The 66,545-nt window shown below is 36.4% G+C and overlaps 1 protein-coding gene across 1 annotated transcript; it reads left to right on the top strand.

Moving 5' to 3' along the window:
* The first annotated feature begins 14,198 nt into the window (after positions 1-14,198).
* On the top strand, positions 14,199-15,972 carry LOC141672853 (ARS-binding protein 1-like). Its single transcript, XM_074479543.1, has 2 exons — positions 14,199-14,733; positions 15,004-15,972. Exons 1-2 carry the CDS (start codon positions 14,199-14,201, stop codon positions 15,765-15,767), a joined length of 1,299 nt encoding a protein of 432 aa, XP_074335644.1. The 3' UTR covers positions 15,768-15,972.
* Positions 15,973-66,545: the final 50,573 nt, after the last annotated feature.

The following is a 66,545-nucleotide window of genomic DNA, read 5'->3' as shown; positions in this document are numbered from 1 at the left end:
CAAGATTCCATATAATCTTTCAAGAGTGAAGTCCTTATAATCTTGAGAGTTTCTCAATGAGACAGTCATGGGTTTCCATTCCTTTGGCAAGGATCTTAAAAATTTAAGATTTGAATCCTTCACCTGGTACACTCTACCATACAGCTTCAGTCCATTCAACAGCTTTTAGAATCTATTGAATGTGTCATTTAAAGATTCATTTTCTTCAAAATGAAAATACTCATACTGTTGAATGAGAAGCTGCATTTTGTTTTCTTTTACTTGTTCTGTACCTTCACACAGTAGCTGAACTGTGTCCCAGACCTCTTTGGCAGTTGTGCAATTTATCACATTATCAAACATATCCTTGTCAAGACCATTAAACAAAATGTTCATAGCCTTCTTATCCTTGTGGACTTCTTCTGTGTCTTCCATTGTCCATTCTGCTCTAGGTTTTGGAATGGATTGACCAACAGCAATTGTGGCTGTAGCAACTGTGGCTACTTTGTGGGGAATGTGAGGACCATTCTCAATGCAGTTTACATAACCTTCATCTTGGGAGAGTAGATGAAGGTGCATTTTCACCTTCCAATGGTGATAACTGTCTTTGTCAAGAACTGGGATTTTTACTCCAATATCCTTCTTACTCATCTTTGTTAGTTTCCAAGATCTTTAAACTCTTTGTGTGTCAAGAGCTTGCTCTGATACCAATTGTTATTCCTAATGAACTAACAATGAGATTTACAGAAGGGGGGTTGAATGTAAATCTCAAAACTTTTTCAAGTTTTGAGCAGTTTCAAAGGCTACGTGTTTAAGATAAACAAGTGAACACTAATGTAAAGAACACAACAGACCTTAAAAACTTTTCTGGTGGATTGTTGTTCCACCAGAGATGGTATTTCAGAAAATCTGTGATTCAAGAAGTTGATCACAGCTGCATCCTAGTACAAACTAGATAATTTTTCTCTCAAGATTTTTCTAAACAGTTCTGGAAAAATTCATATCTAATTACTAGCTGCTACTTGGTTTATATATTACCAAGTTTACAAGTGAAGACAAAGATAAAAAGTATAATTATAAAATAAGTTCTCCACTTGTTTCTTCTCCATTTTACTCCAGTGTATTGTTGACTATTGCCTCTTTATACTAGAGTAGAACGGCTGCTTTTTCTGATGTTCCTGAAATAGGCTACCACATCTCAGTTGTCTCTGTCAACCCATGTGCCTCTGTTTGTAGGTACAACTACCACTTGTCAACTGCTATCTAACAGAACATCCGTTGAAGCCTTCATCCGTTGATGGCTTCATCCGTTGATGTGTTAGCAGTTAAAGCTCTATCCGTTGATGCACTCATCCGTTGAAGGATGTTATCCGTTGAAGCTTTAGAGACATCCGTTGAAGCTTTGTTTCTCATCCGTTGAAGGTCTTTAAGTTATCCGTTGACACCATTTTCATTTATACAAAATTACAAGGCATGAAATATTTACAATTGGCCTTCCTATCTGCATATCCTCTAGTAGTCAACATGACTTATAATTTCCCTCAACATTTAAGAATTATATCTCAAATTCAGAGACTGAAATATGCTACAACACTAGACTTATTTCTAAGTAAAGCTACACCATCAACGGATAACCAAAATGATCTTATCCGTTGAGGCTACAAACACTAGTTTTCTACTTAAGTGTTTTGTTAAACATATCATCAAACTAATGCATATATATTCCTAACAATGATTATTATCAAATAAAACCTTCTGTAAAGAAAGTTAGCATCGTTCCTTCTAGTGTAAGTTTTGATGCAAAGTCTGATATTGCAAATTCTGATAAGAAAACTGTTAACATAAACTCTGATGCTAAATCCGCTGCAAATGTTAACAAAATTAATAAGGCCAAAGGATCCAAGCAAGTCTGGGTCCTTAAAACTAATCATTAGTGGTCTTTGTGATTGCAGGGCAACATGAATAATATCCTAGTTCTGGATAGTGGATGTTCAGGACATATGACTGGAAATAAAGCCTTGCTATCAGACTTTATGGAGAAAGATGACCCAGGTGTTTCCTATGGAGATGGAAACATTGGAAAAACTCTGGGATATGGCAATATCAATCTTGGGAATGTCATCATTAAAAAAGTAGCTCTGGTCTCAGGACTTAAACACAATCTGCTAAGTGTGAGTCAAATCTGTGATAGAGGTTATCATGTGGATTTCTTTGAAGAACACTGTGAAGTTGTAAGCAAATCTACAGGCAAAGTTGTTCTGAAAGGATACAGGCATGGTAACATTTATGAAGCCAAGCTTTCAACAAGTACTGATGGTTCTGCAATCTGTCTGTTAAGTAGAGCATCAATTGAAGAAAGCTGGGATTGGTACAAGAAACTCTCTCATTTAAATTTTAACAATATAAGTGAACTAGTCAAGAAAGATCTTGTGAGAGGACTGCCAAAAACATTATTTGCTCCTGATGGCCTTTGTGATTCATGTCAGAAGGCAAAACAAAGAAAATCTTCATTCAAGAGCAAGACTGAATCATCAATTCTTGAGCCTTATCACCTACTGTATGTTGATCTATTTGGTCCAGTTAATGTCATACCTATTGCAAAGAAACAATATGCTATGGTCATAGTGGATGAGTTGACCAGATACACATGCGTGTATTTCTTGCACACAAAAAGTGAAAATGCATCTATCTTGATTGATCATGTCAAACAACTGGATAAATTGGTCAAAGACTCTGTGAAAATCATAAGGAGTGATAATGGCACTGAGTTCAAGAATCAGATAATAGAAGAGTTCTGCAAAGACCATGGAGTAAAGTAGGAATTTTCTGCTCCTGGAACTCCACAACAAAATGGAGTTGTTGAAAGAAAGAATAGAACTCTTATTGAAGCTGCACGAACTATGCTTGATGAAGCATAGTTGCCAACCTACTTTTGGGCTGAAGCTGTGCAGACTGCTTGTTTTACTCAGAATGCAACACTTATCAACAAGCATGAAAAAACACCATACGAGATGGTGAAGAAAAAGAAGCCAAATCTGAAGTATTTTCATGTATTAGGATGCAAGTGTTTTGTTCTTAAAACTCATCCCGAACACCTATCCAAATTTGATCTAAAAGCTGATGAAGGAATTTTGGTTGGATATCCACTTTCTACAAAAGCCTTCAGAGTCTACAATTTAAGAACAAGGGTTGTCATGGAATCTATCAATGTCTCTTTTGATGATAAGAAGATTACTGGACTTGAAGATTTCAATGATCATGATCAGCTGAGATTCGAAAATGAAGTTTTAAATTCTGATTCTGTAAATCCTGACAATCTAAATCCTGATACTGCAAACTCTGATGGATTAAACTCTGATGTTATTGAAACTGTGGTGACTACGCCTAAAGAAAATGCACCGGGGGAGCATACTGATCTAACCACATCTCAAGAAGCATCAGAACCTACAACAGGCTCTTCAAGTTCTGATGGGCCAAGTTCTGATAATTCTGGAAACTCATGTTCTGATATTTCTGGAAACTCAAATTCTGAAGGATCCAATTCAGAAAGCATAATTTCAGGGGGGGCATCAGAAAAAGATGATGTTGACAGCATGGATCATGGGGGAGCATCCAGTTCTAGAGATAACCTTCCATCTGCAAGGAAGTGGACTAAAGCACATACACCTGACTTAATTATTGGAAATCCTGATGCAGGTGTCAGAACTAGAACAGCTACATCAAATGAATGTCTCTATTAGGGGTGTACACGGATCGGGTTGGGCGGGTTGGGAGAATTTAGCAACCCAACCCAATTAGTTCGGGTTTTCAAAATTTTAAACCAACCCAAACCGTTTAAATTTGTAACCCAAACTAATTTGTATTGTTCGGTTTGGTTCGGTTTGGATCGGTTTGATCGGTTTATTAAATATACAAAATTAATATAAAAAATTATAATAAAACATAAGGTTTCAAAGTTTAAAACACTTGAAAATAGTTCAAAACAATATTACAATCCTCCATATTAAATAGTCTTAAGCATCTAATTTTCGACATCAAAAGTACTAATAATATTGCTTACGCTTTAAATATTGGAATGAATCATAAATGCAAAAAATATAACACTAATCAAACATCTATTGTTGTTACGAAATGAACTATGAACACGGAGGTTATAAGTTACATTTAGATTTAGAGATATATGGATCTATGTAAATGGCCTAAACATAATTTTGGATTAACTTATTAGCATGTACATATATATTTTAATCGGGTTGGGTTGGATTGGTTTAAAATTATCGAAAACCATATCCAAACCAATTAAATCGGGTTGACATTTTTTCAACCCAACTATATATCGGGTTGAAAAAAATCGGTTTGGTTCGGCCGAAATAGGGTCGGTTCGGTTTGGATTGGTCGGGTTGGCCAAACCGTGTACACCCCTAGTCTTTATCATTCTTTTCTTTCTCAGACTGAACCAAAGAAAGTGGAAGAAGCTCTTCAAGATGCTGATTGGGTGCAAGCAATGCAAGAAGAGTTAAATGAATTTGAAAGAAATAAAGTCTGGACCCTAGTACCAAGACCAAAGAACAGGTCTGTTGTTGGCATAAAGTGGGTGTTCAGAAACAAAACTGACTGTGATGGTATACTTACAAGGAACAAAGCAAGGCTGGTTGCAAAAGGATACTCTCAACCAGAGGGAATTTATTATGATGAAACATTTGCACCAGTTGCTAGATTGGAAGCCACAAGGATATTTTTGGCTTATGCTGCTCACAAGAAGTTTAAAGTCTTTCAAATGGATGTGAAAAGTGCTTTTCTTAATGGAGAATTGGAAGAGGAAGTATATGTTGAACAACCTCCAGGCTTTGTAGATCCCAAATTTCCCAATCATGTCTACAGGCTTGATAAAGCACTTTATGGCCTTAAGCAAGCTCCAAGAGCATGGTATGGGACTTTAGCTCAGTTTCTTCTAGGAAAGTGGATTTAACAGAGGGACTATTGACAAAACACTGTTCTACCTCAACCATGAAAAGGACTTACTTTTGGTGTAAATATATGTTGATGATATCATTTTTGGTTCTAAAAATTACAAACTTTGTAAGAAGTTTGCCAAGTTGATGCAGTCAAGATATCAAATGAGTATGATGGGAGAACTTAACTATTTTCTGGACCTTCAAATCAAGCAGAATGAAGAAGGAACTTTTATTTGTCAATCTAAGTACACCAGAAATTTGTTGAAGAAATTTGGAATGCAAGATTGTTCAAGTGCATCCACTCCTATGACCACTGCAACAAAGTTGGATAAGGATACTGGTAAATCAGTAGATATTACTGATTACAGAGGTTTGATTGGTTCACTACTCTATCTAACTGCAAGTAGACCTGATATCATGTATGCTACCTGTCTTTGTGCAAGATTTCAAGCAGATCCAAGAGAACCTCACTTAACAGCTGTAAAAAGAATTTTCAAGTACCTTAAGGGTACAGCTGATCTGGGATTGTGGTATCCTAGAGAATCAGACTTTAAGCTAATAGGTTACTCAAATGCAGATTTTGTAGGATGCAAAATTGACAGGAAAAGCACAAGTGGAAGCTGCCAATTTCTTGGAGGCGGATTGGTTTCTTGGTTTAGCAAGAAACTGAAGTCAATTTCCACATCAACTACAGAAGCAGAATACATTACTACAGGAAGCTGTTGTGCACAGATTTTTTGGATAAAGAATCAGTTACTGGATTATGGGTTAGAATTCTCTAAAATTCCTATTTACTGTGATAATCAAAGTGTTATTGTTATGACAGGTAATCCAGTTCAACACTCAATGATAAAGCACATCAGCATTAGGTACCATTTCATACGGGAACATGTGGATGAAGGTACAGTGGAATTGCATTTTGTTCCAACAGATCAACAACTAGCAGATATCTTCACAAAACCACTGCGTGAAGCTACTTTTACAAGATTGGTAAATGAACTTGGAATGAATTCCGGTTCTTTCTCTAAATTTGCTTAATTTATGTTCTGATACATCAGACTTTATGATCAGTATTTACAGATATTACTATCTTTGTGTATTATGTGCTTAAATTGAAAATTACTTAAGTGATGATTGTTATCTGATTTGAATTTCTAAACTCTGATAGTGATATGAATATTTTCGTGACTATTCAATCCAATGATGATAACTGTGATAGATGCTGACCTAGTAGTCTTTAATATACTAAAGATCCCATGTTTGAAGTAATTGTTTATATGGAAATCTTTTAACACAAGCAAATTCTGATATTGAGCTTAGTTAAGTTTACTTTGTGTATCTTATTACTAAGTCAAAAACTAGAATAGTGCTTCTTATCTGTTAAGTTTTGATGTTAGTAAATCTGGTGGATGTACTAAGTGCTGATAAGCCTCACTTATCAAAAGAAAAAGAAAAGAAAAGAAATAAAAATCAGGTACTCCTTTGAGATCTAGAGTAAAAATGTGGAAGGGAAGACCCAAGTGTATTGTTGGTATTAAGTAATATGCATTGGAAAAGCAAAATAAAATTTTCTTGGTGACTTTTCACACTCTATGATTACTGGAGAAATACTCTGATAACAGCATAAATTCTCATAAGCAGTCATGACTCACTTACACTGAGAAGCCACTGTAAAATAGAATTTCAAAAGATGCATAAAATAAGCACAAAATAGTTGAGGTGGACTCGTGCATGAACTCATTCAATAGTAGGCTTTAGAATAATGACAAATTTTGAGTATAGTTCTTAGTTATGCCTTATTTCTAAGATGTACTGAAGTGAATCAGACTTTACTCTTTGTCTGATATTTAGCTTAATGAACGCACTTACACTCCATATGAATGATGAAAATTACTGTGGTGATAAATGTTGTTTTAGATGAACAGTCTATGTGTCAGATTGCATAAATTCCGAGGACAAGTTCTGATGATTAAGTTCTGATGAAACCATATCAGTATTTGTGTGAAGAATTACAGGAATACACATTCACTTTTCGAGTTAAGGAACCATATTCTGATGACTTTTTAATCCTGATAATAATCAAGTTTTAATGCTGACGTGGCAATATTTATTTACTTGGTTTATTTTTGGTCATTACCTAAACGATAATATTTCTACATAATATTGGTTAATGTGAGATAAAACAGTCATAATCATTATGGGTTAGTGGTTAAAGTGTATGTCCTGAAAAATTGCATGTGCATGGTAATTATTGCTTATTTTACGTGTCCATTAACTCTCATTCTAACCGTTTACTGACTGTTGACATGGTGCCAGGTGTAAAGTGTATCCCATGCTTCAAAAATATGTCTGTTGAGTGAATAAAGTATATATATGAGAGATAAAAGATTTTCTAATCTTTTACTTACTTTTATATTCTAAATCTCTTTTTCTCTCTCTCTCTCTCTCCCTCTCTCTTTTATTTTCTGAAGTTGTTTTTCTCTCAGGACTTTTTACAAACACTTTGTAAACATACTCTTACTCACTTAATTTCTTACAGAATGGCACCAAAAGATATAATTTTTGATGGAGCTAAGTTTGTTCCTAATAACTTCTCCGCTATTCTTAGCAAGTCAGAAGCCTCATCAGAACTTCATTTCATTCAGGACTTTCTTGCTAGTTCTGATATTGGGTACGCTCTGACCGAACCTGATGCAGTCTCTGGTACTCAAGTGCCGGAGTTCTGGAGAAGCGGAGTATATGATGATGGTGGTGCTCAAGGGTCCCCAAGTATTATTTTTTTATCAGGGGAGGATGAGCATGTCGTGACATTGGCTACGGTTCGACAAGCACTGCAGCTGCCTGAGAACTGTGTTTATTCTACTGTTGAAGAGCCAGTTCTTCAAAACATGATGGCCCGTCTGGGGTATGAGAGGACATTGGCAAAGCTGGGTCAGTTGAAGAGATCTTACATAAGGAGGGAATGGAGTTTCTTCTTTGACTGCATAATCAAGGCTTTTGCAAACAAATGTTCTAATTTCGATGCAATCCCCATATTCAGCCAACAAATCGGGTATGCTCTTATTAACCAAACTGATTTTGATTATGCAAGTGTTGTCTTAGGTTTCATTGGGGATAGAATGACAGAAGACATAAATACTGTTTACTTTGCTAGATTCTGTCAGCTTATCTATAGTTTTTGTTGTGATGATAAGCCCCAATCAGCTAGTGAATTAATCTCATCATTCAGACTAGCTAAAAGAGCTTTTAATGACTTATTATCTACTGATAATAAGAAGGCTGTGTTAAGACCCCTCCTAGTTCCTTTATCTGTCAAACAAGCCTTAATAACCTATGATCCAGTTAAATACACTGAACTATATCCTGATGTCCAACCATCAGAACCTCATCCATCAGCACCTACCACCTCTACACAAACACCTCAAAGTTCTCAACCTCAACCTTCAGATCCTACAGTGAAGCCTTCATCTTCCAAACCCAAGAGGACTAAGAAAGTACCTCAGACTCAACAGAAGAGAAGGAGAATTATTCTGCGAGATGAATCAGATGTTGAGGAACATGTTCCAATATCAGAACCTGTTGTTGTAGAAGCTGAGAAGGTTACTTCTCAGAAAGATACTGTAACAGGGAGTTCTAGGCCCCTCAAAAGGCTTAGAAAGTTAAATCCTGATGATAAAGCTCCTAAAGTGTCTCCACCTTTGAAGAAGTTAAAGAAACAGAGAGCTCACATGGACATAGTTGAGTCAGATTCAGAGGATGTAGTGGAAGTAGCTAAGGAAGGGGATCAGGAATCTCTGATCTCAACAGAACCAATTATTATTGAATCACTTCCTTCTGCACAACCAGAAACTGCTCAAGACAGAATACCTACACCTCCTATGTCACCTATAGTTGATCCAGTATATACTGAAGAACCAGGTACAAGTGCTGAAATTGATATTCATAACTTAATTGTGCCTGAGGTTTTGTACTTGGAAGCTCCAACAATTCAACTCACTCCATCAACAACACCAATTTTGGATGTTGATCAGAACTTGGCTGCAGATCAGAATTTAGAGGATGATGTTTACGCCTCTATAGCCTCACATACTGCTATTTTATCAGAGAATGCTGATACTGCAGAATCTGCAAGATCTAATGCTACCAATGAGGAAACTACTGGTGAAGCTGCTACCAATCGAAATGTTGATGCAGCTGGTCCATCAGGACATGCACCTCAACAAATAGTTCATAAAGCTGATCTAATCAAAAAGTTTGTTAAGGAAGCACCAGTACCTTGGAATGAAACTCCTAGAGGAAAGGAGTGGACTAAGGAATGGAACTCAGTTAGTTTTGTTCCTTCTGAAAGATTCTTGCTGAGCATCTAGCAAAAGCTGATGAAATGCTGCTAAATGATGATTTCAACGCACAGCTGAGAGTTAATGCATTGTGTACTAGACACCATCAAGGTCAACACTCAACAACTCATGCCACGGTGAATAAAATTCAAGAAACCTTGATGCACTAAGATATGAATACCAAACTTGAAAAGAACAGATTTTTCAAGCCAGCCTTTGACATAATTGCCTACATTGAGAACACTCAGGAGAAGCAACAAACTCAAATTGAATAAATTCTAAACCTAAGGGTATTGTGATAAAGGAAAGAACGAATTCTGAGGCAATCAAAGCCAAATCACAAATGGAAATTAATTCAAGGTCCAAGGGCAAAGAAAAATTTGATGAACCTGTAAAGGTTTATAATCCAGTCATGGATAAAGAAATAACTGATGATGTAGAAGATGCTAATCTTACTCTAATACATAAGAAGATTTTTCAAACAACCTCTGACATGGATGTTAGGTCACACACACTGTAGAGGGGGGTGAATGCAGTGTATAGCACAATCAAATCGAATTCTAATAGCACAAGTAACAGAAAACAAACTTTATTCAAAGCAATAAATTCTGTTACAGTATGGAACTGTCCTTTCTCAGTGATGAACAAATATCATGAGAGCTGCTAGGGTTACAATGAATAATATTGTCGATAATGATAACACTTATAGTGTAAACCCTATGTCTGTGTTTATATACTACACAGTTACAAGATAATCGCTAATTGATATGGAATATAATTCTGCTTCCTAAAATATATCAATCAGATATCTTTTCTTCCAAGTGTTCTATTCTTCATAGAATTCCTTCTTCATGCATATCTCTTCTTACGTTTGTCTTGATCTTCTCTTCCTTTCAATCAGCCGCCTTCCTAATCTGAACGTTTCCTTTAAGTCCTGATATTATCTTCTGATAAATATCTCCTGAACCTTTAGTACTGATAACTTAAGTTCTGACTTCAGTATAAGTGCTGATTTCAGTTAAGTACTGATTTGTCCTGTTTAAGTAAGATCTGAAAACTAAACATAAATCATATTAGTCATGACATTATCAAATATATCTAACAATCTCCCCCAACTTGTAAATTAGCATAATATACAAGTTTAACAGATATTTGATGATGTCAAAACATTAAGTACAAATGCATGAGAATTTGACTAGATAACTACAACTTACAGTCCTTAAAGCTTTACCAACTTTAACTTCTGATAACAACTTCAGTCTGTATAGATATCAGAATTTGAGCAGTTATAGATCTTGACTTGGCTTCACTTTCTGATCTCTCTGATGTCAGGAGTTGTTCTGAGATAGTTCTTTAACAAACATGTCTCAGCATATCTGAGTTCATCAATCATCCTCCTTTTAGAATCTTTAAGCTCTGCAGAATCTTCACCAGTTTGGAAGATAGCAGCCCTGAGATCATTAATTCTAGCTTTCCTTATGTCCTGATCCAGTCTGATCAAATATACCTTGTCAGACTCAAGATTGAATTCTACAGCCTTATAACCCAGAAATGTAGTTATAATCTCAGCAGAGTTAGGCTTCATCTCAACAATATCACCCTTGTGATCTTTGTACTTTGGAAGATATGTGCTGTTAGACTTTACAGAATAAAGACTTTTCTGTCTCTGAATTTGATTCTTCAAATAGTTTGCAGCACTTTCTGTTATTCTGTCATTCACTTGAAGTAAGAATAATACATGTTCCAATTCTTCAAAATACTTCAGTGGAATAGCATTTTCCCTTATATGATAAACCCTACCATCTGTCATGAAGTACAACAAGATGTGTTCTTTCAAGTAGGTATGGTAAACCATCTGTACAGATTCTAGTTGATTCAATCTTTCAGGAGTTGCTCCAATACCTGGTTCACTTAAGGAAGTTGGATCATTGGTTGTGTTCTGTACTCTTCTTTCATCAGCACTACCCAATCCAGAATTATCTCTTGCTTCCTTTCCAGTAACCACTCTTGCTTCAAAACCACTTGCAGCAGTCTTCAAAGGTTGAGTCTGCTTGGCTTTGGTGAATCCTGGTAGGAGTAACTTTGAAGGTTTAACATGAGCAATGTCAGAGGTTTCCTTTGATTTATCTTCTGATATCAAGTCAACTTGAGCTATGTCAGAGGTTACTTGCTTCTTTGTAATATCAGAACTAATTATATCTTGACTCTGAACAACTTGAGCCATGTCAGAGGTTGTCTTAGAAATCTTCCTTGAAGTCAGAGTAAGATCAGCATCCTCAACAGTAATTTCTTCATCCACAGGAGGCACATAAACCTTTATAGGTTCACCAACTTTTTCTTTGCCCATGGACCTTGGATCTATCTGCAATTGTGATTTAGCCTTGATTGCTTCAGGATTTGTCCTTTCTTTTATCACAATGCCTTTGGCCTTTGGAAGTTTCTTTTTACCAACAGAAGCTTCAGATTTAGAATTGACTTTTTCTGACTTAAGTCTAGCTTCTTCTTCCATCAGACTCTCAAAGTCCATTCCTGGATTTTCCTTAAGAAATAACTGTCTTGATAATTCTTCATCAAGATCCAAAAGTTCATCAGAACTTATCCTTTTACTAGTATCAGAAGTAATTATTTTTCCAGTATTAGAACTTGTTCTATGACCTGTAGCTTCAGCTCTTCTTGATGAGAAACTACTACCTTGACCATGACCTCCACCCATTCTAGAGTTTCCATGGTCATAATTTTCATCATCCTTCCCTTCAGTGTCTTAACAGTTTTGCATTTGGACTTAATTACCTTCTCCCCCTTTTTGGCATCAACAGGTAAGAGAAGAGAGACAAGCAATTCCACTGAGGATGGGATTTCATCGAGTTGAGATTGCTGAGAAGCTTGATTCTTCAAAATATCATCAATCTGAGACTGTTGCTTCTCTTGGGTCTTCTCAATGTAAGCAACTCTGTCAAAGGTAGGTTGGAAGAAAGTTTTCTTGTCAATTTTCTTAACCGTTTCTTGCTTGAGCAATTCTTCCTGAATTTTATGTAACTCTGCATAAGTTGTTGAATGTAGACCTTGCAGATGTCTAGTACTCAATGCAGTGACTCAAAGCTGTGTCTTGAAATCATCATTAATTAACATTTCATCAGCTTTTTCCAAGTGCTCAGCAAGAATCTTTTCAGATGGAATAAAGGTAACTGAGTTTCATTCCTTAGTCCACTCATGTCCTCTAGGAGTTTCACTCCAAGGTACTGGTGCTTCTCCTCGAACAAACTTCTTGACTAGTTCAGATTTAGAAATAATCTGTTGAGGTGCATGTCCTGAAGGACCAGCTTCATCAGCATCTGCATTTATAGCAACATCACCAGTAGCATCAGCATTTGCAGCATCAGAACTGACAGAATCAGCACCTTCTGTTAAAAGAACAGTATGAGAAGCAATTGAGACTTCAACATCATCCTCTAAGTGCTGATCTGCTTCCAAGTTCTGATCAACATCCATAGTTTGATGCTCACCTATATTCTGATCATCAATATCCAGATGCAGAGAAGGTGTTGCAGATAATTCTGGAGTTTCATTAGCATCAGTAAGTGGTGTTGTTGATGGATTTATTGCTGTTGGAGCTTTTAAATAGAGAACCTCAGGCATAACTAGATTGTGAATATCAATTTCAGCACTTGTGCCTGGGTCTTCAGTAGATACTGGTTCATGAATAGGAGAAACAGGTGGTGTAGTTGCTTTATCTGTAGCAGCTTCCTGAGGTGGTGACAATGGAGGTGTAGAAACAGTAGCTGTAGCAATTTCTGGTTCTTTTGAGATCAGAGATTCCTGATCTCCTTCCGTAGCTGCTTCATCCTTATCCTCTGAAACTGGCCTGTGAGCTCTCTGTTTCTTGTATCTCTTTGAAGATGGAGATTCCTTGGGAGTTTGAACATAAGACATTCTTCTAATCCTTTTGAGAAGCTTAGATCCCCCAATACCAGTATCATTCTGAGAAGAGACTTTCTCAGCTTCTTTCATGATAGGTTCTGAGATAGGAACCTGTTCCTCACTATCTGACTCATCTCTCAGAACAATCCTCCTTCTCTTCTGTGGTGTCTGAGGTACAGTCTTTGTCCTCTTGGGCTTGAAAGATGAAGGCTTCACAGTATGTGCTGATGATGAAGGTTGAGGTATCTGTGAAGGTTTGAGATGTGTTCTGACAGAGGGTTGAATAGAGTGAGGTGTATGTATGGTATGTTCTGATGGGTGGTGAGTTGTCTGGGTTGTGGTGGTGGGTTGGACATCAGTGTAAACAGATCTGTAGGTTAGAGGATCAGCATTTACCAAGATCTGTTTAACAGACTGAGGTATTTGTTAGGGTCTAACTACCTTTTTCTTAAGGTCAGCATTTACCAAGTCATTAAAAGCACGTTTTGCAAGTTGAAAGGGTGGAAATAAAGAACTGGCTAGTTGAGGTTCATCAGCACAACAAAAAGTATATACAGTAAAACCTCTATAAATTAATATAGTTGGGACCGGAGAATTCTATTAATTTAGAGAGGTATTAATTAATCGATAAATTAATAATTATTAATTTATAGAGAATTTTCGGTAGCAAACAAAATTAACTTTTGATTAAATTTTTATTCACATAAATTTAAATAAAATGAATTGTACAATTTATATTTTATACTTAATTCAATTAATTCAATGTATATGAATTTAGAAAGTCAATGTAATGTACAATATATTAGATTTAAAGTCCATGTAGTGTATAAGTTAAATTCATTATATTTTACATAGAAAATATTCAATGTATATTAGGAAAATTCAAAGTACATGAATTAATTTAATTCATTGTATTTTATATAGAAAGTATTCAATGTATGTGTAGTCATAAAATATATTATATATACTGTATATACTAGATTGGGGGAAAAATTATACAAACAAAACAATGGCTTCTCATCTAAAAGGTGTCACAAAATCAACAATGACGGATGAAGCAAGAAAAGTATTATGTGAATATAAAAGAGAAAATTCATCATGCACTCAAAAAGATCTCCAGTTGTGGCTCGAGAATAAGTTTCATCTAAAAGTTAGTCAAGGTACAATATCAAATACACTGAAAAGGTCAGCATACTATCTTGCAGCTAATTACTTGGAGAAAAGAAAAGATATTAAGCGACATAAACCAGCAAAATATCCAGATATGGAGAAGGTTCTCTATGAATGGTTTCTCCAGTACCAAGATCGTGTTAATATGACAGGAGAGCTAATTTTAGAGAAGGCAAAAGAGACCATGAAAATTTTATACCCTCAACAAGATCAGGAGCACACTTTTTCTCAACGTTGGCTTGAGAAATTCAAGTTAAGACATGGTATTAAGTCATTTCGTCGCTTTGGAGAAAGTGGTTCTGTTGATGTACAGGACATGGAGAAGAAACTGGAGTCCATAAGGGAAAAAATAAACCAGTTCCCTATGAAAGATGTTTTTAACATGGACGAAACTGGTTTATTTTACAGGTTACAAGCTGATCACTCTCTTGCTACGAAACAACTTGAAGGAAGAAAATAAGACAAAGAAAGGCTCACGGTTGTTATATGTTGCAATGAAGATGGCTCTGAAAAAATTCCTTTATGGATTATTGGAAAGTATGCAAAGCCACGGTGCTTCAAGAATGTTAACATGGGCAGCTTGAATTGTCATTATCGTGCAAACAAAAGAGCTTGGATGACTAGTGTACTTTTTGATGAATACATTCGTTGGTTTGATAGCCAAATGCAAGGCAGAAGAATTTTGTTTGTGGTAGATAACTGTCCAGCACATCCAAAAAATATTGAAGGACTACAAAATGTTGAGTTGTACTTCTTGCCACCTAACATGACATCAAAAATCCAACCTTGTGATGCAGGAATTATAAGAGCTTTCAAGATGCACTATCGCAGGAGATTTTATCGTGGGTTATTAGAAGGTTATGAGTTGGGACAATCTGATCCAGGAAAGATTAATGTTTTGGATGCTATCAATTATGCAGTCGCGACGTGGACGACAAATGTAAAACAAGAGTCAATAGCAAGGTGCTTTCAACATTGCAAAATTCGTTCCATAGATGAAGTTTCGAGCAATTTAAATGAACATACAACTCCGGAAGAATACATTCATGAACTTGAGGTGATGATTAAGGATCTAGGTTATCGTAATAAAATGGATGTTAATAACTTCTTAGATTATCCGGGTGAAAATGAATCATGTTCCGAGGTCCAGAGTATAGAAGAGATTGCAAACACCATCCTTGAAAATAGTGTTGAAGATGATCTTGAAGACGATACAACACCGTTGGAGCCGGTTACACGTAAAGAAGCACTCAAGGCATCAAAAATGCTTAATAACTTTTTGATGCAACATGAAAGCACCACACCCGAGCTTTTGGATGCAATAAGGAAGATTAGGGATGAGCTTCATGTTGATTTAAATTATATGAAAAAGCAAACTACAATTGAATCATATTTTACAAAGATGTAATAGCTATATTTTTATGAATATAAGGGAATTACTAATTTATAGTTTTATTGGGACCATATTTTTATACAGGGTTTTCAAAAAAATTATTATCTTATTATCTTATCGAAATTGATCATTTTTTGAACTGGCCCAAGTCGGGACCAGACAAAATTATTAATTTAGAGAGATTATTAATTAATCGAGTATTAATTTACAGAGGTTTTACTGTATAAGCTGACAGAATCTAGCAAAGTATACCACATTCCTATCCTCTGTCATCCTATCCCCTATAAATCCTAGCACAGCACTTGCAAAATCAAAATGAGTTTGGTGAATAATAGCATACCCTATGTGCTGACTCATGATTGGAATGGCATCAAAGTTGGAACACTAATTGCCAAATGCTTTAGTGATGCAGTCGAAGAAAAAGCTCCATTCCTTTCTGATATGTGCTCTTTTCAACTGTCCAAGCTTGGCCAAACTCTTCTCATACCCCAAATTGGCCATGAGCTGCTGTAGAACTGGTTCCTCCGCTGTTGAGAAAATGCAGCCTTCTGGTAAATGTAGAGCCTTGCGAACTGCTCCAGGAGTTACCACATGCTTAACATCATTTACTTCAAAAATAATGCTGGGAGTACCAGTAGCACCACCATTGTCAAAGTGCCCAATCCGCCAAAACGTCAGAACTTGTTGGCTTGAAATGACTTGAGGCTGGGTCAATGCATACCCAATTTCACTGTGTGCTAGAAGATCTTGCACAAAGTGCAACTCAGATGGAGCTTCATCATGATTTAAGATTGCAGCATAGTTGTTGGGAACGAACTTGGCTCCATCTATGATCAAATCCTCAGGTGCCATGAGAAAAATTGAGAATTAAGGTTGCCTGTAAGGTGTTTGATAAAATGTCTGTATGAAAAACAACGTCAGGAGATGAGAGAGAATAGAGTAAATAAAGATAAAGTGTGAAAGTAAATAAAAGATTTTACAATTTTCTCTCTCTTTTACTTATACATGGTTAAAAAAGTAACCGTTGGACACCTGTCAGACATGCAGCAGTAAAGAATAATTAATGGGCACGGGAAAACAGTAATCATTACTTATCACATGCAGTTTTTCAAGGAAAAACCGTTCCACTTACCAAGTAATCCCATTAATCAGGGTAAATCAGTTTTAATTTAAAATTTAAACTGTTCCCACTTATTAAATCATTTTTACTACGAAACCAATATTCTGTAAAAGAATACATCAAGTGTGAGAATGACCAATAAAAATAAATCAAGGAATCAGGTACTGCCACGTCAGAATCAGAACTTAATTTGTATCAGTAATAAAATGGTCATCAGAATATGGATAAATCAGGATTTAAAAATGTATCAGAATTTCAAACAACTCAGAGATAACATCTTACAAAAATATAAAAATTCCATTAATATATTAAGAGAATACATTCATGAAATTGAAATTACAGCACAAGATTACAAGAGTGTCCTAAGCTAAAAATCCTAACATCAACAACTTTTTTCCTATGCTAAGAAGCTAGACAAAGCCGACGATGAAGAAAAATAGGAAGAAGAAAAGAAATTATTTCTTCTTCCGACTCTCAACAAAAAGGACAGCGAGTCGAATGATTCGCTCCTGCTGGCGGAGAGCTTCCATCCGGTCCTCTTCCAATCGCTCAAGATGGCGATGGTAGTCCATGTAAAAGAGCAAGAGTGAGGACCTCTTGGGGAACTGCGTCCCAAATCTCATCAGGAATGGCAGTTACATGCCATTCCTGCTGCCATCTCTCACGGCTCAACTCCATATTGAAGGTTTCATAGTTCAAGAACATGTTGTAGTTAACCATGATTTTGTTGATATGAATGAAAAGAGAGTGAGTGTGTGAGAAAAGGAATGATGTGTAGGCTGGAGTGAAGTGTTGGTTTATATAGGCAATGGAATGCCAGGAGACGCAAGGAAAATTTAATGCTGACAGGTAGAAATAATTCTACCTCGTCTCCCTAGACTGAGGAGAATACAAACATCCATTGGAAGTGTAAAACAGGGTTTAATGCGCACAAGAAACAAGTAAATATTACTGTGCATGGACGTGTACCACTAACCCTAATTATATTGACTGTTAATATTCCACCCAAACATATTCTGATTTAAAATAAGACTGTTTCAGATTTTAACCACAAATAAGTCAAGTAAAGAATCATAATTTAATATCAGCACTTAGACTTATATCAGAACTTAACAGTCATCAGAACATGATTTATTAACTTGAAAAGTTGACTGCCTATTTTTGTAATTCTTCACACAAATTCTGATTGTGGTTCTTCAGAACTTATTCATCAGAACTTCCATCAGAACCTGTCCTCAGAATTTATGCAATCTGACACATAAACTGTTCATCTAAAACAACATTGATCGCCACAGTAATTATTATCATTCATATGGAGTGTAAGTGTGTGCATTAAGCTAAATAGCAGACAAAGAGTAAAGTCTGATTCACTTCAGTACATCTTAGAAATAAGGCATAACTAAGAACTTTACTTAAAATCTGTCATTATTCTGAAGCCTACTATTGAATGAGTTCATGCATGAGTCCATCTCAACTGTTTTGTGCTTATTTTATGCATCTTTTGAAATTCCATTTTACAGTGGCTTCTCAGTGTAAGTGAGTCACGACTGCTTATCAGAATTTATGCTATTATCAGAGTATTTCTCCAGTAATCATAGAGTGTGAAAAGTCACCAAGAAAAATATTTATTTTTGCTTTTCTGATGCATAATACTTAATACCAGCAATGCACTTGGGTCGTCCCTTCCACAATTTTTGCTTTAGATCTCAAAGGAGTACCTGATTTTTATTCCCTTTTCTTTTCCTTTTTCTTTTGATAAGTGAGGTTTATCAGCACTTAGTACATTCAGCAGATTTACTAACATCAGAACTTAACAGATGAGAAGCATGATTCCAGTTGTTGACTTAGTAATAAGATAGACAAAGTAAATGTAACTAAGCTCAATATCAGAATTTGCTTGTGTCAATAGATTTCCACATAAATAATTACTTCTAACATGGGATCTCTAGTATATTAAAGACTACTTGGTCAGCATCTAGCACATTTATCCTCATAGGATTTAATAGTCACGGAAACAGTCATTGCACTATCAAAGTTTAGAAATACACATCAGACAACAATCAGTACTTAAGCAATTTTCAATTATGCACAGAATACACAAAGAGAGTAATATCTGTAAATACTGATCATAAAGTCTGATGTATCAGAACAAAACTAAGCAGATTTAGAGAAAGAACCTGAAACCATTCCAAGTTCATTTACCAATCTTGTAAAAGTAGCTTCACACAGTGGTTTTGTGAAGATATCTGCTAGTTGTTGATCTGTTGGAACAAAGTGCAATTCCACTGTACCTTCATCCACATGTTCCCTTATGAAGTGGTACCTTATGCTGATATGCTTTGTCATTGAGTGTTGAACTGGATTACCTGTCATAGCAATAGCACTTTGATTATCACAGTAAATATGGATTTTAAAATATGTTAACCCATAATCCAGTAACTGATTCTTCATCCAAAGAATTTGTGCACAACAGCTTTCTGCAGCAATGTATTCTGCTTCTGCAGTTGATGTGGAAATTAACTTTTGTTTCTTGCTAAACCAAGAAACCAATCTGCCTCCAAGAAATTGGCAGCTTCCACTTGTGCTTTTCCTGTCAATTTTGCAACCTGCAAAATCTGCATCTGAGTAACCTATTAGTTTAAAATCTGATTCTCTGGGATACCACAATCCCAGATCAGCTGTTCCCTTAAGATACTTGAATATTCTTTTCACAGCTGTTAAGTGAGGTTCTCTTGGATCTGCTTGAAATCTTGCACAAACACAGGTAGCATACATGATATCAGGTCTACTAGCAGTTAGATAGAGTAGAGAGCCAATCATACCTCTGTAATCAGTAATATCTACTAATTTACCAGTATCCTTATCCAGTTTTGTTGCAGTGGCCATGGGAGAGGATGCACTTGAACAATTTTGCATTCCAAATTTCTTTAGCAAGTTTCTGGTGTACTTGGTTTGACAAATAAAAGTGCCTTCTTCATTCTGCTTGACTTGAAGACCCAGAAAATAGCTAAGTTCTCCCATCATACTTATTTGATATCTTGACTGCATCACTTTGGTAAACTCTTTGCAAAGTCTGTCATTTGTAGAACCAAAGATGATATCATCAACATAAATCTGAACCAGAAGTAAGTCCTTTCCACGGTTGAGGTAGAACAGTGTTTTGTCTATAGTTCCTCTGTTAAATCCACTTTCCAGAAGAAACTGAGCTAAAGTCTCATACCATGCTCTAGGAGCTTGCTTAAGGCCATAAAGTGCTTTATCAAGCCTGTAGACATGATTTGGATATTTGGGATCAACAAAGCCTGGAGGTTGTTCAACATATACATCCTCCTCCAATTCTCCATTGAGAAAAACACTTTTCACATCCATTTGAAAGACAGTAAACTTTTTGTGAGCAGCATAAGCCAAAAATATCCTTATGGCTTCCAATCTAGTAACTTGTGCAAATGTTTCATCATAATCAATTCCCTCCTGTTGAGAATATCCTTTTACAACCAACCTTGCTTTATTCCTTGTAATTATGCCATCACTATCAGTTTTGTTTCTATATACCCACTTTGTACCAACAACAGATCTGTTCTTTGGTCTTGGCACTAGGGTCCAGACTTTGTTTCTTTCAAATTCATTTAGCTCTTCCTGTATTGCTTGCACCCAATCACCATCTTGAAGAGCTTCTTCCACTTTCTTTGGTTCAGTCTGAGAAAGAAAATAATTGTAAAGACATTTACTTGAAGTAGCTGTTCTAGTTCTGACACCTGCATCAGGATTTCCAATTATTAAGTCAGGTGTATGTGATTTAGTCCACTTCCTTGCAGATGGAAGGTTTTCTCTAGAACTGGATGCTCCCCCATGATCCATGTTATCTTCATCAACATTTTCTAATGCTCCCCCTGAAACTATGCTCTCTGAGTTGGATCCTTCAGAATTTAAGTTTTCAGAACTATCAGAACTTGGCTTATCAGAACTTGACGAATCAGAACTTGACGAATCAGAACTTGAAGAGCCAGTTGTATGTTCTGATGCCTCTTGAGATATGGTTGCATCTTCAGTATGCTCCCCCTGTACAGGTGCATCTTCCTTTGGTGTAGTCACCACAGTTTCAATAACATCAGAGCTTAATCCATCAGAGTTTGCTGTATCAGGATTTAGATTGTCAGGATTTTCAGTATCAGAATTTAAGTCTTCATTTTCAAATCTCAGCTGATCATGATCATTGAAATCTTCAAGTCCAGTAATTTTCTTATCATCAAAGGAGACATTGATAGATTCCATGACCACCCTTATTCTCAAGTTAAAGACTCTGAAGGCTTTTGTGGAAAGTGGATATCCAACAAAGATTCCTTCATCAGCTTTTAAGTCAAATTTCGATAGCTGTTCAGGATGAGTCTTAAGAACAAAACACTTACATCCAAATACATGAAAATACTTCAGATTTGGCTTCTTTTTCTTCACCATCTCATATGGTGTCTTTCTATGCTTGTTAATGAGTATTGCATTTTGAGTAAAACAAGCAGTCTGCACAGCTTTAGCCCAGGAATAGGTTGGAAGCTTTGCTTCATCAAGCATAGTTCGTGCAGCTTCAATAAGAGTTCTATTCTTTCTTTTAACAACTCCATTTTGCTGTGGAGTTCCAGGAGCAGAAAATTCCTGCTTGATTTCATGGTTTTTGCAGAACTCTTCCATTATCAAATTCTTGAACTCAGTGCCATTATCACTTCTTATAATCTTCACTGAATCTTTGACCAATTTATCCAGTTGCTTGACATGATCAATCAAGATAAATTCAGTTTCACTTTTTGTGTGCAAGAAATACACCCATGTGTATCTGGTGAACTCATCCACTATGACCATAACATATTTATTCTTTGCAATAGACATGTCATTTACTGAACCAAATAGATCAACATGTAGAAGGTGATAAGGCTCAAGAATTGATGATTCAGTCTTGCTCTTGAATGAAGATTTCCTTTGTTTAGCCTTCTGACAAGAATCACAAAGGCCATCAGGAGCAAATACTGACTTTGGCAGTCCTCTCACAAGATCTTTCTTGACTAATTCATTTATATTGTTGAAATTTAAATGAGAGAGTTTCTTGTGCTAGTTCTAGCTTTCTTCAATTGATGCTCTACTCATCAGACAGATTGCAGAACCATCAGTACTTGTTGAGAACTTGGCTTCATAAATGTTACCACGCCTGTATCCTTTCAGAACAACTTTACCTGTAGATTTACTTACAACTTCACAGTGTTCTTCAAAGAAATCCACATGATAACCTCTGTCACAGATTTGACTAACACTCAGCAGATTGTGTTTAAGTCCTGAGACTAGAGCTACTTCTTTAATGATGACATTCCCAAGATTGATATTGCCATATCCCAATGTTTTTCCAATGTTGCCATCTCCATAAGAAACACTTGGGCCAGCCTTCTCCAAAAAGTCTGATAACAGGGCTTTGTTTCCAGTCATATGTCCTGAACATTCACTGTCCAGAACTAGGATGTTTTTCCTGTTGCCCTGCAATCACAAAGACCACTAAAGATTAGTTTTAAGGACACAGGCTTGCTTGGATCTTTTGGCCTTATTAAGTTTGTAAACATTTGCAGCGGATTTAGCATCAGAGTTTATGTTAACATTTTTCTTATCAAAATTTACACTATCAGACTTTGAATCATAACTTACACTAGAAGGAACAATGCTAACTTTCTTTAAAGAAGGTTTTATTTGATAATAATCATAGTACATTTGATAATAATCATAAACTACCACAATGAAAACAAGGATTTTGTGGCTTATATCTAACAGACTGACTCTTAACTCCTGACTTTGAAGGTAAGGAGTTTATGTTCTTATTCTTCCTGTAAAAAGAAGCCAGATGGTTAGAACTTCCACAGTTATGACACGTTTTTCTAGGAGCATCAGGAACAGGCTTATAATCATTGCTTTTATTCACGCCTTCCTTTCCATTCCTATTTTTCCTAGGTGATTTTACCTTATTTGCATTCTTAACATCTTTCAGCTTATGCTTAAGTTGCTTCTTTGTCATTAAGCCTACATTTACTTCAGTTGTCTTTTCCTATTTTAGTTTGTCAGAAGTTAATTCCTTTTTAACTTTTGATTTTTCAGTATCAGACTTTACAGCTACAAACTTAACAGGTTTTAACTTTGGCTTTTGTTTAACAACTATAGGCTTAATATCTATAGTTCCTTTATCATTCTTATCATCTCCATAACCTAAGCCCTCTTTCCAGTTTTCACTACTTAACAAATTCTGAGTTGTTCTGCCAGAGTTAGTCCAAGTCCTGATAATCTCTCTTTCCTTTTCTAACTCAGCTTTTAGAGATTCATTCATTTTAAGTACTTCATCCCTAACATAGAAAGTATCATCTCTATCTTTCTGAGTTTGATGGAACATGACTAACTCTTTTTCTAAATAATCATTCCTCTTTTTACAAGCAAGATTTTCAGAAGTTAATGTTTCACATGTTAAAGTTTGGTCTCTATAGCTAATGAACATGGTTTTAAGATATCTTCTCAACTCATTTATATCATCAGTATGAAAGGCATAAGTAGTTTGAGGTACCTTTAACTCAGCAACTTCAGAACTGCTTTCAGCACTTGCCATATCAGCATTTGCCATCAAGGCATAGTTCTCCTCACTTTCAGAATCTGAGGTGTCTGTCCAGCTTTTCTTCTTTGTGACAAGAGCCTTGCCTTTGTCACTCTTCACTTTCTTACAATCAGGAGATATGTGGCCTTTCTCACCACAATTGTAACATTTGACATTTGTATAATCTCCTCTGTCAGACTTGCCTCCTTTGCCTTCAGATTTTCTGAAATTCTTCTTATCAGAACTTGCACCTCTCCTGGAAAACTTCTTTCCCTTCCTGAACTTCCTGTATGCAATCTTCGTGATTCCTTTCACCGTAAGAGCATACAGCTTCATCATCTCTTCATCAGCATCCATCTCAGGCAAGCTTTCAGTTTCTGAGTCATCATCACTATCAGAACTTGATGACTCAGTATCAGACTTTGTGAAGAGAGCTTTTCCCTTGCCTTTCCTTGAGGTAGCTGCCTTGGGAGATTCTTCTTCATCCTTAAGAGCAACTGTCCTTGACTTTCCTCCTTTCCTCTTACTTCTTTGTTCCATCTCAAGTTCATGAGTCTTGAGCATCCCATAAATTTCATCAAGAGTCGTTTCATCAAGATTATAGTTGTCTCTTATAGTTGTTGCCTTCAAATCCCAGCTTTCAGGAAGAGCTAACAGGAATTTAAGGTTTGAATCTTCAAGATCATACTCCTTATCAACCAGTGACAAATCATTCAAGAGCTTGACAAATCTGTCATATAAATCAGTCAATGACTCATTTGGCTTTGAGTCAAAGTGTTCATACTCTTGTGTGAGTATTGTCTTCCTGTTCTTCTTGATCGAATCAGTTCCCTGACATCTTGTTTCCAAGGCATCCCATATCTCCTTTACAATCTTGCAGTTAATTACTGTATTTGACATTATATTATCAATGGCACTATGCAGTAAGTGTCGTACCTTCGCATCCTTAGCAATTGAAGCGATATCTTCAACAGTGTAATCACTCTTCTCCTTTGGTACAGACTTTGCTGCTTCACCTGCAACTGCAACATCGAGCTTTATTGGATTGTGAGGTCCTTCCTTGATTCTGTCAAGATATTTTTGATCTGTAGCTTCCAGAAACATAGTCATCCTCACCTTCCATATGGGATATTCAGACGGTTTCAATATGGGAACTCTAATATTCTCATATCGACTATGGATTTGTGTCTTTGGTGGTTCTTCAGTTTTGGTGGGCTTGGTTGGAGTTTCTGCTTCAGACTTGATTGTTTTTGGATCTTAAACTGTTTGTGTGTTAACAGATAGGCTCTGATACTACTTGTTAGGTCACACACACTGTAGAGGGGGGTGAATACAGTGTATAGCACAATCAAATCAAATTCTAATAGCACAAGTAACAGAAAACAGACTTTATTCAAAGCAATAAATTTTATTATATTATGGAACTGTCCTCTCTCAGTGATGAATAAATATCACGAGAGCTGATAGGGTTACAATGAATAATATTCTCGATAATGATAACACTTATAGTGTAAGCCCTATGTCTGTATTTATATACTACACAGTTACAAGATAATCGCTAATTGATATGAAATATAATTCTGCTTCCTAAAATATATCAATCAGGTATCTTTTCTTCCAAGTATTCTATTCTTCATAGAATTCCTTCTTCATGCATATCTCTTCTTATATATGTCTTGATCTTCTTTTCCTTTCAATCAGCCGCCTTCTTTATCTGAACGTTTCCTTTAAGTCCTGATATTATCTTCTGATAAATATCTCCCGAACCTTAAGTACTGATAACTTAAGTTCGGACTTCAGTATAAGTGCTGATTTCAGTTAAGTACTGATTTGTCCTGTTTAAGTAAGATCTGAAAACTAAACATAAATCATAGTAGTCATGACATTATCAAATATATCTAACAATGGATCATGTTGTTCAGAGTCAAGATGTAGTAAGTTCTGATATGACAGTGAAGCAAGCAACCTCTGACATACCTCAAGTTGGCTTGATATCAGTAGATAAGGAAAAAGAAACCTCTGATATTGCTCATGTTAAACCTTCAAAGATACTCCTATCAGGATTCACCAAAGCTAAACATGCTCAACCTTTGAAGACTGCAACAAGTAGTTTTGAAGCAAGAGTTGTTACAGGAAAGGAAGCAAAAGATAAATCTGGATTGGGTAGTTCTTTTGAAAGAAGAGTACATAACACTACCAATGATCTAACTTCCTTAAGTGAACCAGGTGTTGGAGCAACTTCTGAAAGATTGAATCGACTTGAATCTGTACAAATGGTTTACCATACCTTTTTGAAAGAACATATCTTGTTATATTTGATGACCGATGGAAGGGTATACCATATTAGGCAGAATGCTATACCACTGAAGTATTTTGAGGAACTGGAACATGTTATATTCCTACTTCAAGTGAAAAACAGAAAAATAGATTAACAGATAGTGCTGCAGGTTATTTAAAGTCTCAAATTCAAAGACAGAAGAAGCTTTATTCTGTAAAGTCTGACAGCACATACTGTCCCAAGTACAGAGATCACAAAGGTGATATTGTCGAAATGAAGCCTAACTCTGCTAAGATCATAACTACTTTTCTGGGTTATAAGGCTGTGGAATTCAATCTAGAGTCTGACAAGGCATATCTGATTAGACTAGATCAGGAGATAAAAAAAGCTAAGATAAATGATCTCAGCAGCTATTTTTCAAACTGGTGAAGATACAGCTGAATTGATAAATGCTAAAAGGTGGATGGTCAATGAACTTGAATATGCTGGGAGATGTTTGTTGAAAAACTATTTCAGAACAACTCCTATTATCAAAGAGATCAGAAATTGAAGCCAAGTTAAAGATCTACAACTGCTTAAATTCTGAAGTGTATACAGACTGAAGCTGCTATCAGAAGTTAAAGATGGTAAAGCTTAAAGGACTGTAAGTTGTAGTTATCTAGTCAAATTCTCATGCATTTGTACTTAATATTTTTGACATCATCAAATATCTGTTGAACTTGTATATTATGCTAATTTATAAGTTGGGGGAGATTGATATATATATTTGATAATGTCATGTATAATATGATTTGTGTTTAGTTTTTCAGATCTTACCTAACAGAACAAATCAGTACTTAACTGGAAATCAACACTTAAACTTAAGATATCAGAACCTAAGTTATCAGAACTTAAGTTAATCAGAAGATATTTATCAGGAAATAATATCAGGACTTAAGATGACTTTCAGATAAGGCAGGCGACTGATTGAAGGGAAAGCATATCGAGACTAAGACAGAAAGAAATATGCATGAAGAAGGAATTCTATGAAGAATAGAATACTTGGAAGAAAAGACAACTAGTTGATATATTTTAGGAAACATAATTATATTCCATATCAATTAGAACATTATCTTGTAACTGTGTAGTATATAAACACAGGCATAGGGTTTACACTATAAGCGTTATCATTATCGAAGTTATTATTCTTTGTAACCCTAGCAGCTCTCGTGATAATTTGTTCATCACTGAGAGAGGACAGTTCCATATTATAACATAGTTTATTGTGTTGAATAAAATCTGTTTTCTATTACTTGAGTTCTTATATTCGATTTGATTGTGCTAAACACTGTATTCAACCCCCTTCTACAGTGTGTGTGACCTAACATGTAATGTGTTGCAACCACTATTTTGGTATAGTTACCTGCGCTCCTGGCAACATTATGCTTTTGTCGAGAGAACCTATGCCTTTTAAAAATTTCTTTGATCAGAATATGTGCAGGGCGCCCCCTCCTTGGAGGGTGCTCATTTAGGGCTCATTCATTCCACCTACAGGGCATGGATTACTTGGAAGAAAAAACCAAATCACAAATTAAAAATTAAACAAAGATATGAACTAAATAATTAGGTAAACATTTAAAAATCATAAGCAATCGAACAAAAGTACAAAACAGATCATAGTAGTTAGTGGACAAAATCGAATTATTTACACAATCATATGTACGAGCTACCATAAGAAAAAGATATTATACACCGTTAAATGGAGGGGATACTTGATGCGGTATTGGCTCATAGAAAGAGGAGGGATTAGAATCAGCGGAATGGTTGCACACAATTAATATATAAAAATAAATAGTAATTTAGCAACAACAGAGGTCTTACCTGGCCCACGATGTGGCTAACTAGATGGATTTAATTGTGTCACGAATTATTTATTGCTGCCTAGCTAAATTTAATTGTCTCATTAATTAGCTCAGCCTTGTTGGGATATTATTAATAACTAGTATGATAGCCCGTGCAAAACACGTGATCCATTTAAATCCTATAATTTGACCATTTTGATTTTTGAAATAGATGATTCATAATTTTTGAATATTATATGTTATTAGTTTAATATATCTGGTAAAAAAAATCTTATATAAAAAGTGATACTAACTTTAATTTCTTATCTAAATTTTGTATGTAATCATAATGATATACTCTAATGTAAGAATTTTTAAGCAATCTTATATATCATAAAAAAATATAACTTATAAAGACAAAATAATACAATTTTTTAAAAATTTATAACATATTTTTGAGTTATACTGACATGTGTTGGTGTGTTTAAATGTTCAAAGTATAATTAAAAACTAATCATATGCTCTTATTCTTTACAAATATATTTAATCATAATAACATATTCAAATCTTACATACGTTTCACCTTCATCCTCGTGCATCGTCCAAATTTTATTCCATTTTCGGTAACAATGACATTATCATTACATAACATCAACTTGTAAATCCTCATCGTCATTATCGTTCCTGTTACATACACACCTATGTATATTATGTGCGTATACCATCTTCCCTTAACCATGCCTTCATATCACGGAATCGACCACCATTACGACCACGAACAAATTTGTCACCGAATTTCAGTTTCATTCCAGACCACACCTCTGTAAGCTCATTTATATCATTTTTCTTACCCCAATAATATATAAGTTAAAAACCCAATGATTGTTATTTTTCTCCTCCATTATCATTGGTATCACTATAACAGACGCCTTCCAATATGAAAAATTGTGGTAATTTGTTTTTCAAATTTTAGGTAATTCAGTTCATATTTTAGTACTTTTTACTTTCATTTTGGTGGTGTTGATCTGGTTTTAATAAAGATATTTAGTGATTTCAGTTTGATTTTGACAATTTTGGCAGTGCTGCTTAGTAGTGATCGTGTGGTAGTTATAGTGAAAAATGTGATGATATCGCTATATTCGGAAAAAGATGATTTACAAGTATATTACTCAACTATTATATAATTTTTTATTATATAATAATGAATAATACTATATATTATATATAATTCTATATAATTCTTTTTCCCTATAACTCTATAATAATTATATATATACATGTGTGTGTGATTGTGTGTGTATGTGTATATATTTCGTATAGTCATTCACTTATATTAACCTAAAATCTTGACAATTAATAAATAAAATTAATTGGTTAATTTTAAAATTTATCTTTATAAGTACAATTAATTTCTTGTATGTAAATTCAACTTATCGATTATCATTATTTGTGTATTTTATATAATCTATTATCATTTTATTTGAATTGAACATTAAAGTTGCTATAACATGGAAGTTATTTGCACAAACAGTTTGAGTAATTCAGTCGTTTTGTGATTGGTCAAAAAGTCAAGTTTTAAATTAATAGAAGGTGTATAATAGCATTTTCATAACAGATAACCTGTACTACATATAATATATAGGCAATATAATTTATTTAAATAGAATATTTTCTATTAGTGGGGAAAATGTTATGATAATTTTATATTTATTAAATTGAATGTAGTTGGTGAGTTTTTTGGGCATGTAGTTAATGCTTTAAATTGAATGTAGTTTGTGAGCTTTTTGTGCATGTAGTTAATGATTTTTAAAAAATCATCATAAATATCTTTGGTGCACTGGTTATAGATGTGAATATAATCATTTAATAAAGGGATGATCATGGATTCAATTCTCATGACAAACATATTTTTTCAACATTAAGATAAAAGAAGGCTAAATGAATAATTTACTATAATAAGTATAATAGACTAGCATTGGTAGCGGTGCAAGGTAGAGGGCCTCATTTATAAACTCAATTTTTTTGGCGAAGAAAAACATGTATATATAATCAATAAAAATAGTTCTCATACACTTAAAAAGTTCAATTTTTACTTAAATAGTTAGCTGCAAAAGAAACTGAGCCGGATACACATCAGTGAAGATCCGAGTTTATATCATTATTATAAATAATTGTGATCGATCCTTTGACAATGGGGTTCAAAATTGACATTTAGTCGTGGGTGTAGTTGAAATAATTGTACTCACTTATACACATGCCCCAAAAATGCCACAAACAAGATTTACTATTTGGTAGGTGCTACATCCCCTTCTACTACTGGATCTAAATTTGTAATGTTGCTACTTCGCTTATTGCTCAAGGTAGAGTTACATACGAGACAACCGTTCCCGACATCTAAAACAACCTTTTCCCAATACTTAAGCCAGCTACAGGACAATTTTTCTTGCACTCAGTCTCACAATCGACAAGGATCATGATGTAATTGAACAATGCAGTCGATGTGTCAGGTGAGCTGCATGAACACATCCAACAGACCAATAATAGACCAACCTGAAAGTTCCATTTTTCAAGAAATTTAGACAAAGAGAGTCATAGTAATCAGAGACAAAATGGATCTGACAATATGAGGCATCCATATTGATAGGGATAAATAAATTATGATTGTATAATTAAATACTGCATTAATTGTACAAGCTGTGGGCTGCTAGGCCCAATAAAAAGATATATGAAACTCAGACCAGAAAGGTTAAGCCTGATGGACCAGATCAGGCCTAATGGAATAAAAAAGGCCCAAAAGCCCTAATTATTAATTAATTACGAAATTAATTAATAAGGGAAAAATCAGCTATTGAGAAGAGTCCCGATAAGGATATAAATCCTTATAGATTAGCCTCAAGGGGACCTAAAAGGATAAAGAATCAGCTTCCTACTTCCTAGGACTCCTAAGTCTATCCTAATTCAGAGGCTTGTCCACCAAGTCTCCTATACCAAGTCCAATTCAAGGACTCCCACATCTATATAAGGGGCCTCACCCCACAAATCAGAACTACGTTCTTTGGCTTGATTCTCTAATTCACAGAGATACGTAGGCATCTCGTAAAGGCAGATTGAGTCACGAAACACGAGAGCAGCCATTAAAGGCCTTGAGCTCCCGAATCTTAGTATTAAATACAGCAAGTAATAACCTTGATTTCTTATCCATAACATTTGGCGCCGTCTGTGGGAAAGCAATAACAACCATGGCGAGAACACGGAGAACAATTGGAGCTCTAGAGAAAGGAACACCATCAGAGACAACCCAGGTGATTTCATCAACCGTGGAGGTTCCTCCCCATTCAACTTATGCATCTACTCAGGGGGAAGCCCAGACAGGGGCAACTCAACCTCAGCCACAAGGGACAACTCCCCCGACTATTCAAGGTACGAATCCTCAAGTTCAGCAAGTACATATACCTGTGAATTCTCGACCCGTCGGGTATGAATATTCAACTGTTGTTACTACTAACCCCCCTTATGGGATGCCCCTTCACCCTGAGGTTGGAGGAAGCGGATATGCTGGGCGAAGCGAAGCACGAGGGCGGTCGCCCCCCTATATACGAGGTTTGGATCCTATCCCTGAGGATCGGGAATTTTCTGGTCCATACACTGAGAGAGACTCCGAATCTTCGGATGATGAAGTGGCCCCGAGAAGGAGGCGCCCTGGAAAAGAACCAATAGCCGATGGAAGGCAACGCCCCCAAAGCACCCCAGGGGCGAATCCCCAAGAAGTGCAGGAAAAGATCAGGGCTCATGAGGCTGAAATCCAAAGGCTGAGGCGTGATTTGGAGGCTCACCAAGCCACCAGACCCCACATACCTCCTAGGGGGAGAAATCCTCCTCCTATCATAGACCTAGATGGTCCGGTAAGAAGAAGGGCTGCTGTCCCAAGAACTGATCCGAGCAATCTCCTTCCCCTTGGAGATCCTGATGATCCAACTCCACCCTTCACAGAAGAGATAATGAATGCCCATGTCTCAAGGAAATTCAAGATGCCCACTATCAAAGCCTATGATGGCACGGGAGACCCCGCTAATCATGTTAGGACATTCTCTAATGCACTGCTGCTGCAACCCGTGAATGATGCTATAAAATGTCGGGCCTTCCCTCAAACCCTGCCGGGTATGGCTCAAAGATGGTACAGTCGCCTACCCCCAAATTCTATTGGATCATTCAGAGAACTAAGTCAGGCTTTTATTAAGCAATTCATCAGTGGAAGAGTCCATGAGAAAAGTTCAGCATCTCTTATGAGTCTTGTGCAAGGAGCTAAGGAATCCTTAAGAGATTACCTGAATCGTTTTACAAAGGAGGCTTTAAAAGTCCCAGATCTTGATGATAAGGTAGCCATGATAGCATTGCAACAAGGAACTAGGGATGAGTTTTTTAAGATGTCTTTGGCCAAACGACCCCCTGAGAGCATGTTGCAGCTCCAAGAGAGGGCAGGGAAGTATATCAAGGTTGAAGAAAGTATGAGGAAGACCGTAGTAAGTAATGAGCCCACTGGAGGCAAGAAACGAAAAACTGATTTGGAGTATATCGCTAAGGACAAATATCCTAGAACCGAACAAAACCCTGATTCAACCCCCAAGAAGGGAGGACCTGGGCAAAAGTTCACTGAATACGCTAAGCTGAATGCTCCCAGAAGTCAGATTTTGATGGAGATTGAGAAAGACAGAGATATTCGCTGGCCTAAGCCCTTGAAGGCTGATCCCGCCAAGCTAGATAGGGGCAAGTATTACAGGTTTCACAAAGATGTTGGCCATGACACCGATGAGTGTAGGCAATTGAAAGATGAAATTGAGTTTTTGATTCGAAAAGGAAGATTGAATAAGTATACTGGAGATGGAGGGGACAGAAATAATGATGGAAGGAAGAACTTTGAAGATCGTAGGAGGGACCAAGATGATCAGGGGCGGAATCCCCAACCTAGAGGACCAGTTATAAACACCATTTATGGAGGACCGAGACCTCAAGGGCCTGTGATAAACACGATCTTTGGAGGTCCAACTGCTGCTGGATTGTCCAAAAATTCCAGAAAGGCATATACTAGAGAGGTTATGCATATTGTTGGAGAAGCCCCGAAGAGGGCCAGGACAGAAGTAACATTGGCTTTTGATGATTCCGACCTAGAGGGTGTGAAGTTTCCCCATGACGACCCGCTGGTCATAACACCAATAATAGGAAATAGCCCGGTTAAGAGGGTCCTTGTGGATAATGGTGCTTCTGTGGATATCTTGCTCCACGACACCTTTCTAAGGATGGGGTATAACGACTCCCAGTTAACACCAACCGACATGCCGATATATGGATTTGCTGGAGTAGAATGTCCTGTGGAAGGGATAATCAAGTTGCCAACCACCATAGGTACGGAGCCAAGGCAAGCAACGCAGATGCTGGATTTCGTAGTGGTAAAGGCTAGTTCAACTTATAATGCTATCATGGGGAGAACAGGGATACATGCCTTCAAGGCAGTCCCCTCTTCCTACCATTCAGTCATGAAGTTTCCCACCCGAAACGGGATTGGAGAAGAGAGAGGAGATCAAAAAATGGCTAGAAGCTGTTATGTGGCCTCTTTGAGGGCAGATGGAGTCGGGGGGCAGGTTCTTCCTATTGAAGATATGGATGTTCGAGAAAATGATGAGAATAGAGGAAGGCCAGCAGAAGAATTGGTTTCGGTTCCTTTAGATCCCAAGAATCCTGAGAGGATGACTTTCATTGGAGCCACATTAGAGGAGCCCCTTAGAGGGAAGTTAGTGAAATTTTTGCAAGAAAATAGTGATGTGTTTGCATGGTCAGCAGCTGATATGCCAGGCATAGACCCGGAGTTAATTACTCACAAGCTAAACGTGGATCCAAGTCGGAAGACAGTGAAACAAAAGAAAAGAAATTTTGCCCCGGAAAGACAAGAGGCTATAAAGCAGGAAGTGGAAAAGCTCTTAGAGGCTGGTTTCATTGAGGAGATTCAATTTCCGGAGTGGTTAGCAAACCCTGTAATGGTGAAGAAGGCTAATGGAAAGTGGAGGATGTGTATAGACTTCACCGATCTGAATGATGCATGCCCCAAAGACTGTTTTCCGCTTCCTAGAATTGATACTTTGATTGATGCCACCGCTGGACATGAGATGCTGAGTTTCATGGATGGGTTTAGCGGATACAACCAGATCAAAATGCATAAGGATGACATTCCAAAGGTATCATTTATCACTGACTTTGGTGTTTATTGTTATCTTGTTATGGCGTTTGGTCTCAAGAATGCAGGAGCCACCTATCAAAGGTTGGTGAATAAAATTTTTAAGGATCTTATTGGGAAGACTATGGAAGTCTATGTTGATGACATGCTAGTCAAGAGTCTAGTAAAGACTGATCATATAACCCATTTGAGGGAAGCTTTTGAGGTCCTGAGGTACCACAAGATGATGTTGAATCCCACGAAGTGTGCTTTCGGAGTAGGATCTGGAAAATTCTTGGGATTGATGGTCTCAAAGAGGGGAATTGAGGCTAACTCCGATAAAATAAAGGCAATCCTGGACATGGAACCCCCAAAAACTGTCAAGGATGTTCAGAAACTCACAGGAAGGGTTGCTGCGCTAGGAAGATTCATCTCCAAGTCAGGAGACAAGTGCTTGTCATTCTTCAAGTCATTAAAGAACATTAAAGACTTTGTATGGAGTGAGGAAAATCAGAAGGCATTTGAAGAGTTAAAGAAGTATATGGGCCAGGCCCCGTTGTTGGCCAAGCCAGTTCTGAGTGAAGTTTTATTCTTGTACTTGGCTGTTTCAGAAAGCGCCTTGAGCGCGGTGTTGGTTAAGGAGGAACTGAAAGTCCAGAAACCCGTATACTATGTCAGCAAAATTTTGCATGGTGCTGAGCTGAATTATTCAGCCATTGAGAAATTCGCTTTAGCCTTGGTAATGGCTTCAAGAAAGCTGCGTCCTTATTTTCAAGCTCACCAAATTGAAGTGCTAACAAATCAGCCACTGAGAAATATCATTCACAGTCCCAAGGCAAGTGGGAGACTGATTAAGTGGGCAATAGAGTTGGGAGAGTTCGATCTCAAGTATAAGCCACGTACGGCCATAAAAGCCCAGGCACTAGCTGACTTCGTGGTGGAATGTACCATACCCAACCAAGAAGTCGGGGGGCAGGAAGATACCATACCTCAAGACAAGGGAGTCGACAATGGGGACAAGGAGAAAGAATATTGGGTTCTCTATTTTGATGGAGCATCAAAAACAAATTCCAGTGGAGCAGGGTTGGTTTTGCAAAGCCCTGATGGATTCTTAATTGAGTATGCCATGAAGCTAGACTTCCCAACCACAAACAATGAGGCAGAGTATGAAGCCCTGATTGCTGGCCTTGGTCTAGCTGGGACACTTAGAGTCAAAAACTTAAAGGTCCGTGGAGACTCGAAGCTGATCATATCCCAGGTAAAGGGAGAATTTGAGGCAAGAGATGATACGATGGCTAAGTATGTTCGCCTAGTAAGGGCTGTGATGACCCAATTTAATGAATGCCATGTTGAACACATTCCAAGGGAAGAAAATGCTAAGGCAGATGCGCTATCAAAGTTTGCTTCATCTGAGATTGAAGAAAGTTCAGGGAGTGTGTACTTCCGTGTTTTGAAGACACGAAGCATAGATGTTAAGCTTGTGGCTCCCGTAGACTTGGGGACGTCATGGATTGATCCCATCAAGGCTCACATTCAGACCGGTTGGTTGCCAAATGATGCAACTGAAGCACGAAAGTTAACTGTTCGGGCACTAAGGTACTCTTTGATAGATGGGATTCTTTACAAAAGATCTTTCGTGGTTCCCTACTTGAGGTGTCTCAGGCCCGATGAGGCACGTTTGGCTCTTGAAGAAGTGCATGAAGGTATTTGTGGACAACACTTGGGGGGCAGGGCCCTGGCTCATAAGATAACCCGTTTAGGCTTCTATTGGCCAGAAATGATGGCTGATGCCAAAGAATATGTAAAGAAGTGTGATCGCTGTCAGAAACATGCACCAGTGGCCAGACAACCCCCCGAGATGCTGACCTCTATCAACTCACCTATTCCCTTTGCTATGTGGGGGATGGATATTCTAGGGCCTTTTCCTATGGCCACAGCACAAAGGAAGTTTCTGATTGTAGCCATTGATTATTTCAATAAGTGGATTGAAGCCAAGCCCTTGGCCAAAATCACAACTAAACAGGTTGCACAATTCCTGTGGGAAAACATTATGTGCCGATATGGAATTCCCCGTATCCTCGTCACTGACAATGGAACACAATTCAACAACGAGGAATTCAAGAAGTATTGCGAAGAAAATGAAATTGAGTTACGGTTCACCTCTGTGGCTCACCCGCAAGCCAATGGGCAAGCGGAGGTAGCAAATCGGATAATCCTGGATGGACTAAAGAAGAGAATCGAAAAGTCAAGAAATAATTGGGTGGATGAGATACTTCCCATATTATGGGCCTATAGGACTACCTGTAGAGTCACGATAAATGCAACTCCTTTCATGTTGGCATATGGGGCAGAAGCAGTAGTTCCCGTGGAGATATCACATTCCTCTCCAAGGATTCAGGCTTTTGATGAAAAGGAAAATGAGGAAGGGCAGAAGTTAGCCCTGGATTTAATCGATGAAGTGCGAGATGAAGCACACGCAAAGATAGTAGAATATCAGAAAAAGGCTTCATTCTACTACAACCTAAGGGTTAAAGAGAGGTTTTTCAAACAAGGTGACCTAGTCTTGAGAAAAATAGAGGCTTCTGGTGTCGGACAGAAAGGAAAGCTTGCCCCAAATTGGGAAGAGCCGTATAGAGTCAAGAGCGTTCAGGGTAGAGGAACCTACAAGCTGGAGACTATGGATGGTTTTGAAGTCCCGAGAACCTGGCACGCACAAAACCTGAAGGTTTACTACGTGTAAGATGGTCGAAGTACGATTCTCACTTGTCATTATGACAAGTAGGTTTAAAAGCACCTTGAAGCTTTGTTTGCATATTATTTTTCTTTTTTAGCTATTATAGATCAGGGTCGAACCCATATTATGTAAGGTTTTGGAAAACCAGACTTGAAATTGAAGAGTTCGAAATTATTTCAACCTATGGATGTTTGAGTTGTGATAATACTTGTGTGGCCCATTAAGCCAAGTTTGAATATTAAAGTATCGGAAAAATGAAGGAGAGAATGCAAATAAGGAAAGTAGCATAGCCCCGCAGGGTAATAAGTTTTAATACAAACAAAAGTCCAGACATAAATTAAGGATAAAATTACAAAATAGAAAAACTACTCCTCCATGCGGGAGCCTTCATTCTCTTTCTCCTTATCAGCGCCTTCAGCGTCCTTCGCAGGAGAAGCGGGAGGAGAAGCAGTGTTAGGATCCAAGATGCGATCATCTGGCTGAGGAGAGTCGAAGAGGGCGTCTATGCTGTCCTCTGACTCAGCCTGCTCAGGACTTATAAAGTCCTTAGGGTCGACTAAGCCCTGGTACTTCTCAGAAACAGCCTTCATGGCCGCATCCCATCCCTGAGTGAACTGTAGGGAGTAAAGACCCTCGTCATGAATCTCCATGAGATTCTTAAACTTTTCAGAATCCATGTAGTCATCAATGAGCTTATCCTTATCGCTCCTAAGTTTCACCAGCTCGGAATGAGCCTTAGCCAGCTCCTCTTTCTTCGTGTCTAGCTTCTTCTCTAGGACCTTGGCTCTCTCCTCCCACTTCTTCATCTCCTTTTCAAAAACATCAGAGTTACCCTTCCAAGATCTAGCCTGATGTAGGGCCGCCTGGAAATAGGTATTACTCTGCAAAGAAATATGTATGAGTTGGCGCAAATTTATTGGGATACAAGAAAAGTTGAAATTCACAAAAGGAAGAGAAGAAAAAAGAAAATTACCGCAGCTTGGGCTTGAGAGCCCAGAAGCTCAATAGTCTCGACATCACTCCCCGTAACAATGTCAGTGAAATCATGGGGAGTGATGGAATGGTACGACCAATCCTTGGCATGTTTGGTGGATCCAACCACCGTATCGCTCCTCCTGAAGCCCCAGTTAGGCCTGAAGGAATGTGCCTTAAGTGGAGGATCCACATCGTCCCCCAGCTCGACCACCGGGACGTGGGGCTTAAGGAAAGTAGGACCGTCAGGTTTGCTCCTGGGATCCCTGTTTAACTTGGCCCTCTTCTGGCGGCCAGATTCCCCCTCCTTGGGCCTATTGACGTTATTAATAGCCTCACAAGCTGAAAGGAAAAGCAGAAGGAATATTAAAATCCAGAAAAAAGAAAAAGTACGGTTAAAGAGAAGGAAAAATAATTTCGCAGGTATAAGTTTACCCTTATCACTGGCCTGGGAGAGACCAACTTTCTTCAAGGAAAACTCCTCTAAAAGGGTCCAGGTGTCTGTTTTCCCATCGTCTGAAATTAAGGCTTGGTAGGCCACCTCCTCCTCATCAGTTAATCTGATGCTACCAGGACTACCATCTGATACTTTACAAAATGGCCTACGGAAGAGTGTGGCCCAATCACCCCCAGCCCAGGTCAACCTAACAAACTCATCCCTCCATTTAGGGTTGTTCTCGACTATAGAGTTACTATCAAAGATATGGGGAATTTTGGGCCGTTGGCGAATTAAAACCCAGCCCGGCTGACTCATGGAGCTATTATAGAATTGGAAAACTTTCCTAAAGACTGCTACGGAAAGAGGAAAGCTATTCCTGAGATAAAGGACCATAAAACAGATAATGTTCCTCCAGGCGTTAGGAGGGAGTTGACAAGGGTTGATTCGTACATCGGCTAGTAAACGAGGAATAAATTCGTGAAATGGGAACCTAAGACCTGCGGTCAGGGCTCCTCGATAAATGAACAGGGTATCCCCCTCCCAATTACAAGTCCTATCCCCAGGGGCGGCTGGAGTGATCCTAAGGTGGGGTGGAAGTCTGTACAGGGTATTCATAGACTCTATCCTACCATCTAACTCATGAAAAGTGTTACCATGATTATACGAATCTAACTCAGACAGAGAAGGATATTCATCACCTCTCGAGTTAATCATATCAATGAGGGAAGTATATGGAGATTGAATTTGGATGTTTGTACCTCTCTTAGAGACATTCATCTTCTGCAAACGAGCTAGTTCACGGTCCGCCATTAATATGCTTCGGTTGAAGGCTTGAAACCAAGAAATACTTGAGAATGGAGGAGCTGCGGTGGCTTTGGTCGCCGGAAATCGCCTTCAAAAGGGAGAACTTTAGAGAAAAGTGTGAGATGAAATGAGAAGTGGGAAGTGAAGTGAGGATTCTCACTCCACACTACACTTATATAGGCGAAAAGCTCGGAATACGAGGCATTTTTAGGCCCATTTAGCCAGGCCCAACCTAAAGGCCCATCTACAAGAAGTATCAGGAACAATCTAGAAGCTCCTGTGGAATTTAAAAAGTCAAAAATCGACCAGAACCTTAATATGGTTCGATCAGAGTCCTGATCGATGCAAAAGAGAGTCCTGATTGATATGCTATTCGAACAGGAGGGAAGAAATCCCCTAAGATCGATCAGAGTCCTGATCGACACAGAAGAGAGTCTTGATCGATATCTTATTCGAACAGGAGAGAATAAATCCCCTAAGATCGATCAGAGTCCTGATCGACGGAGAACAGAGTCCTGATCGATATTCCATTCGATCAGAATGGTCGAGAGCCATTTAATTCGTTCAGAGTCCTGATCGAAATCGATCAGGAATCCTGGTCGATTAAGCCCGTGTAGCAATCGACTAGGGTGTCACTTTGAAGGCCAATTCGGTCAGAATCCTGATCGAAATCGATCAGGAATCCTGTCGACCAGAGTGTAAGATCCTGAGCTAATTCGATCAGGATCCTGATCGATTTTGTCTGCATCCTGATCGATTTTGTCTGCATCCTGATCGATTTTGTCTGCATCCTGATCGATTTCGAATGCATTCTGATCGATTTTAAGCCAGAAAATTAAGGATAAGTCCCGGGAAATTAGGGAAAAATCCAGAAAATTAAGGATAAGTCCCGGGAAATTAGGGAAAAATCCAGAAAATTAAGGATAAGTCCCGGGAAATTAGGGAAAAATCCAGAAAATTAAGGATAAGTCCCGGGAAATTAGGGAAAAATCCAGAAAATTAAGGATAAGTCCCGGGAAATTAGGGAAAAATCCAGAAAATTAAGGATAAGTCCCGGGAAATTAGGGAAAAATCCAGAAAATTAAGGATAAGTCCCGGGAAATTAGGGAAAAATCCAGAAAATTAAGGATAAGTCCCGGGAAATTAGGGAAAAATCCAGAAAATTAAGGATAAGTCCCGGGAAATTAGGGAAAAATCCAGAAAATTAAGGATAAGTCCCGGGAAATTAGGGAAAATCCAGAAAATTAAGGATAAGTCCCGGGAAATTAGGGAAAATCCAGAAAATTAAGGATAAGTCCCGGGAAATTAGGGAAAAATCCAGAAAATTAAGGATAAGACCCGGGAAATAAGGAAAAAATCCAGAAAATTAGGGGAAAATCCAGAAAATAAGGAAAAAATCCCGGAAATAAGGGAAAAATTCCTGGAAATTAAGATAATTCCTGAATAAAAGGAAAAATTTATTGTAAATGTGTAGGTCGCTCCACACTTTACGGAAAAACGAAACCCTGTAAGGGAACAAATAGACTTAACTTCTGCGAAACCTAATCAATGTTTCCCAAAAGTTGGGGGGCAAATGATAGGGATAAATAAATTATGATTGTATAATTAAATACTGCATTAATTGTACAAGCTGTGGGCTGCTAGGCCCAATAAAAAGATATATGAAACTCAGACCAGAAAGGTTAAGCCTGATGGACCAGATCAGGCCTAATGGAATAAAAAAGGCCCAAAAGCCCTAATTATTAATTAATTACGAAATTAATTAATAAGGGAAAAATCAGCTATTGAGAAGAGTCCCGATAAGGATATAAATCCTTATAGATTAGCCTCAAGGGGACCTAAAAGGATAAAGAATCAGCTTCCTACTTCCTAGGACTCCTAAGTCTATCCTAATTCAGAGGCTTGTCCACCAAGTCTCCTATACCAAGTCCAATTCAAGGACTCCCACATCTATATAAGGGGCCTCACCCCACAAATCAGAACTACGTTCTTTGGCTTGATTCTCTAATTCACAGAGATACGTAGGCATCTCGTAAAGGCAGATTGAGTCACGAAACACGAGAGCAGCCATTAAAGGCCTTGAGCTCCCGAATCTTAGTATTAAATACAGCAAGTAATAACTTTGATTTCTTATCCATAACACATATTTTATGCAATAACATGTTCATTCGGTTTAAAGGCTTAAAGCTTATATCATATGTAGTAACTACTGATATGCTGAATCTCCCTATTGGAGATATACTTGCATCTAAGACATTAATTACTGCCATACTTTACAGAAGGTATTTCTTAGACCAACTTAAGTCAGAAATAAAACAACAACCTCATCAGGTCAACCAACTTAAGTCAGAAATAAAGTAAATCCCTCTATATAGGGTTGAGCTCGAGTAACATGAAGTATCATGCCATCTTTCTAGCCATATGGAGAAACTGGTAATCAATATCAACCAGCTTCTTAGAACTATGTTCAATAGTAAAATGCTCGCAATGGTTGTCTAGTTTTAAAAAAAAAGAAAAAAAAAAGATAGTGTATTTTTTCCAGACAGAAAGGAAGGGACAAAGAAATAAACATATAAATATAATGCTAAATCCTTTCTTCATCATCAACAACAGGCTCGTAAAGCGAAAGTAAAAAGGTAAGAGTACAAAACAAATAAACTTTGCAAATTATTTCTCACATACAATTATAACATTGACTAAGGATTAAAACATTGTACAAACGGTAATATTAAAACCTAATGGTACAAAGTACAAACCTGCAAAACAAGTACCAAATGAACTAAAAAAATATTCTTGTTAAAAATTAGCAAATAATAAGATTATGTTACTTATTATTATAAACATGTACCTATTTAATCATTAAAATCATAATTCTTAGATAGTTGAATTGCTGGAAGCCAAAGTAAGTTTTTTCCATTAGAAAGAAGACAAAATACACAACATACATGTAATAAGCAACCAAGGTGTTGGAGTTTGAACTTGCAGGATGTTCCCTCTATTACAATGACGCAAAATGACTTGTCAAGTCATACTAATGGACTATAAGTAAGGACAACGCTCTACTTCCATGGTCACATACATACCTTTAAATGTCAATATATCAGAAGCAGCCATCATCTCCACTCTCACGCGCAAGCTATATGTGAAATTTATGATAAGTGCATAATAAATTAGCCAACCCAATCAAATTCAGGGTTGTGAAACATGAAGTGTGTGCATAAAGAGATTTTGCACAAAAAGAATCGAGTAATTGACACTGCACGATCATATTATCTTACCTCTAAATAAACTATATATATAGGCAGCATGCATCTTCTGTATTAAATAACCTAAGCTAAGAGACACCATTTTTCCTTACGGGATCATGCACTTGAGGCAATAAAAGTAAAATAAAGAATCGTGTTGGGTGGCTTTGGCTGGTATATTAACAATATATATGACAGTTGGGCCACCCTCAACATTTTTGGATTGAATGAATTTAAAAAAGCAGATATATGGATTAGTAGTTAACACCAAGAACACCAACTAAAGTAAAAGAATGCTGCTAATTAGTAATTCTCTCTATAACTATAAGATTGTGCTGAAATACAATTTAACTACAAAACTACCAATATTAAATTACAAGTTAAAAGCTTGAGTCAACCACGGCTTAAGTTTAATTCAGTTTCTCCGTAGGCATACTTAATAATTATGAGGGGGATTCAACTGAAAAAATTTCTAGTTTGGAAGTTGGTATTACCATGCGCTACAGCACTGCCAGGTATTCCGCCTCGATGGCAGGGGGACAGACGGAATAGTTCGTAGCGGAAGAAACATGCATCAAGTGTGTACAGGGAGAAGATGCTTCTGTCAAGGGGATTCGTCGGGAAAGCAATAAAAACTCAGGGCCACATCGACAGAACTTACTACATACACGCTTCGCATTGATGTGTTGCTTAGCCAACCTTGCATCTTACTTAATACACTACACAAGATGCAAAAACAAATAAATACAAAGAGGTAAATGAATAGAAAAACAAATAGATTTTCTTTTGTTAACTGTTGAACAAATAAATCAAACAAGACAGAAAAAGTTTCCAAGGATTGATACCTTCTTACCGAGATTGCAGTTGGCTGCAACGTTGGGACATAAAATCACAGGACAAAGGTAAAACACTACTATTCAAATGAGCAGAGATTAATTACCAAGATATTTGACCGTTTGCCTAATTTTGTAAGGACCGAAGATGACAATATGGCAGAAGTCTCCATCCAGACCTGAAAATTTACTCCAAGCCCACTCATTTTAATAAAAAAACATTTAACCGGGACAGTGCTGATCAAACAACAGGATGGTATCAGCCTTGTTTCTTTGATCAGGAAGAGGAAGATAGAGGGCAAACAGGAGGGAAATATGTAGTATGTACTATCCGGCCGTTCAGTTATGACTTGCGAGATTGTAAACGCTGTCAAACTCCGAATCAGTTATATACTGATGAATCAACTAAGTAATTTGGACAGGGGTATACAAACAGCCCAGGAGAGGACGTATCTGCGATTTACAACTCTGGAGAGAAAGCAGGCTAGGCTAGGATGCAGGCTCGAAAGGATACTTGAGTCTTCTTACATTGAATAAATTTGCTCAGCAAGGCTGAATCTGTCCTCGTATAATAGATAAAGTAGATATTTCATTTGCAATGTTGCTCTTCATTCCGTCATGTGATATGACAAATGGATCATACTATAACTCGTTTAAATCTAGCAAATTTTTGCATCATTTTCTGTAAGTAGGCAACAAATGTAGATTAGTATCATGTATAACAACAAATGATAAATTTTAACATCCTAGGTACAAATTGATAAATAACTGGTTGTCAACTTTTACGATTAAAAGGACCCTCTGTAAATTACACTGAAAAATCCTAAATCAGGCAGTAAACTTCTAAACCTACAACTTACTCTGGTGGTATAAGAGCTAGGGCTGAGAAAAAACCGAAATGTAACCGAAACCGAACCGAAACCGATAAAAATCGAACCGCAAAAAACGAACCGATCCAAAATCGAAAAAATAAAAACCGAAACCGATTATTCGGTTCCGGTTATATGTTAAAACCGAACCTAAGAAAAGCGAACCGATCCGATAATTCATATACATATAAATACTATGATTATAGCCTATGATCCGAGGGAAACTGGTGTGATCATATGAATGAATATGACTGCTAGTCTGAAACTATGATGAATTTATTTCTTTCGAGACCTTCGGTATTTGCCAAGTAATGCCTTTTCCATATACCAAATGATGAGCAGGAATGGTGCAATACATGTTCTCTCTCACACTCACAGACACAGTGCTGCAATTCCTTTACATTTTTAAGCGGATGCTATCATGTTAACATGTAATTAGAGTGAAAATTAATTTCTTTTTAGCTAGATCATTAATCTGTATTTGCCATTAGCACACATGATTAATATTTTTTCTTTTTTCTTTACATTACAAGTATCTCTACTCTATATTTTTCATAACAATCTTAGTAGTATACTTGATAATTAAATATATATTTTGGGCTAAAATAAAAATGCATACTTTTTTAGTTATTATATTTATTTTGTGCGGTTTTGAAACCGAAACCGAACTAATTATAACCGAAACCGATAATTTTGAAACCGAAACCGAACCGTCGGTTCGGTTGCGGTTTCGGTTTTCAATTTTAAAAATCGAAGGTATGCGATTTCGGTTTCGGTTTTATTATAAAACCGACCCGAACCGACCCGCACTCACCCCTAATAAGAGCAGCTTCAACGTTGCCCAACTAGTGTCTTAGGACTCACAAAATGGCAAATGGACTAACAGAAGTGGGAAAATTGCATTGGATGAATATTAAAAAAACCGGCCATGGCCACCCAAGTGACCATGACCACTTCTGCCAATTCCTTTACTTTTTAGTATTTTAATGTATAACTTTATCAATTCATATCTACAAATGTAATGTAATATAAAGAGAGAGAACCCTGTAAATATGGCAAGTGGGCATATAGGGTTGGAGGTACTTGCCCACTTCATTTCTTCTGTCCTGTTTTTCCACCTGGCTGACAGAATTATTTTAAAAGTACCAAAATGGTCGGGCAGTATCGCAGCCGCTCTAAGTAGTAATCTTAGTTGGTATAAGTAGTAATCTTAGTTGGCAAGCCGGGTCATTCAATTATACTCTAGTGTCATTATTTCCAACTTATGTCTCTGTTTTTGAACCAAGTACCAATCCTAGGTAGCAAGACCACTATGTTCGGACATACGCAACCTGCATCAGTTTCAACAAAACAAAGTATTCGTCTATGGACTAAGCAGACTAAATGACTTTTAGATAACGATCAAATATATCCCATCCAGGCAAAGGAAATATTAGTCTTCAGAGGATGGAATCATGTGGCACTCTTCACGTAAATAGCACTAACATATGTACACCTTTATCTTTTTATAGATTGATTGATTGTCGAGAGCGAGTTACAAAGAGGGCACAAGAGCAATCTTACAGTTCTTTTATATTTCAAAATTACTGTTATGCCCAACAATTGGCATAAATAAAATTCAGACTGAGATTGATAAAGTAACCGAAATTAAGGAAGAAATGCCTAAAATTAAGGAACAGATAAGGTTATCTTCCTTAATAAAAGGAAAGTCGGCGTGCGCTGTATGGATGAAGGACGCGCCCAATATTCTGATGGCTGATGGAGGAATTGTCGATAGATCCCATGTATAGGGGGGTGCCCTCAGATTTGTAGGAAGGCGTGCCCAGTTATTAAGAAAATGTGGAGAATTCCCTGTTTGAATCTCTTCCTATGGGGAGCCTTAGGGCGCGCCCTGAATGAAGAGAAGAACTTTGTGAAAACTCCAACATGACTGCTTGGCCGAGTTCTTGGGAAGATTCAAGGAAGATGGAGATTATTATTACTAACTTATTTGATGCAGGTACTCTATTGAAGAACTCCTAAGCAACCATCCAATCTTACGCAACCATCCAATCTTAAAACATTTTATTGAAAGGGGTCATAATACTCGACACCCTTATAAACTTTTATTCCCCCGTTTACTTGGGCAGGAATACTCGCAAAACCAACTCATTTTTCTCAAAACCCAAAATATTTATAAATTCATTCATTTTATAAGTAAAATCACTTAGCTATTCTGAACATAGAATAACAGAAGAGTACTTGCATAAAAATAATCATTTAATTCAGCGATATATAAAATATTTATCTATTCCGAATTGTGAATAGGAAAAGCAATACTTGCACAAGAAAATTTAAAATAAATATCACTCGAACAATAAGTGATGATAGGAATACTTGCCTTTGAGATTTAGCAGTTAGTCACACTCGCAATGACACATCTATTCTGACATTCTGTCTCAAAACATCACTGTCCTTCTTTTCAACACTTCACTGCTATGCTGCTCCTGCGATTGCTAGAAGCCAGATATCCTATACCATTCCACCCCATTCTTTATCCAATACCTTGTCCTGATCAACTCTAACTATCCGCATCTATAATTAAAAGATATAGCTTTAATCGTCTAAACGATAATTACTCAACAAACTGCGCTTCGACAACCTATCATCTACCCATACGATAGCCCACACATAACTATAATAATCAAACACATGACTCTTGACCTACCTACACACGTAATTCACATAGCACATAAGCACATAACTCACGTATCACATAATTCATATCACATATGACTTGGTTCGCCAAAAGATTCGACCCAATATGTTTAAAAGTAAAATCGGGTCAAAATATGATTTTTCAGTCACTATGCGACTCAGAATCAATTTACAAAACAAGCGGCCTTTCGAAATAAAAGGATTTGGATCTCGAAAGTATTTTTATTAAAAGCAGAATATTTTTCTGAGTCTAGAGGCGTTCGTTTTGTATTAAACGGACGAACGGTTAATTTATTATGAATTTTTGAACATTTTTCGAAATTAAAACGGGTCTCTGAATCATTTTATAATTAAATAATAGGGCTCGAACACCCAAAAATAATTTTATAAGAATTATCGAGCCTGTAAAATAATTTAAAATAATACTTTAAAGCTCGAACTATTTTTCAGAATTTTTAAATCAATTTTAAATAATTAAATCTAATTAAATAATCAATTAAACTTAATTATAACTAATTAAATTATTTAATCAATAAATATTTAAATTAATTGACTAATTAAATAATTAATTATCAACTAATATTAATTAAATAATTAAGATTTATTTTTAGATAAAAAAATAATTTTCAGAAATTAAATACTGAATTTTGGAATTCTCAAATAATTGAAAATTAGTTTCTGAAAAATAATGTAAAAAGAGATACAATTTCTGAAAATAATAAAACAAGGATATGATTTTTGAAAATTTTGAAAAATAAAGTACTATTTTTACAGAACAGGGAAACTTCAGGGGTCAAATTGTAAAAAAAAATATTGTTGAAACAAGAGAATATTGCGTGCGTGGGCAGTTGAATCGCCTAATTCTGACGAGCAGAACTCAAAATACGGCCAAAAGAAGAAATGTCAAATATTTTCCAGAAAAGCCAGCGCGACCGCGCCAGAACTAGCGCTCCCGCGCCGCTGAAATCACTATTCCAACGCGGCCGCGCCTGAAAGTAGCGCGTCCGCGCCCTGTTTCTGCACCAGAATCCCGATTTTAGTCGAAATTGAAGATTTTGAGAGTCCTAGAGCCTATATATATCAATAAAAAGATATTTTTAACGACAAGGAGGCTTGTGAGAGCCATAAGAAGACATAGAGAGCACGAGAAGGCTACGGAGAAGAAGACTTTTGTTTTCTTTAATATAGTTGATACTTAGATGCTTGTTTTCGATTTATCTTTGAAATCTAGTACTCTTATATTATTTTATATCATGCTTTCATTGGAACCCATGGTGACGATGAGTTCGGTTATGGGCACGAAGCTAACGAGATTATCTACAACTTGTAAAAAAAATATTGTTGAAACAAGAGAATAATTGATAGATCAATATGATCAAATGAACTTGGTATTACGTGCCCAAATTAAGACACTACTAAAGGTTGTTAACCTTCATGTATTTACAATACACACAAGTGATGGTGTCCCATCCAACTCCTATCACACAGACAGGTATACCTTGTGTCCCCTATAGTTAGGGTTGTTCATCTCAGTCAGAATAAAAGAATATCAAAGGAATCCAAAATCAAATGAATAAAACTTAAAAGATTTCAAAGCTAATATTTCTGAAGGAAATGAAATCCAGAGAACAAAAATTCTGGCACAAAATGACTAAACAAGTGTTAGGGAATATATCCTCTAACAGATACTTCTTTTTGAAAGATGTCAATGAAATTATAGAAAGAGAAGGTATTGCCAAAGTCTTAATATTTATCTCCAATTTGAACTCTCCAGTTGACTCGCCATCTGATTTTAGACGCTTCTTCATGTTCCAAGGATATTGATAATCTTCATCGTCGTCGAATCATAGTCTCGGAAGATTCCACAATAGATGTTTGCAGCTTCCCAGAGTTCCATCCAGCTCAACATAATCATCTCAAACGAATCTGCCTTACTTTAACTTAATCGTTGGTACTATATCCGATAGTCCAACACGAACTCGATATGAGCTCAAACGTTCTCACATAGCTATACATACTCCTACACACTCTCATTTCTAGTTTACTATAACCTCAGCTCTGATACCAACCTGTAACGTCCCCAAATCCGGGGTCAGAGGATTTGGTCATCACTATAAAACCTCAATCCAAATCAACTTTAAATCGAAATGCAAATGCCAGCGGAAGATAATTATTATTTATGACCCAAAACTACTCCAAGATCTTTTAAGGTTACAGGTCTAGAAACAAGAATTCCAAATTCCATAAAAATTTTCACTTCCTTTTAAAACTCTTTTCAATAAATTTCAATTCAGTACTAACCCGCTAGTATAACTTCGAAAAGAAGTATACTAGGCCCAACTATAAAATAACATAATTATAATATACTATAAACAACTTTTCATAACAGAATTTACACTAGCCCGCAAACCCTGGACCAATCACCTTCCAAGAGCTTCTTCTTTGCTTCCTCGAATTACGCAGCTAGACATCGCAAGCTAATCCTCACTGGAGGTTAAATTTGAAAACAGGCAAGTATGAGCGGAAGAAATGCTCAGCAAGATCATTATAGCGAATATATGGTCGTTTTGATATAAAACCGACATCTGCATTAGAGCAGAACATTTAAAATCATAATTGCTGAATCAAAAATTTTAGTTGAGGAACCCCATAATTGATTCCTTAATTGTATTCAAAACCATTTTGATATTTTTGAGCGAAATGCTTCAGCAATACTTTGAATCTTGACGAGAACAACACTCGTAAGACAGTGTTTACGGATATATCGTAAACAACAATAACAAGAAGCAATGATTATGGAATGAATCATAAACTTTACTCAAAACCGAACTCTTGATAATAATACTTAGTTTGTTTTCATATCAAATTAGATATCAATACGAACTTTGATGCTCACAACATCCCATACTGAAGTCAACATTAATCATCTATACTAATACCACCTTTGATATTTAACAATAACGTAAGTATCAGCATAAATCAGAATCTGAATCAAAACTGCATTTTACCATTATTCCAAAACGAAAACAGTTGATAAATCATTTATTCCATGATTATTAAAACAATAAAGAAATTTAGATATCAATTTATATTGGAACCAATTATATTTCATGCTGTTTCCGATGATCAATCGCGAAACAACACCGGTATCCCGCAACCATACCGTAAGTATAGGTACTACCCGTATCCCGCAGTCATACAGTACCTATAGGGCGCCAGAAAAGGCATAACAAGCCTTGAAAGATATTACAGCTGGACCGATATCTCGATCACCTACGCTGTAATCAATAACCAGTAACCATTCCAATCTTAAAAACCTTTTTAGTGAAAAAGGAGCGGAATCATTCGACATCCTAAATAATTTTATTTCCTCATTCACTTGGGCAGGAATACTCGCAACAAAATCATCTTTCTCAAAATCCAAAACATTTATAAATCCAGTAATTTGATAAGTAAAATCACTTAGCTATTCTGAACATAGAATAATAGAAGAATACTTGCATAAACAAAATCATTTAATTCCGCGATATATAAAACATTTATTTATTCCGAACTGAGAATAGGGAAAGCAATACTTGCATAAGAAGATTTAAAATAAATATCACTTGAACGATAAGTGATGACAGGGATACCTGCCTTTGGGGTTTTTAGCAGTTAGTCATACTCTTAGAAACACAATCCCTCATTCTTACATCTTATGGCATCACCCTCTTTTATTTCAACAATTTACTGATACACCACTCCTGCGATTGCTAGAAGCCAGATATCCAATATCATTCAATTTCATTCTTTCCAATGTCTGGTCCTGATCAACTCGAATGATCCGCATTTATAATTAAAAGATATAACTTTAATCGTCTAAACGATAATTACTCGATGAACTGTGCGTCAATACCTTATCGTCTACCCATACGATAGCCCGCACGTAAAGAAGACAGCCAAACAAAAGACCATTGACCCACTTACACACGTAATTCATATCACACGTAAGCACATAATCCATGTATCACATAATTCATATTACATATGACTCGGTTCGTCACAAGGTTCGACTGAGTACGTTTAAAACTGAAATCGGGCCAAAAATATGATTTATCGATCAATAATTGACTCAGAATGATTCGTAAAATAAGCGAACTTTCAAAACAAAAGGATTTGGGTTTCGAAAGTATTTTTAATGAAAGCGGAATATTTTTCTGAGTCTAGACGCGTTCGTTTCCTATTAAACGGACGAACGGTTGATTTAATATAAATTTTTAAACATTTTTCGGAATTAAAAACGGGTCTCTAAATTATTTAAAAATTAAATAATAGGGCTCGAACACCCGAAAATATTTTTATAAGAATTATCGAGCCTGGAAAAAATTTAAAATAATATTTTAAAGCTTGAAACTATTTTTTGCAATTTTTAAATCAAAAATAAATAAATAAATCTAATTAAATAATTAATTAAAATTAATTAATAAATAATTAAATTAATTAATCAATTAATATTTAAATTAATTGACTAATTAAATAATTAATTATCAACTAAAATTAATAAATTAAATAATTTAAGACTTATTTTAGAATTAAAAATTATTTTTAGAAAATAAATAATGAATTTTTGAATTTAAAAATCAAAAAATCAATTTCTGAAATTATTATAAAAAGAAAATATAATTTCTGAAAATAATAAAATTGAAATCCAGTTTTTGAAAATTTTTAAAGTCTCAAGACTGAAATATAAGACTAATAAAACTATATGGGTTAAACGGTAATTTATCGTCTTCGTCCCCGGTCATCTTCTCCGGTGGCCGGCCGCCATTAACGGTGGCCGGCCGCCATTAACGGCGGCCACCAAGGTTTTTTCGGCGACTGCAAGCATGCCCAGAAACTCATCAAAATAACAGCAATTACTTTGCTCGATACCAGAAACACGATTGCAAGATCAGAATTATCAAATATTTAGCAAAATGACCAGAAAACTTGATCAAAGTTTCTGTCACTGCCGTATTCTATTTTCCGGCCAAGTCATTCCGAGAATCCTCCACCAATCGATTCGTTTTTAACGATCTATTCATTGGTGTAATCAATTTAAGCTAATAACCCCTAACAGATAAACGCCCAATTTTCAATTAAAAATATTCATAGTTATAAACCCTAATTTTAAAATCCGAGAATCAAACAACAATTTGAACATATTATTGAACTCCAAATCAGTCATATAATATACCAAAATGACCAGGATAAGATTAACTTCAAGATTCTAGCATCAAATCACACAAACAACATCAAGAACAAAAATTCATATTTTAATCCATAATTAATTCGAATTAAAATAATTAAATTAGAAAAATACCTTGATTTCTGGGTAAAAACTGATGATTGATTCAGAAAGAAGATTTCAAGAGCTTCGTTTTGTATGCTGCACGCCCGAATCAGATTTCGATAACGCCTTCGTTCGTACTATTGATTCTCAGGAACGTATCGGTTTCCAGGGGTTTTCTCTGTATTTACTGTATTTTTACTACTTGCAAATGAATAAACGAAATAAATGAAATAAGAAATAGGCTATTTATATTTACGGAATATTGGTTCGTTCTGGATCGTTTTTGATCGATAAATTAGTTGTTTAGCCGCTAAGTAACTACAAAACGATCCAAAAATAGATTACTTAGCCGCTAAGTAACTATAAAAATGATATAATTTAATACCAGTTTTGGATAATTATCAAAAACGGGCTTCTTATAAAATACTTTATACGAAAATAATGTAATAATATCCTGTCTTTCGATAATACGGGTTTTGTTGATTTATCAAAATGATTAACGTGTCGAAAATTTTGCGCCGGGCCGCGCACGGGTCAAACCGTAATCCGGATCGAAAAAGTTAAAACACGGAAAATGTCCGGAATTACCAGATTAGGTTAGGAAGGAGTTTTTGGAAGAGTTTCGGGTTGTAAAAACGCAAAAACGGTTGAGGTTAAACGATTCCCGACTTTATAGAATAATTTTGGTAATTATTCAGAAAATAATTATTAAATCTATAAATCATTATAAAATAATATAACACTCCACAAATTACCAGAAAAATACCATAATTATCTATATTTTATTCTGGACATATTAAAATTCAAATACTCAAATATAAACACCCAAACATCAATTCCAATTATCATATAATTCACTAAAATTCATATAAAATCACATAAATAATTCCAAATAATAATAATAATAATATTTGAAAATATGGGATATTACAATTATCATTGTATAATTAATCAAAATATAATATAATATTATTTAATATATAATTACTTAAAAAAATTTAATCCGATTACAACCCTTAAATTTTTTATATTTATATTTTCCATAAAACCAAGTTTGGAAAATAAGGCGTGAAAATTGTCATGTTAAAATTGATGACATAAAAAATAATGGAATTGATGACATAATAAATGTATTTTGTTGTTGGATGTGTGAGCTAATTACTGGGTCTGTCTGTCCAGTCCAAGGGATATGAGATGACTAACCCCATAAATTAAAAGAAACGGGTTTTCCAACTCCCATAAGTTTGGTGTATTTTGATTCGTCCTCTAATTATAAATATTGATGGACCCCTGTATTTACAACAACTTCACCAATAAAAATGCACAAAATTTATAAAATTTAATGCTTATTGTGTCCAACAACATAAATTAAACCTAGAAAGAGAAGAGGCGAAGAGATGAAATCGAAGCAAAAAAAGATCGAAGCTGAAGACGAACAAGTGAATTGCAAGGCAAAGATTAAAGGGAGTTGTTCAAACAAGTTTAAGGGTGCTGGAAGAATTAGATACAAGTTGAAGTACCATCGATTGAAAAAGCACGAGGTGGGTGCTGGGGGTTTGACGCCTACTCCTGTTCCTATACGTCTTAAAAGAAAAAGGAGGGTTATTAATCGAAAGAAAAGGAAGCTGAACAACAAAAACAAGGCAAAGATTCAAGGGTGTTGTTCCACCCCACAAAACAACACTCAATCTCCGCTTCCTATTTATAACAGGGGCAATGTCGTTAATTTATCCCACCTTCTCTTCACTCCAAACATGGACTTTCTCATCACTTACAAGGACCGCCATCATCCAGTATTATTACACCTACCTTTTTCTTCCTTCTTCCTTCTTCTTGTCAATGCATGCCCCTTAACTCATATTTATTCCAACTTAACTATATTTGTTCTTCTCAAGTTTTTTTTTTGGTCAGGTACAGATGAAGCACCTGGAAGGTAAGGTTATTGTCTTACATTTTCTGCCACTTGTTCCTTGGTCTGGAAAAGACACACCGTATGATACAAATATCTTGCGGGATGTATACCATCTCTTACAGCCTAAAGGTGGTTTTGAGGTTGTTTTTATTGGAGTTGCAGTCGATCATGATAATTTATATGTTGATCATCCTACTCCCGAGGAATGTTTTGAAGTTAAATTTTCTATCATGCCATGGACTGCCATCCCTCTTTCTAATGTCAAGTCCAGGACATATCGGGAATCACTATTTCCCCTCTCTTGCTTTCTCTATAACCAAACTTCGACCTCTGTTGTCATTGATCCTACACGAAGGGTTTCATGGTGTGATGCTAACATGATTTTTTTTTGGTATGGAGCCCAGGCTTATCCTTTCACTGTTGAAAGATGTTCATGCATTCAATCTGAAGACGAAGGTTCCGTAAATCTTCACCTCGGCATTACAAAACTCCTGGCCTCTCCTGAGCGTAATCATCTCATCAACAATAAGAATCAGGTATGCAGTTTGAAATATCCAGAATTCTAAGCTTTAGTATTGAGGTGATCTGTTTTTTTTGAGTGCTCTTTTGAATTTTGGTTGTCTATACATTTTCTTTTTAACAGGTTGTACCTCTTCATAATCTTGAAGATAAAGTTGTAGGCTTGTTTTTCTTTGAAGGTCCCTACCACCACCTTACAACAACAATCAAGAGTGCCTATGAGGCTTTGGCTAAAGAAAATAACTTTGAAATCATGCTTGTTTACATTCACGATACTTATTCTGAGTTTTTAAGTGAGAAATTGTACCGGGAAAGCTTCAAAACAATGCCTTGGTTGGCACTCCCATATAAAGACCCAGTTTGTAAGAAGTTGTGGCGGGTTTTCTACTATCATGAGGATTCAGATGGGCCAGGTCCAGATCCTAGCCTTGTGTTTATTGGACCGCATGGAAAGTTCGCTGAAATGTGTGGCGCTGACATCTTAGACAACTATGATATTTCAGCATATCCATTCTCTCAGGATAGTGTTGCCAAGTTAGAGGCTGGAAGGATACGAGAAGCAAATCTAAATATGTTCTGGCCTCGAAACACTTCTTTTTTACAAAAAGATGGGTATGTTCTGGCCTCGAAACACTTCTTTTTTACAAAAAGATGGGTCTATGGTGAGTTCTTTTTGACATTCTTGTACATGGTTATATGCCGAATCTCCTCTAGGGTAACAATGAAATTTGTGTTCCACTCTGCTTATTTAACTTTTTAAATAAATTCACAGGTTGAGTTTTCGCAACTTGTGGGGACGAAAATTATACTAGTTGTTGAAAATGATCGGTATAGTCCAGATGCCAAGTTTTGGCGGAGGCTAAGAAAAAGGTATCTCAAAAGAAGGGCACGAACGATGAGTTTGAAGTTATTCACATCTGTCAAAGAGAAGAAGGATATTCATATGGTAAGGATATAGCACCTATGTCATGGTTGAGTCATCCTTCCGGGCAAGTTCTTGGTAGTGCGGATAAGTTCACTGAACATGACTCACACAGCTGAACAACTGATGAAGTTCACTCACGTGTCAGCAGTTATTCACATAGTGATAGTTGTACAAGTATCCTTACACTTGAGGTCATCATAGTCATCTTGTGTACACTGAACTATGCTTTGGTTTAGTTCTTAGTCTCCAGGGACAATTATAAGGGCTCTACTGGGTATAGGAATTTGTACACGAAGATAGTGTATGATCAATAAAAGATCTACCCCTTCCAGTGAAGGAAGAGAATATTCAATGCTGATCCACTTATGCTAGTTCAGGAATCTCTGGCCAGAGTGAATGAAATTAGAAAGGAGTTTCTAATTTACATTAAATAGAACTAAACATAGTGAATGGGAAAGCAAATGATTAAATAAGATAGGCTTGACACAAGTTCCATGCCTTGTATTTAATCGTGACATTGCAGGGTAAAAGGAATTGATTGTACGGTAACTACTCACTGAATAGGTTCTTGGTATTCTAAGCAGTGAATTCGTATTATCCGGATAGTTGGATATGCTGAAAAGTATCCCTCACGATGTAGAATAAATATGATTAATTTATTAATTAATCATATTTAATGAATTAGAGAATTTATATAAATAATGATAAAATAGTTTTATTATTATTTATTTCTACTACCGGCTTAATATTGAACCTACAGGGTCACACCATAAAAGAGAATGATTTAATGGTGGAGGAATTAATTAATAATGGCTGGTAATTATTTATTTGTGAAATAAATAATTAATTAGCAGATTTGATAATTGATTAAATGAGATTTAATTAATTCTTAGTATTATTAATTAAGAATTTAATTTTGGAAATTAAATCAAGTGAGAGAATTATTTTTCTAAAGTGTTTAGAAAAAGGATTAATGATTAAAAGGTATTTTAATTATTAGTTAATTGTTTAATAAGAATAATCAATTAAAGGTTTAATAATAATAATATTTTATGGAAAATTTTCAGCTGAAAATTTTGCCTATAAATATACTATTATAAACCCTATTTGCCTCAACCCAAATAATTAACCCTAATTCTAAAGTAGAACAAGAGGGAGACAACTAATTCTCTCAACCTCTTCCTCCTCCAGCACATTGTACTCTTGGTGGATACCGGTGGAGTGCTTCACACTTGAGGAGCAGCTGTTAGGGATTTCCATTCATCGTTCTTGGATCGCTATTAAAGACCTCCATCTTTCCATTAACGTAAAGCTTCTTAAGGTAAACATACTGAACTACGAATTAAATATTATTTTTCCCATGGATCCTGCGGAGGGTTTCGTTTTTTTTTAAGATTTAAATTTACGTTTTCGTTGCGTTTATGTGCTAAAAACCCTTCAACTTGCTGCATAGTGCCATTGATAATGTAATGTCAAACAGGGTAATAAACTGCAAAACTGCAAAGGAGATATGGGATGCCTTGGAAACAAGATGTCAGGGAACTGATTCGATTAAGAAGAACAGGAAGACAATACTCACTCAAGAGTATGAACATTTTGACTCAAAGGCTAATGCGTCATTGACTGATTTATATGATAGATTTGTGAAACTCTTGAATGATTTGTCACTGGTTGATAAGGAGTATGATCTTGAAGATTCAAACCTTAAATTCCTGTTAGCTCTTCTTGAAAACTGGGATTTGAAGGCCACAATCATAAGAGACAACTATAGCATTGAAGAAACAACTCTTGATGAAATCTATGGGATGCTCAAGACTCATGAACTTGAGATGGAACAAAGAAGCAAGAGGAAATGAGGAAAGTCAAGGACAGTTGCTCTTAAGGCTGAAGAAGAATCCCCAAGGAAGCTACCTCAAGGAAAGGCAAGGGTAAAGCGCTCTTCACAAAGTCTGATACTGAGTCATCAAGTTCTGATAGTGATGGTGACTCAGAAACTGAAAGCTCGCCTGAGATGGATGCTGATGAAGAGATGATGAAGCTGTGTGCTCTTATGGTGAAAGGAATCACAAGGATTGCATACAGGAAGTTCAGGAAGGGAAAATTTTTTCCAGGAAAGGTGCAAGTTCTGATAAGAAGAATTTCAGAAAATCTGAAGGCAAAGGAGGGAAGTCTGACAGAGGAGATTATACAAATGTTAAATGCTACAACTGTGGTGAGAAAGACCACATATCTCCTGATTGCAAAAAGTGAAGAGTGACAAAGGCAAGGCTCTTGTCACAAAGAAGAAAAGCTGGACAGACACTTCAGATTCTGAAAGTGAGAAGAACTATGCCTTGATGGCAAATGCTGATATGGCAAATGCTGATAGCCGTCCTGGAGCTGCTGAGTTAAAGGTACCTCAAACTACTTATGCCTTTCATACTGATGATATTAATGAGTTGAGAAGATATCTTAAAACCATGTTCATTAGCTATAGAGATCAAACTTTAACATATGAAAGATTAACTTCTGAAAATATTGCTCGTAAAAAGAGGAATGATTATTTAGAAAAAGAGTTAGTCATGTTCCATCAAACTCAGAAAGATAGAGATGATGCTTTCTATATTAGGGTTGAAGTACTTAAAATGAATTAATCTCTAAAAACTGAGTTAGAAAAGGAAAGAGAGATTATCAGGACTTGGACTAACTCTGGCAGAACAACTCAGAATTTGTTAAGTAGTGGAAACTGGAAAGAGGGCTTAGGTTATGGAGATGATAAGAATGATAAAGGAACTGTAGATATTAAGCCTATAGTTGTTAAACAAAAGCCAAAGTTAAAACCTGTTAAGTTTGTAGCTATAAAGTCTGAAACTGAGAAATCAGAAGTTAAAAAGGAATTAACTTCTGACAAACTAAAACGTGAAAAGACAACTGAAGTAAACGTAGGCTTAATGACCAAGAAGCAGCTTAAGCATAAGCTGAAAGAAGTTAAGAATGCAAACAAGGTAAAATCACCTAGAAAAAATAGGAATGGAAAGGAAGGTGTGAATAAAAGCAATGATTATAAGCCTGTTCCTAATGCTCCTAGAAAAGCGTGTCATAACTGTGGTGCCCTCCAAACCCGGGTCAGAAATTTAGGGTCCACACACACACCTTATTTATAACCTGCTTATAACAATAATAAAGATAATAATAATATGCAGTGACCCTACTTACCAACTACCACGGACCACAACAGGTTAAAGTATGCACACAAGCCGAACACACACTTATATTACAAACCGTTCAAATCCCAACTATCTAAACTCAGAACTAAGTATTAAACATTATTACAAACTTTTACAAACTTATATTATCCCAAAAGAAGCCTACTAGCTCAGCTCGATCAACCTGAACCCCTAGCTCTCGCGCTGGACTGGGGATCCTCGTTACCAACTTGTTCCTTCTTAATTGGAAAAGAACATAAACAACATCGCACAAATGAGCTAACTAGCTCAGCAAGTCACAATGACAAAACTGAGAATAATGATCATCAGGTGAAAATGGTTACGATATCAAGTGAACAATGAATTATGATTTAGAATTGGACATTATACTTTCATTTTAAAAACCAAGGTTAGGCTGCTGATCAGTCACGCACTAACCCCGAGCAAAGCACACAGCATTGCTCTAACTACTGGATCCAAGGCACACATTGGCCTAATTTGACCATCATATGGTCTGACCACGAATCTGGTCCACAATTTTTATAAAAACAATCCAATTCTAGCATAATAACATAATAAGCAATAATAAACAATAAACAGAATTATTAACAACATTGGATGTTTCATAATGAAATGGTTTCAGAGTTCATGAGGATCAATATGGCATTTTCAAAGCTTAGCTATTGGGTAATGAAAGAATTGGATAACAAAGGAATCAGTGTTTCAAGGTTTCAAGAATTTTGCCTTTCAAAGCGTAGGATACAATGGTTTGAGTGTGAAGATAATTCGATTCAGTGTTTGGTATATAGTTTGTATGTATTTGCAGAATGATATTGTATATTTATGGTTCGGGTTTAGGTATACAACAATCAATGGTCTAGAAAGAATCAGGTTTACGGCTCAAGATCAAAACTGGAATCAGGGTTTGGGTTTTAGTGCTTCAAAGCACTTGCAATTTAGAACAGGATTATCAATCACTATAATATCTCGAGAAAGTTCAGAACACTTGCCTAGTGTTAGCTTACTACACTGTACTCGCTTCCAATCTCAACCGCCTTACTCCTCAACTACCTGTTTCCCTTTCCTACGTTTTGCCTCTTCTGCTCACATATCATAAGCATCTATCAATAATCAACTCATACGATTCTATTCAACATATACTTCTATCTACCCTTCGTTTCACCCAAATCCGATTAACGGATTGAAAGTTATGCAATAAACAAGTACACATAGAATATAGAGACCGACAGTCAACCAACAAATCACATATAACACATAATACGTCACGTAATCAATGATATATCATTTGTAAAGAAGTCTCGGGTCATAAATAAGCTTTTGGTTATTTAAAATGATTTTTAAAATATTTTTCGGAATTAAAACGGGTCATTGGATCAATTTCGGGTAAATAAACAGGGTTCAATTAGCCAATTCTGGCTTCGAAACAATTTTATAATAATTATTGAGCCTTGAAAATAATTTAGAATAATATTTTAAAGCTCGAAACTATTTTTCGGATTTTTTAAATCATTTTTAAATAATTAAATCTAATTAAATAATTAATTAAAATCAATTAATAATTAATTAAATCAATTAATCAATTAATTTTCGAATTAATTGACCAATTAATCAATTAAAAAATAACTGAAATTAATTAACTAAATAATTCAGATTTATTTTTGAATTAAAAATAATTTTCGGAATTAAAATAATAGTTTTTAGAATTTTCAGAAATTAAAAATGAATTTTTATAATAAAAATAAATAGGAAATATGATTTTTAAATATTTTTAAAACAAGAATCCAATTTTTGCAAAGTCTGAAAACTTCAGGGACCTAACTTCATCATCTCCAAAAGTACAGGGGCCTGTTTGCAATTTTGCAAACTCCCACCGTCGACTCGCAGGAGTGTGGCCGGAGAACACGATTCCGGCCACCTCAGGCCACCAAACTGTCCAGAATTAATCTACAGGTTACAAGCAACTTATACATGCAATCAAAATTCAATAATCATCCCTGTCCTGGCCGGAAAATGGCCAAGAACATCGCTGATTTCCGGCGAACATCGTAAAACTTAAAAACACAACTCCATTCAATTCACTAATCCTCTGTTAACGAGCTATGTACCAATCAATTGCAAATTTCATAAGGAACACAACCCACTATAAATCAACAGCTAATAACCCCTGAATTAAAAACCCCCAAATTTCAATTGAAAACATTCATACGGGTTATAAACTCTAATTTTGAAATTCGAAAATCAAACTCAAATTTGAACATGTTATTGAACTCCAAATCAGACGTATAATATATCAAAATCATCAGGAAAACAAGCTCTACAACATGCAATCATCAAATCATACAAACAACCATCCGAACAAAAATTCATAATTTTAATCAAAATAATTCGAAAATAAATAAAAATATATAAAATCAACCTTTGATTCTGCAGTAAAATAGGTTATGGAATCTGATAGAGCTCTTCAAGACCTTCAAATCTGGTACTCGAGCTTTTCAAACAAAGATCAATAACACCTTCAAAAGTTGGTTTGATTCTTGGAACAGTTTATGAATTTATGATTTTTTTCTGTAAAATTATATAATTATCTGTCTCCAAATGATTTTGATACGAAATAAAATACGGTAAAAGGCTATTTATATTTACGAAAAATTAGTATCCCGTTGGATCATTCCGGATATAAAACGGTACGTTTATTTATAAAAACTGATCCAAATGGTATCGATTTTCAGGATAATTATCCAAATCAGTACAATTTGTACTGCGGTCTTGGTCTCAGCGCCTGGTTACACGTATTACGAAGTGATAATTGTGATAGTTTAATAAAAAGCTCTCGTTTATCGAAAATACGAGTTTTATTGATTTACCGAAACGAATATTGTATCGAAAATGTTGCGCCGGGATCCGCGCAGGACAAACCGTACGCCGGATCGAAAAAGTCAAAACATGGAAAATGCTCGGAATATTACAATTAGGTTAGAAAGGAGTTCTCGGAAGAGTTTCGGGTTCTAAAAACGTAACAACGGGTGACGTCGGTTGGTTCCCGTTTTTATAAAATAGATTTTAAATACCCGGAAAAAGATTTTATAAATTTCATATGATTCTTATAAATTCATAAATCAACATAAAGATAATTAGGAAGATATGACAATTATCTATATTTTATTTTGAACATATAAAAATTAAAATACTCCATTAATATTATTTTTGAATATCCAAATACAAATAACACTTAGCAATTAATGCACAGAATAGATACTGAACACACATAATAATTATTTAATTAGTAAAAATAATTACACGATATATCCCGGATATTACATCCTTCCCCCCTTAAAAGGATTCTTTCCTCAGAATCTCCTAAGAAAATAATTGAGGGTACTTTTCTCTCATATCACTTTCTAACTCCCAGGTTGACTCTTCAACCTTTGGGTTTCTCCACAACACTCTTATTAACTTTACCACTTTATTTCTTAATACCTTCTCTCTCTTCTCTAGAATTTTTATCGGACTCTCTACATATGACAAATCTGCGTGAAGCTCTATTGGCTCATATTCTATTACATGCCTGGAGTCTGGATTGTACTTCTTAAGCATTGATACGTGAAAAACATTGTGAATGTGCTCCATGTGCGGTGGTAACACCAATTCATAAGCTACCTTGCCAACATGCTTTAGGATCTCAAAAGGTCCGACATATCTTGGGCTTAGCTTTCCTTTCTTCCCAAACCTTGTTAGTCCTTTCCATGGTGATACTTTCAGTAATACCAAGTTTCCTTCTTCAAATTCCATGTCCTTCCTTGACTGGTCTGCATATTTCCTTTGATGATCTTGTGCGGCTATCAATCTTTTCTGGATAATTTCTACAACTTCCTTTGTCTGCTGCACCAATTCAGGTCCAAGTATTTTGCGTTCTCCTACTTCGTCCCAATATACTGGAGATCTACATTTGCGTCCATAAAGGGCTTCATAGGGTGGCATACCAATACTGGCGTGATAACTGTTGTTATAAGCAAACTCTACCAGGGGTAAATGCTCGTCCCAACTTCCTTTAAAATCAATAGCACAAACACGTAACATGTCCTCGATTGTCTGGATCGTTCTTTCACTTTGACCGTCCGTCTGGGGGTGATAGGCCGTACTCATATTCAATCTCGTTCCCAAATATTCTTGAAAACTTTTCCAAAATCTTGAATTAAATCTGGGATCTCGATCAGATACGATAGACACTGGAACTCCATGACGAACTACGATTTCCTTTAGGTACATATGGACCAACTTGTCGAGCGAAAATCTTTCATTTATAGGCAGAAAATGAGCTGACTTGGTAAGTCTATCCACTATAACCCAAATGGCATCATGATTAGCCCTTGTCCTTGGTAATCCAACTATAAAATCCATGGCAATGTGTTCCCACTTCCACTCTGGAATCTCCAATGGCTGTAGCAATCCGCTTGGTCTCTGATGCTCTGCTTTAACTCTCTGACAGGTATAACATTTGTTAACCCATTCCACAATTTCCCTCTTCATGTCTGGCCACCAATAATTCTTCTTTAAATCTCTATACATCTTGGTACTCCCTGGGTGGATGGAATACCTCGAATTATGTGCCTCCTGTAGAATTTCATTCTTCAACTCCGTCACCGGTGGAATCCAAATTCTAGATGAAAACCTTAGAATACCTTGGTCATCTTTTTGCGTGCATAATTCTTCACCTACCAAATGATTTATATCTTGATCCATTACATCTTCCTGACATTTCTTTATTTTCTCCAATAACTCCGGTTGGAAAGTCATACAGTATACTTTCTCTTTCTCAGGTTTGCAAACTCTAATTTCCAATTCTAATTTCTGAAATTCCTTATATATATCTTCAGGTACTGATAACACATTCAACCTTTCCTTCCGACTCAATGCGTCTGCTACAATGTTCGCTTTACCGGGATGATAATTAATCGAGCAATCATAGTCTTTGATCAACTCTAACCATCTCCTTTGCCTCATATTAAGTTCCTTCTGAGTGAATATATACTTCAAACTTTTGTGATCCGTATAAATCTCACTCTTCTCTCCATACAGGTAATGTCTCCAGATCTTCAAAGCAAACACTATGGCTGCTAGTTCCAAATCATGAGTAGGATACTTCTGTTCGTGTGGTTTCAATTGCCTTGACACATACACAATCACTTTGTCGTGCTGCATTAGAACACATCATAATCCTTTGTGAGAAGCATCGCTATAAATTACGAAATTCCCTTGATCGTCTGGAAGTGACAAAACAGGTGCCGTGATTAATCTTCATTTCAACTCCTAAAACCTTTCTTCGCACTTGTCGTTCCATATAAACTTTTCATTCTTCCGTGTAAGCTTTGTCAATGGTGTTGCAATTTTTGAGAAATTCTGGACAAATCGTTGATAATATCCTGCCAATCCTAAGAAACTTCTTATTTCGATGGGTGTTCTGGGTCTCTCCCAATTCGTAATTGCTGGGTCCACTTTGATCCCTTCATTACTAACTATGTGTCCTAAGAACTGAACTTCCTGTAGCCAAAACTCACGCTTCGAGAATTTAGCATATAACTTCTTTTTCCTTAAAATTTCCAAAGCTATTCTCAAATGTTTCGCATGATCCTCTTCCATCTTTGAATAAATTAAAATATCGTCTATAAACACAATAACGAACTTGTCCAAATACTCCTTAAAAATTCTGTTCATCAGGTCCATAAATGCTGCCGGGGCATTAGTCAATCCAAAAGACATTACTAAAAATTCATAATGTCCATACCTTGTTCGGAAAGCTGTCTTTGGTATATCTTCTGGCTTGATCTTCAGTTGATGATATCCCGATCTTAAATCAATTTTGGAGAAATACTTGGCTCCCTTCAATTGGTCAAACAAATCGTCAATTCTAGGTAACGGATACTTGTTCTTGATCGTAAGCTTGTTGAGCTCCCTGTAGTCGATACACAGTCTCATACTTCCTTCTTTCTTCTTGACAAATAATACCGGTGCACCCCACGGGGACACACTGGGTCTGATTACTCCTTTCTCTAACAGCTCTTGCAATTGCTTCGCTAACTCTTTCATCTCAACGGGCGCCATTCTATACGGGGCCTTGGATACCGGTTCTGTTCCAGGTGCTAAGTCGATCGCAAATTCAATTTCTCTATCTGGAGGAAGTCCTGGCAATTCGTCGGGAAACACATCTGGAAATTCATTTACTACTGGAATATCTTCAAATTTTGCTGGCTCCTGACTTCTGTCAATCACATATGCTACAAAATGCTCGCATCCTTGCCGTAATAACTTCTTAGCTTGAATCATTGTTAAGAACTTCTTTACTTGCTTCTGGCCCTTGAACGTTACTATCCTTTCGTCAGGCGTCTTCACCATTACCTTCTTATTTCGAAAATCTATCTGGGCATCGTGCTTAGATAACCAATCCATCCCTAATATAGCGTCAAATTCTCCTAACTTAAATGGTATCAAATCTACACAAAACTTACTACCTGAAATCTCAACCTCACAATTCCCACAAACTTGATTCACAGTTACACGTTCTTGATTTGCTAATTCCACAGTCATTATTTCATTTAAATACTCAACTGGACAATTTAACTTACTAACAAAATCTTGTGAAACAAACGATCGAGTTGCTCCCGAATCTATTAACACTTTGGCACATAAATAATTCACGTTAAGCATACCTGCCACGACATCTGTATCCTGGATCGCATCCTTCACAGACATGTCAAAAACTCTAGCCCTTGGAGTCTCATTCACTGTTGGGGTAGATCCCATAATCCTCAATGTATTATTGACTGGAGCTGGTGTCTTGCAATCCCTGGCCATATGTCCTGGCTTTCCATATTTGAAGCACGTAAATCCAATGGCTGGAACCTTCACTGCTGGATTCCGGATAGGCTGATCCTTATTTGCTGGCTCTCTAGCTGGCTGATTTCGGCACTCCCTCGAATAGTGCCCTTTCTGGTTGCATTTAAAACATACCACATTCAACTTGTTACAAACTCCTCTATGCTTCTTTCCACATACTTGACAATCTGGAAAAGTTAATCTCAACTGATTTGGCTGATTTGTATTAGCTGGACAGTTGCTCTGGCCTCCGTCTCCTGCATTCTGTCTCCTGAAATTAAAATTTCTCCCTGGCTGAAACTTGCCCTTCTTAAAATTTGGAAACTTCCCTGGTTGTGGCTGACCTTCATTTCCCTCAACTTTCCTTTTCTTGCTTTCTTTCTCCTTCTGGGACATCTCACTCTCTGTCTCCGCAATCATAGCCTTCTGTACGACTCCTGCATAGGTCTCCAATTCAAAAATAGCTACCTTCCCTCTGATCCATGGCTTCAAGCCTTGCTGGAATCTCTTGGCTTTCTTCCGGTCAGTATCTACATACGGCGGCACATACCTTGACAATTCCTCAAACTTACTTTCATAATCTGCCACCGACATGTTCCCTTGCTTTAATTCTAAAAACTTCAGCTCCATCTGATTTTGAACAAACTGGGGAAAATACTTTTCTAAAAACAATTCCTTAAACCTCTCCCAAGTAATAGCATTTGTACCTTCCAATGTCTTCACCATCTCCCACCAATAGGTGGCCTCATTCTTCAAATAGTAACTTGCAAACTCAACCTTCTGCTCCTCTTTCACTTTTACCAAGGCAAATGCCTTCTCTATTTCCTTTAACCACATATTTGCTTCAATCGGCTCTAAGGAACCCTTGAATTCTGGTGGATTTATTGCTTGAAAAGTTTTGAAAGCTACCTGGGGATTGGTCTGCCTTTGCTATTGTTGTGCCAGGTGAACTGTTTGTTGGGCCAAGATTTGAAGGATCTGGGCTATTGCTGGGTCTATGGGTCCTGGGTTCACATTCGGGTTTGTATCGTCTTGGTTGTTATTGTTGTTGTTGTTGGTTTCTTCATTCTGGGTGTTGGTGCAGGTATTTCTTCTGGGAGGCATTTTCTGTAAAGAATCAAACAACTTATTTAGCTTTTGAATCAAATCTTTTGCATAAAAGAAAAGTTTTGTAAAAAGAAATATCTCTTTTTTTGAAAACAGTTGTAACTAAGTAAATTGCATGCTTCTTTACAGAATATAAACAGTTATGGAAAACAGGGTACATGGTATCACAGGGTATAACTGGTGTAATAAATAAGGTAAAGTAAAACAGGTGCAATAAAGTAAATGACAGTACTGGAAAAGGAAAAGGTACTGATATATATATAGATCAAAAGTTTAGGGTAGCACAAGCGTAAAGACGCTTCGAAAGTAAAAGCAAAAGG

The sequence above is a fragment of the Apium graveolens genome, chromosome 7, assembly GCF_009905375.1.
Source record: "Apium graveolens cultivar Ventura chromosome 7, ASM990537v1, whole genome shotgun sequence".
Classification (NCBI taxonomy): domain Eukaryota; kingdom Viridiplantae; phylum Streptophyta; class Magnoliopsida; order Apiales; family Apiaceae; genus Apium; species Apium graveolens.
This window is presented reverse-complemented; position numbering and strand designations above follow the sequence as displayed.

Excerpts from the sequence above, each read along its gene's own strand:
- LOC141672853 (XM_074479543.1), top strand. The coding sequence starts at position 14,199 with ATGGCTTCTCATCTAAAAGGTGTCACAAAATCAACAATGACGGATGAA. Across the intron at positions 14,734-15,003 it reads CCAGTTCCCTATGAAAGATG|TTCGTTGGTTTGATAGCCAA; the intron begins TTTTTAACATGG and ends TTGATGAATACA.